Source organism: Vigna umbellata, chromosome 8 (genome assembly GCF_029865625.1).
Source record: "Vigna umbellata cultivar VRB3 chromosome 8, Vumbellata_1.0, whole genome shotgun sequence".
In the NCBI taxonomy this organism is placed as follows: domain Eukaryota; kingdom Viridiplantae; phylum Streptophyta; class Magnoliopsida; order Fabales; family Fabaceae; genus Vigna; species Vigna umbellata.
The window spans coordinates 19,464,373-19,533,979 of record NC_142172.1 but is presented as its reverse complement, the minus strand read 5'-3'; the positions used below and the strand labels follow the sequence as shown (position 1 = coordinate 19,533,979).

At 35.8% G+C, this 69,607-nt stretch overlaps 4 protein-coding genes and 1 pseudogene across 11 annotated transcripts; 3 read left to right on the top strand and 2 right to left on the bottom strand.

Moving 5' to 3' along the window:
- The first annotated feature begins 4,296 nt into the window (after nt 1-4,296).
- LOC124845648 (peptidyl-prolyl cis-trans isomerase FKBP43-like) lies at nt 4,297-11,792 on the top strand. Of its 5 annotated transcripts, none has more exons than XM_047322780.2 (13): nt 4,298-4,442; nt 4,532-4,605; nt 4,699-4,931; nt 5,239-5,375; nt 5,501-5,849; nt 5,973-6,194; nt 6,801-6,980; nt 8,855-9,073; nt 10,250-10,535; nt 10,740-10,827; nt 10,900-10,941; nt 11,239-11,287; nt 11,384-11,792. In XM_047322780.2, the coding sequence occupies exons 1-13, from the start codon at nt 4,430-4,432 to the stop codon at nt 11,463-11,465; spliced, it is 1,974 nt and encodes a 657-aa protein (XP_047178736.1). In that variant the 5' UTR covers nt 4,298-4,429; the 3' UTR covers nt 11,466-11,792. The 5 variants fall into 5 exon arrangements, with proteins under 5 accessions (XP_087953025.1, XP_047178736.1, XP_047178735.1 ...); XM_047322779.2 differs by having other exon boundaries at nt 5,970-6,194; XM_088096897.1 differs by having other exon boundaries at nt 4,299-4,442; nt 8,858-9,073; nt 11,384-11,730.
- Nucleotides 11,793-25,429: 13,637 nt separating this feature from the next.
- On the top strand, nt 25,430-42,733 carry LOC124845652 (ran-binding protein M homolog). 2 transcript variants are annotated; one of them, XM_088097897.1, is made up of 10 exons: nt 25,430-25,974; nt 26,069-26,215; nt 26,313-26,399; nt 26,558-26,603; nt 27,819-27,895; nt 29,213-29,375; nt 40,690-40,758; nt 41,359-41,418; nt 41,781-41,867; nt 42,102-42,733. In XM_088097897.1, the coding sequence occupies exons 1-10, from the start codon at nt 25,583-25,585 to the stop codon at nt 42,375-42,377; spliced, it is 1,404 nt and encodes a 467-aa protein (XP_087954023.1). In that variant the 5' UTR covers nt 25,430-25,582; the 3' UTR covers nt 42,378-42,733. The 2 variants fall into 2 exon arrangements, with proteins under 2 accessions (XP_087954023.1, XP_087954022.1); XM_088097896.1 differs by having other exon boundaries at nt 29,210-29,375.
- A 579-nt stretch (nt 42,734-43,312) lies between these two features.
- On the bottom strand, nt 43,313-44,478 carry NDHT (Chaperone DnaJ-domain superfamily protein). The gene is made up of 2 exons (XM_047293133.2): nt 43,964-44,478; nt 43,313-43,790 (listed from the first exon to the last, which is right to left on the bottom strand). The coding sequence occupies exons 1-2, from the start codon at nt 44,326-44,328 to the stop codon at nt 43,364-43,366; spliced, it is 792 nt and encodes a 263-aa protein (XP_047149089.1). The 5' UTR covers nt 44,329-44,478; the 3' UTR covers nt 43,313-43,363.
- A 190-nt stretch (nt 44,479-44,668) lies between these two features.
- LOC124832844 (phosphatidylinositol-3-phosphatase SAC1-like) lies at nt 44,669-66,653 on the bottom strand. 3 transcript variants are annotated; one of them, XM_088097893.1, is made up of 17 exons: nt 66,493-66,653; nt 66,203-66,407; nt 65,900-66,065; nt 65,604-65,826; nt 61,868-61,944; nt 59,431-59,618; nt 59,216-59,313; nt 58,633-58,766; nt 58,393-58,524; nt 53,486-53,870; nt 53,264-53,385; nt 53,069-53,179; nt 52,695-52,907; nt 51,411-51,590; nt 50,743-50,854; nt 50,204-50,445; nt 44,669-44,907 (listed from the first exon to the last, which is right to left on the bottom strand). In XM_088097893.1, exons 1-17 carry the CDS (start codon nt 66,610-66,612, stop codon nt 44,865-44,867), a joined length of 2,751 nt encoding a protein of 916 aa, XP_087954019.1. In that variant the 5' UTR covers nt 66,613-66,653; the 3' UTR covers nt 44,669-44,864. The 3 variants fall into 3 exon arrangements, with proteins under 3 accessions (XP_087954019.1, XP_087954020.1, XP_087954021.1); XM_088097894.1 differs by lacking the exon at nt 44,669-44,907 and adding an exon at nt 45,573-45,883; XM_088097895.1 differs by lacking the exon at nt 44,669-44,907 and adding an exon at nt 45,573-45,865.
- Nucleotides 66,654-67,001: 348 nt separating this feature from the next.
- Nucleotides 67,002-68,826, top strand: LOC148194207 (pentatricopeptide repeat-containing protein At5g47360 pseudogene; annotated as a pseudogene).
- The last annotated feature ends 781 nt before the right edge of the window (nt 68,827-69,607 follow it).

Below are 69,607 nucleotides of genomic sequence, written 5' to 3'. Positions count from 1 at the left end.
TTAAATAGTAACACAGAATATATAAAATTTTCTTGGGATTTTCGTCTGTTTGTCTTTATTGCTTAAAAGGAAAAAAGAAAACTTGTGTTCATCAATTGTCAAATAATCTCGAAGCTATGAATTAAAATTAGAAATCAGTGAATGTGACGTAAACATGTGACGTGCACGTGAACCATTTGGTGTCATTAAAAACTTCATTATTTCTAACTCTTTATATCAGTGTTCAATAATCATAAAAAAAAATGTTGCCATGGACAATGTTATCTCATGCATATATCACTCAAAATATTTCGTTATAACATTCAAATGAAATTTAGTAATAGTGTATTTGATTCAGTTTTGACTTTAATAATATTATTATTTTTACCGTTAAGATGAAAACATTATTTTAATTATAAATTATCATTGTTTAAACTCTTAATTTGATGGGATAGTAAAGTGATTTAAAAAATACGCTTAAACCTGATTAAAAGACTTATTATGATAAGCCAAATAATGCACATCACTTAAAAAGTAAATTTAATGACAATAAATCGGACTTGTTCTTGGCTTCTTTACTGTTCTGCACCCCTCTTGCACCATTGTATGTTCCTGAGTATCACAAGTACACAGTATAGAAAACCACAAGCATTACATAATATTCATCTATAGAATAATATATTAAAGGAAAATGACACTTAAACAACCATTTTTGACAACATTTAGACACGCGCACACGTGTCAAAATCTGAGTGGTCCAGTTGGAAAAATTAAATGAAAATAAACCATTTAGATTTTGACACGTGTGCGCGTGTCTAAATGTTGTAAAAAATGGTTGCTCAAGTATCATTTTCCTATATTAAACTACAATATTCATATAATACACATTCGACAATGCCCAAAATTATTTATCAGCATGCACTATTCATATATATATATATATATATATATATATATATATATATGTATATATATATATATGTATATATATATATATATATATATATATATGTATATATATATATATATATATATATATATATATATATATATGTCCTTTGGATAACTTCAATATGTAACCTATTAAATATTTTATTTTCATCACATGTTTAACATTTTTGTATTTAATTATGTTATCAATAAAAAGTGTAATCATTACTATTATCTTTTCACTTTTTTTACTTTATTAATCAATTTTTTTAATTCTCATTTCAATTTATTGATAATTTTTATTTTATCTTTTTTGAAAAACAACATTATCAATAAAAATAATGATAAATTGAAAAAACAGAAAGTTGATCAGTGAGATAAAAATAAAATCACGAAAATAATGATTATAACTGTCACGTCACAATAAAACACTACTGAGTCACCTAGTTACTATCATAAATGCACCACGCCACACATGTAGTGCCATTAAAACACACTCATGCACTCTGTTGCACGGTTGACAAGTGTCAATTCGGAAGGTTCGAAAATCAGTCAGTGGAAAACAGGTGTCGACTGGAGAGGGGACGTTCGTCCTCGACTGTGGAGCAAAAATGGGTTTTCAGAAAAAAAAACACTTCACTCTCCTCTGCATGCACACCTTCTTTCCAAAAGCTTGATCTTTCATCTCCCTCCGTCTTCTCTCTAGAAAGCTCTCCCTTCTTCCTTCCGTAACTTACCATTTTCTACTCCGATCAACGATCAGGCACCGTGGAAGCAGTCCCGGCGTCATAAGCTTCAAATTGAACCGAACCGTTCTGGATTCTGAAACGGGTAAGTTCCTCGTCCTTTGCTGGTCGTTCTTATCAACATGCAAGCCTAGCTTTGGTTGCATGCAGTCACCTATTCTGAACCAATCTTGGTTTTTTGTAAATTGTTTAGTTGAAGAGTTTGATTGAGCGTTGAGGGTAGAAGAGATTGTAATTCTGAATAACTGAGTTTGAGTCTGAAGAGCGTACGTTCACTTATAGAGGTAAGGGAAGCTTATTCAATTTAATTCGTATGTTTTGTTTGTATTGTATGAACGTGTTGATGTTGCATGAAGTATGATTATGTTATTGGATATGGATATATGATTATGAGTATGAACTGAAGCATGTGAATATGTGAAGTACTATGATATGATTAATTTGAAGTATGAAATGTATATACTGAGAAATGATTAAATATCAATGAAACTTGAATATGAAATTCCCTATGATATAGTACGTTCGTCATCGAACGGTCTTTGACCGTTCGGTATTGTTATTAAACTTTCTTTAAAAAGGAATTCTTTCATTCGGAAAGAATACTCGTTGAGGACGAACGCCCTCTTGTATGAGTTCTACGCTTGAGCGTTCGGCCAAACGTAGATATCCGTAGTGTTGTGTGAGAAATTGAGAAGCTTGAAAATATACATTCCGACACTTAGTCTTTCTTGAAAATCTAATTTCATCCTCTTGTAGTATATAAATTTTTGTTTCTATCATTAATTCCAATCAGCGATGGGTCTCGATCCAAAGCGTACGTTATGAGTAGCGCTCGGTCTTATACCGAACACTCGTCCTAGTCTTGAATCATCAAACATATGTAAATAGCGTTCGTCCAAATATTTTATTAAATGCGTATTACCGCGTTCGGTCATTTACTGGCAGTCGATTTTCCCTAAGTGAATTGATCTCGGTAAAGTTCTTATTCCTTCTCGTGGTGTTTATATCCCTTTTGGATTCGGCCTAGAGCCCTCATACTTAATTTATTCTAAGTATTATTCGGATTGTACTAGAGTCAGTTCATTTAACTGATTCAAATGGTAATGACGTTCGTCAAATAACATGTGTTGGCTTTATTCTGCTCGTGAACGAGTCTTTCTTGGTCTCGTGTTTGAACGTTCGTCCTCGATTATGAAGAGGGTTGAACGCTCGTCCTTTTATGGAAATAGAACGAAAGATGAAAATGACATTAAGATGAAATATTATAAGGTGCGAATGGTATAAGAGATGAAATTATGGTTATGAACTTTGAACGAGCGTTCCAGGGAGGAACGACTCTTGAATGAAAATTGAGATTTGTAAAGTATGAATGTGGTAAGCTTAGCTGGCGGTTCATCCTGATATTCCGTGAGTGCTCGTTCTCAAGTAGAGAGGAGTATGTCATGTGTGAGAATGGCAGGAGGTCCTAGTCCATAACTGTAACTTGGACGGAACAGATTAACCTCAGGTGGTAGCTGATGAGAATTCCAGCTATTCCACCTGAGTGCACGAACGTCGTAGCTACACATAATTCATACGGTCCGGACAGTCAGTCTAGTATCAGGAATTGAATTGAGTTAATGAATGGATTGAAGTATATGTTGTGAATTATTTGATCTGGTTGACATGTTATGAAATATATGTTTTACTTGAATTAAATTCAATAAGCTTACCCTGCATGTTTCCTTGTGTTGTCTGGTTTTGTACGTTCGTCCTTGTCCTTGCAATGATCATCCGTGTGGATGGGAGCAGATGGAGAAGCGTTACTTGAGGAAGCTTTGAAAGAAGAAATTTTGGAGGAAGCCAACCTCGTAGATGTGGAAGTGAAGGCCGAACAATGATGCGTTCGGTTGGCTGCTTAGTTTAAATATTAGCCTGATGCATTAGGACGACCCCCCTTACTTTTATCTTTTTGAACCGTTCGGTATTTTATATTCTGTAAGTCGTTCGGTTATTCGTTTTGATTAGAGTGAACGTCCTTATTTTGTATAAGTATATTCAAGGCCGTTTGACCATTATCGTACTTTACTTCTTTAGCTGTAAAACTGAATTGATATATTAATACATGTGATTTTTCTATGATATATGATTTATTACTGTGTTTTATGGGATGTTATAATAACTCTTGATAAGAAAAATTAAATAAAAGAACAATACAATTAAACAAAAATAAACAAGATCTTAAATCCTCGTATTGAAAGTTTGTTTCTTCTATTTCTATTTCACCTTTCGCAATTCTAATTAATTATAGAGGAAGAGTGACTTCCATACGCAATTTTCACATGTACAACACGTTAGTTCTTAAAAACAATAAATACGAGCACCACCTAAATAAGTAAACAACAAATCGTTCACCCAATCTGTTTTCTCTATGAAAGACGTTATAATTACTTTTTGACAACCACATATTCTTCACTACAAAAACAAGACGTGTGACAATTTTTCTTGCAAAATCCATGTTATTTAATAATGCTGGAAAGTTTCCTAAATGATAATAACGTTAAAATATATTGATCAAGACATTTAATTTAATTTAAAAATTTATATTGCTTATTTTCATTCTCTAAAATAACCATTTATCTATTATAATAACTGTTACAGTTATTATAATTTTCAAGTATCCAAGATTCTAAAACACACCAGGGATAAAAAGGGCGGCAAAGAGCTGCACACACGCCTTGGCAGCGGGTTTAGGGTTTAGGAGGCGCGGAGGAAGAGGGCGGTTGTCTGGAGACATGGCTTTCTGGGGTAAGCCTCTCTTGGCTGGTTGTTTCTGCAATATTCTTAGGTTTAAACGTAACTACAATTTGTTCGTTCCTTCGTTCACTGAACTGCAGGAGTGGAAGTGAAACCAGGAAAGCCTTTCACTCATAAATACGAGGATTCCAAAGGACGCCTCCATATTTCAATGGTAGTGGTAGTGTGGTGTTTCTGTGAATTAATCGCGCAGAAACCAACAGATTTTATTGATTGCTAAAATGTGCTATTTTTAATGTTTACTCAGGCCACTCTTGGGTTGGGCACTGCGACAGCAAAAAGCACACTGCAGTGCAATGTGGGAAACAGGAGCCCTGTATATCTATGCTCTCTCTATCCTGGAAACGCAGAGTCATTGCAATTAAACTTAGAGCTCGAAGAAGTTGATCAAGTTCTTTTCTCTGTAATTGGTCCTCGGAGCATTCATCTCTGCGGGTACTATCTCGCCACTGCCCCCAACGCCAATCTTATTGATGATTCGTATCCTTCTTCCTCCTCCTCATGTCCCATCTTTATTTTATATTCATTAAAATTATTCCCTCAACTCTTTATACAAACTTGTTCTTTACTTTAATTGAAACCTTTATTTGGATACTCCACTTTCCCCTGTGTTTCTGTGTCCTTTTGTATTGTATTGTATTAGGTTAGATTAGACTAGTCTAGACAATAACATACCGTGCCTATCAAAAGAGAGAATAGAATTGTATATCTTTTTTTTTCTTTGATCCCGTTGAATTTTTTTCTCAATGATTTTCTTTTTCTTAACTTCCTTCACCACAATGCAAAGTGAATCATTTGGGGAGGATATCGCTGATACAGAAACAGAGAGATCTGATTACAGTGACGAAGATGGGTATGATGATAGTTTCATCGACGATGACATTGTTCCAGAGGCTTCCTCACCATCTCTTATTTCCAAAGAAGGCAAGTTCAAATAATAATGTCAACCCTTCCACGAATGGAGCAATTTTTTTTCCCTCTAGTTTCCCCCTATTCAAAACCTCAACCATGTGTGTATGTTTCGTTTGTTTTGATTGTGCTCATTGCAGAGGAAGCTTCGCATGACAACGGACCAAAAATTAGGAAAGTCAGTCTTCGACGGCTTAGGAAGATGTACCAGTCAGTTGAGTCAGATGATGATGGCTGTGGCGGAGAAAAGATAATTGTCAATGACAGAATCCATGACCAAGTCCAGGAAACTGACAATGAAGATAGCCTCCCTATTTCATCTATTTACAAGAATAAAGCCTCTGGAAGGGTATTGGACAACGAAACGGATGTTAGTGTTGTCAGAGGAGCTGGTGATGCCAGCAACAACAATGAGGAAGATGGTGGAAATAATATTTTTGAAACAAATCTAGATGCTGGACATGTCCTTGTGGATAGTCAGACATATAGGTGACTCTTCTTAATTCTCGATTAATGTTCAAATACATGCTTGCTTTTCTCAGCCTCAGGTGTTAGGGGATGTGTATTTTTGTTTCTTTCCTCTGTTCATAAATTATGTTTCTACCAAAGTAGGGAAGCTGTGCCATCAAAGCACTTGGTAGATCCTTGCACATCTCTGGATGTTGGGGATATTAAAAGTCCAAAAAAGAAAAAGAAGAAAAAGGAAAAAGAGGCAAAGAGTTCCTGTAATGGCCGTTCTATCAAACTAGATAATGTTATAAATGAGCTAAAAATGGAAGAGATGACCCAGGTTATTGTGGCAGGAGGTAAACAAGAGCAGCATGTTGATGATAAGTGAGTGATTATGTCTTCTGAATTCTTGATTTTAAAACTGCAGCTGCATTTCATGTTTAAGTATTGTAAGAATGTGTAATATTTGTCATTTTGTAGAATAAACTGTAGGACTATTGAATGTTATATATATATATATGTGTGTGTGTGTGTGTGTATCAGGTAAATAAGAATGGTTAATATATAGACCATTAGTTAATATTTGAATAATCAATGTTTAAAGACAAATACACAGGATTTTTATAAGTGGTCATATGTTTACAACCAATTTCTAATATTAACCATCTATGTATGCTTGTATGGCCTAAATTTTGAGTGTTCACATTCTTAAGATGTAAACCTTTCGTATTTACCTGATCCGTCACTTATATATGTTTGTGTTTGGGTTTTACTTAGACTGTAATGATAGTGTAAATCTTTTTTATTATGTCATCTAATCACACGTTACTATGCATAGTATGTTTATTGTCTTCTGTAATAAAGACTTTTAAGAGTCATATCTATGATATTTTCGTTTATTGAATGTGTGTAAATATTGACAATGATAGTGCATAAAAAATAATCCCATTTCTGGTTTGGTTGTTAATACTTTTTAGCCTTGTTATGCAGGGAAACTGAGACCACAGATAAAATGCTGCCTTCCTCTCAGGTTGATCATGGACTGGGTGAAAAGCCAAAGAAGAAAAAGAAAGAAAGATCTAAAGAGGGGATGGTTTCAATTGCTACTGATGGTTATCATAACAGTCTTGTTGATCTGCCTCTAAGAAATGAACAACACTCGGTTAATGAGTAAGTTTTTCTTAACAGACTTCTGTTTGTATAACTGAGTAGTACTTTTTTTACTGAGGAACATAAACTGGCAACATGATTTATGCATGGTAATGGAGAATTTGATAAATCACTCTTCATGGCTCGGACATATGACAGCATCTTACGAACCAGTATTTTCTGCAACCAAGATATCTTAGATGGTGCATGTTAGCAGAACAACGTGGTTAGCCTTCCTGGTGAAAGTTATTTAGAGAATACAGGCCATACATATTTCACAGTAAATTTCTTAGGAGACTAAATATGTAGAAGTGTATGACGGTGACTATATTATCAATTGAATATAATGAGCCGAAGAGTTTATCCTTATAATCCCCAGAGCACAGACTCTTCAGCGGATGCAAATCCTTCGGTTAGCTTCCAACCAGAAAGGAAGAAAAATGCCAGAAAAAAAAATTCTGACCATGACAAAGGTGGAAAAATGGCTTAACTTGTCTATTTGCAGGTTGGAGGCTACATTGGTATGGGCTAAAGAGGTTCATCCATGTTAGTCTTCCAAACCAATGCCCAAGCTTGGCCTTACGTGGGCAATGGAGCTTTTGAGTCAGTTTAACAAGTTTTGGTTCATTTTTTGCTTATCTCCAAAACTAAGGTCCTACAATTTTTCTTATGTATTTATTGTTATATTTATTTTAATATGATAAATAAAATGCAAATAATTATGTTATTTTACTATTACATTTAAAAAGAATGAAAGGATGACTAGTGCTATTATTTATACTCGGAAAAACTCTATATTCATCTTTGGTGTTTATATGTGTGTGTATAGATATTGTATATTCGTTTTCGGTATATTACTTTGTAAAATTTGAGATTAATATTTATTATGGTGATTATTTTTATTGTCATATTTATTTTAGTGTAATAAATAAAATACAGATAACAATGTTATTTTATTATTATATTTAGAATATATATATATTATATATATATATATATATATATATATATATATATATATATATTTAGTGCAATGCAATTATTGTTAATATGAAAAATTCTTAGTTTCATTGTCAACAAAAATACAAGTGGGTTTTGCCCAAAGCCAAAAACCTATTTTTGTCATGGTCTTATGGGGCTAAAATGGTCAGCTTTTAATTTAGGCTCAAATTTTATATTCCGAACCTTATTTTGTACCAGCTGTGTTAATCTGATTGGCACTTTCATATATTTCTTTTACCACGTAAAAAAAGCCCCCCTGATCTCATAATTGACTATCCATGCCCACCCTCATCTCCGTTACTTTGCACAATTCCATTCTTACTGCCCTTCTAGAGTTGTCAAATATTAGACTCACAGCTAAGTTCCTCAATTGTACCAGTAATATTTTCAAACCTAACAAAATTATTCTTACTTAATCTTAATTATCTACATACTACTGATATGAGTACAGCATATGAAATTATGGCTTCCATGGAATTTACCTCGGTTTAATATGCATTTAGTGCTTCATAAACTTGTGCTCTTGTACCATCTTTTGGCAGGTAGCAATTAACAAAGGTGGTCTTTCCTATCACTTTAGATAGCAGATATAGAAAGTAAATCTGCTAATGACTTTAAAAACTACTCTGTCATTTCACAATTAAATACTGAATGAAATCCCTTAACTGCTAAAAGAAGTAAAAGTAAAACCTGAGAAGAAATCTCTACTTACAAATGAATTTATGTAGTTAACTTGAGGAAGATGGCATGTTGTGAATGTCTAGCCTTCAAAATTTCACTCTGTATTTTCTCCACTGCCATTTTCCCTGTAAATTTTACCTTAAACTTTGAAGTGTCATCCTGTCAGAAAAGAGAAATGAAATTTTGATATCTGATATGCTTTAGCACATTAGCAGGGATGTTAAAATTTCAGGCAATGCTGCTGAGATGGATCCTAAAAAGAATAGAGCAAAAAGGAAAAAGAAAGAACAAGTAAACAAAAGTGACTATGGATATAATGAAGAAATCTTCCAAGAGGACAACAAGGCCAACAGAGATGCATCAGGGTCACAGAATGCGATTCATAAATTTTTTGAAGAAAAAGAGAAGCATCAGAAGCTAACTAATGAGAAGTATGGATCTGTTTTGTTTATGTTCTCTATGTGAGATAATATTATAACTTGTTACTAATCCATGCTTTACTGCTAAAATTTAACTGTTGACAATTGATTTTGGCAACAAGCTTGACAAACTAGTAATAAATGAACAAGTTTAAACATTTCCAAGATTAGCTGTTCGGTAGATAAATCATTGGATCCTGACTAGAATTGGTTCAAGCTTTTATGCTTAAAGTGTCCTTATCCCTTCAAGTAAGCAGAAACTAAAATAAAATTCTTATAAAAAATTAAAAACTAGTTGGTTAGGAATCAAGCTGTAAATATTTTTCTGCCTGGTATAAATTATAAAGAAAAACAATTGACAAGGATGAGAAAATGTGCCTTGCTAGTAGTAGTACTGTTGTATCTGTAAGAATAATAATTAAAAAGAAATCATATGATTTCATGACAAGCCTCTAGTAATATGATAGATATTTATGTTTGCTCTTTTAAACTTTTTTCTATCTAAATATTTCTTAGAAAGTAGACTTTAAACCTAACTCAATTTCACAAAAACTAGTTAGTAAGGTGATATCTGCACTTTGTACTATTATTTGGTCACATAAGTAATTGATGTGGGAGTTTCGATGCGCACTGTCATGCTGAGGAGGATTTGATATATTGAATGTGGAACTATATATTTGAAAGTGGTCTAATAGTGGTACAAGTAGGTGACATAATAGGTCCAACAAATCTTTGGGAGGAAGGAAGAGATAGGTTGTGGGTTCAACTTTTCCCACTAACATTTGGAAGATATAAGGTTGGTTTGAAGGGAGGATGAAAAAGGTTGTGGGTTCAACTTTTCCAACTAACATTTACCGATAATAAAAGTCAAACAAACCTTATTAAGATATATTCTTATACTATTTTATAAAATAAACTTTAAACCTTACTTAACTTCATAAAATTGATTTGGAAGGTGAGGTTTGAGATTCATTTCTATACTATAATTTGATCATATGCTTAATTAATATGAGGTCTCCAAAAATATCAATAGCGTAGGGATAAATAATGATACATAACTGAAATTGGACTGTCATTCTGGTCTGAATGACCAGGGAGAAAATAATTACTGAAATTGGACTCTCTTTTGTTTATTGTCTATTAGTCTGAGATATTATAAACCTTACATTCTTAATTTTTCTGGCACAGGATGGTAGACAATGGTGCTTATGACTTACCTGATGGAAATCAATCTGAGAATAGAAAAGCTAAGAAAAGGAAGAAAATGAGTAAAAGTCAGGGCAATGGGGAAGTTGTAAATTCTAATATTACTGTATATGTTGAGCGAAGTGGTGAGACTGAGATGATGGAGGAGGACAGAAGTAAGGGGGAAGATGCAAAACATTCCAATGTTAGAACATTGAAAAATGGACTAGTTATTCATGAACAAGAGAAGGGGAAAAAAGATGGCAAAATCGCAGCTTCAGGAAAAAAGGTAGTTTATTTAAACGGTTTAAAATACTTTAGATAATAGTTCCATGAAATCAAACCAAAAAAATTGCAACGTCCCTATATCTGGCTAATGATGAGGGTCTGGGTAGTTTACATGATTCAAACTTCATGGGCATCATTTATCAAATAAATAAATAATTTGAAGAATTTATTAGATTTGATTTAAGTAACTACACTGTTGTCACAGATTAGCATCTATTACACTGGCAAGTTGAAGGAAAATGGAGCTATCTTTGAGTCAAACGCTGGCCAAACTCCTTTCAAATTTCGCCTTGGTAACACTATTCACCTAAACCTTGTTACCTGAAGAACTATTTATACTTGTATTAAGTATTAACCTTTTGCAGGTAAAGGAGAGGTTATTGAGGGTTGGGATGTTGGCCTTGAAGGTAGTCATTTTTATATTGTGTCCTTCTTTAGTTTTTTCCAGTTTTTGCATTATAGTTTTATTGAATTAGAGCAATGCCTGTGAATAGTTTTAATAGGCGCCTTGGCCCCTTGTCCCTTAGTCTCTATTAATTGGTTGAAAATGAGTGGTTGCCCACGTTGTCTTGGGGTCTATATGAAGTTAATCGAATAATAGTAGTGGATGTGTTTTGAAGATTGTTAGTGGCTATTCTCATTTAAATGTATTTTCTCTCTAAGAACTGTTGTGATGTATATGCCTGCGTATTTATGGTTCCCAGGCATGCAAGTTGGAGAAAAGAGAAGACTTGTCATTCCACCAACATTGACGTATGTGATTGAATTCTTGTGTGTATTTAACGCCATTTTCTTTTCTCTAATTTCTTATTTGGGATCCCTACAACCTCTAACATCTGCGTGTATCAGGTCTGAGAGTGATGGGCACTCTGACAAAATACCACCAAGTTCATGGTTGATTTATGACATTGAACTAATTAAAGTTCATTGAGTATTTCAGCCAACTCACTGTTCCAAAAAAAAAATACGGAGTGAGGAGGCAATTCAGGGACAGGCAAAAGATTGCATAGTTTTTGGTTGGTTCAACATGGATCTGTGGTGATTGAATAGCTTTTGGTGTAGATGATAGTGGGTAGACAGGCGCCACCGAATCCTAAGTTTTGGTTCTTTCAGATATCGTGTTAACTTTAAAAGATACTCAGTGTTAAAGTGGTGAAAATTTTCTCATAAATATCAGCATAAGAAATACCCAAATACATATAGTGCCGAACTAAACAGCGTTATTAATTGCACATTGTCTTAGTTAATTATTTTGCTAGACCTGGTACAACTTTGGATTTAGATATTGGAGGAAAAGAGGAAAGAAAATACTTTTACCCTTTCTCCCTTTTTCGTGCAGTTTTCATCCACCTCTCTTTTTGTTTCAACACTCTCCATCTGTTCCTTTTCCTCCACCTGTGCTTGTGTTTCTGCCGCTGCATGGGCACCATCGGAGGCAAGCTTGTGGCTTACGTTACTCCTAACCGTATTTTAGGTAAGGAATTTTTTAACTTCCAAAATGAGTATTCCGGAATTTAACCGGATTGGAAATTCCGAATTTCGGGGAGATGGACACGTTCATCTTCTGTCCGGAATATGTTACCGAATGTGCATTCCAAAACCCTTGTGCAATAGTGTCGTAATACTCTTTTCGGATTGTACAAAATAGCCTTCCGAAAACTTGAATTCGAAATACATGTCGCATCTCCCACTACTATTCTGGATATTCTTTCCTAGCCGGTAATTCCGGAAACACCAATTCTTAGCTACACGTTTTGGATTAGTGTTTCGGAAGCATATTTCTGGACTCTGAATTGTGATAACCTGAATTTCACCGTTTCAACCAACAAAGCAGCAAAACCACCCTTCCATACATGAAGCTACCTGCCCCGAGCTTGTTTAGCAACCAGCACAACACAACGTGGCAGTTTCTTCCTCCATCTGGGTAACTTTCTTGCATTTCATCCAATAATTTTTTTTCCCTATTTTGTTCTTTTCAGATTGTTCGCTAAAAAATAACTCATGTATTGTAAAATCCTGAAGCTAAATAATTTGTGGATTATGTAACAATGAAGCTAAATGATTTCCGGAAGTAATTTTTTGAAAAGAAAAATAGATTTTCCAATTACGCAATCCGAAAAGTGTAAAGAAAACTGCCCACAATGTCTAAGGAGGCTGTTTTATGTAAAAATCGGTGCGCAAAATTGGAATTCCATATCTTGTGGGGGTGCAAATAGAAATTGGAAGTGCTGCAAGCAACTGACAAAATTGATTTAGTTGATTCAAGACATATGCTCGTTCTTTCTATACAAGGTACACGTCCCAAATGTGAAATGTTTAAATTGTCCTTAGACATTTTTACTTTTTATTGTACCTTCAAAAGTTGAATCCTAAACATTATTTTAAAACGCGTTTAACATTGTTTCTCAAAAACTATTTTAGAATCAGCTCAATATTGCTTCCAGAAGACCGTTCTAGAATACTTCATACATTGCAAATGAAGTTTAGGATTTATTTTAAAAGCCCATTTCTTAATGCTCATCGATAGTTTTTCATGCACTTTCAGGAAGAGCTGAAAAAAATTATCCATGTTTTATGTTGTTTATTTTGAAATTTGAAAACACATTTCAAATTATACAATTTTTAATAATTTTTTAATATGGAATGGATTATTTAATATAAACTATATTTTTGAATTTAAAAATATATTTTAAAACTTTGAATTACGTAATCTAATATGTACAACGTATTCAAAGTGTAGTGTAACATCTCAAAATACAGTAATTACCATAATTCAGAATTAATTACAATTAACAGTAAAATAAACAATCTTTACATTAATAAAGCACAATTCAAAAGCCGAACGGTTTAAGTACACATATACAAAAGATTAGGACGAACGGTTTTACAAAATAAATAACCGAACGTACATTTCAAAAGCGAACGACTAAACTAAAAGGAAAGACGGACGTCCTACTCCGCTTTCACTTCAACTTCGACTAAGTTTTCTTCTTGGATCACATCCTCTAAGGTAGCCTCGCCTTCTGCTCACATCCACACGGATGATCATTGCAAGACAGGACGAACGTACATATACAATGGACAACACAAGGAAAACGAAAGGGTAAGCTTATATAATTTAATTCATACAATCAACATATACATTTAACAGTTCAATTCATACACAACATGTAACTTAACGTAGAAAATACATATATATAGATACTAGACAGACCGTCCGGACTGTATGAACCGTGTAGCTACAGGCGTCCTTGCACCCGAGTGATGTAGTAACTGGGATACACTCAACAGCTGTCACTCGAGGTTAGCTCTATCCAAAGTACCCCTAAGGAATAGAACCTCCTGCCATTCCCACACATGACTACCCTCCTCTACGTGAAGATGAGTATCACGGAATATCAGGATGGACCAAGCCAGCATTAGCAATAACCACAGTCATACTTTACCAATCCATTATTTAACATATAAGAGACGTTCCTCCCTGGAACGCTCGTTTAAAACCCATAATCATAATTTCAATTCTTGTACTGTTCGCACATCATAACTTATCCTCTTAATCACATTTTCATTCTTTGTTTCACTTTTATAAAAAGACGAGCGTTCAACCCTCTGAAGGACGAGGACGAACGTGAACAGCTAGACCGAGGAGAAACTCGTCACCAATTAAAATAAAACGACACATGAGTATTTGACGAACGACACAGCTACTCAAATCATTTGAATACAATGGCTCTAGAGTGATACAACAATTATTCAAAATACTCTAAGTGCCAAGAGGTTAAGCCGAATCCAATTGAATGAAAATATAACAAGACGAGAAATTGAATACACTAAGAAATCATGAGTTTAAAGGAATCGAGTGCCAGTCAATGACCGAACGCACCCATGTACATTTTCTAAGTATTTGGACGAACGCTACTTACGTCCGTTAAGAAATCAAAGATAAGGACGAGCGTTCTGTTTAAGACCGAACACTACATTAAAGCGAACGCTCGGTAGATGACCGAGCACCAATCATGACGAACGCTTGGTACAAGACCGAGCGCTCTTTAGGACGAACGCTTGGTATAAGACTGAGCGCTATTTAGGACGAACGCTTGGTATAAGACTGAGCGCTATTTAGGACGAACGCTTGGTATAAGACCGAGTGCTATTTAGGACGAACGCTTGGTACAAGACCGAGCGTTACTTATTTTAAGGTGGAATTTAATATTATTTAATTTAAGGTATACGACATCTCTATGCTGAGCCGAACGCTCAAACATAGTAATTCGACTGGGGACGCTCGTTCTGGATCAGAATTCTTTCCGAATGAAAGAATTCCATTCTAAGTCAAATTTCAGGGAAACCGAACGGTATAAGACCGTACGATGACGAGCGTAATTTATCATAGAGGGAATCATTATATCCAGATTTATTTCAACTATATTAACTCACATTTCTCATACGATTCATAATATTATACTTTCATATACACCATTAATTCTCATACTTTATAGAGTTCATCATTTTAACAAATCAACTATACAAAAATCATCCAACGTTCAAATCATACGTATCAAATCATCATGCAGTTAAACCCACAGAAATCATATTCATCTCAAGCATAACAGCGATCGTTCATGACAGTTCAATCAGCATACATTTCATGCATCCAGTTCATCTCATGCTTTCATACAATCATACAAGTATAAATTAAATTAATAAGCTTCCCTTACCCGGATCAATGAAGGAAACGTCCTAACACAAGATTTTGGTTTCGTCCAGCTAACGTTAATCTACCCTCAATGCCTCTTGACTCTTCTTAAAACAAATCTAACCACAGAAAAATGAAATCCTTTAGACTACACATTTGCATGCAGCCAAAAACCTGGTTTCCAGAAAACCTGAGGACGAGCTACTGAAGGAGAACTTACCAGTTTCAGTTTTTGAAACTGTTCGGTCCAATGTGTAGCTCTCAGCTCAGCGAACGCTCCTACGGTGCTGAAACGTGATCGGAGAAAGGCTTGGTGAGTTACAGTAGAGAGAAGTGGGGAGGTTCTAGAGAGAAGGTGGAGAAAAATGGAGGTTTGAGCTCAGAGGAAGATGAAGAGTGCGTGCAGGTGAGTGGGAGGGTTTTTCGAAAATCCAATTTTGTTCAATCCACGTTCGTTCGGACGAACGTCTCCCAAGCCGACACCTGCACACCTACTTCTGAATTGGAAGCTTCTCTCGTGACACGTGGCGTGCGTGCATGCGGTGCAAAGTGCACTTTTAATGTTTCTGAACCGTGGACGTGGGTGCATTAACTTGATGTGACAGAAATTATCATTTCTAATTATCTAGGGTCTCACATGTAGAGTCTATCTTTTTTTCAAATTATGCAAATGTATTTATAATAGCCTGAAATATGTTATCTATAGTGAAATCCTAAAATATATTTTTGAATTATGTTTTACAGAAATTATGAATTTCCTGATCAGGTAATCCCAACTATTTCTTACCTATGAATAATTTTCTAACTTTTTCCATTCAATCTAGATAGTGACTCTTTGGGTTAAAATGTTTTGCAACCTTTAATTACACGTTCATATACTGTTATTATTCTCTTTTCAAACATGAATTTTTTATTCATGTGTCAAATTCATCTATGTATTTGATTGTGGTTTTCCACAGTATCTGAACTACCAAATTCTACCTAATTTTCGAATGTTATGCATACATAATCGCTTTAACGAATCTCAAAGGGATGTTGCAGATTTTAATAACAATCACGATAACACCAGCAACTACCACATAAATAATTAAAGAAAGTAAAAGAATAAATAAGACTAAAAGGAAATCAAAACCATCCTTAAAATTGGACTATATAAATAAGGTATCTCTCATTTTCAAATGTGATAAGCATAATACGAAGTGTTGTAAGAAATCTTTATCAGAATGTTACGATATAATATAAACATAAATTTAATTTTAAGATTCACAATTTTAGAACAGTAATTTTAATTTTGAAAGAATATAATAAATTAATCTTTTAAGTTTAAAAATTCAAACTTAAAATATACCGTTACAAAAATATTAGTCTTGTATAAATCTTATATTTAAAATAATCAATGTCTAATTAGTTCTTTGATCTTTGTTTTAGTCTAAAAATGAAGTTGATCTTCTATTTTTCTTTTTAATTTCAATTTGGTTTCGATTTGTGATTAATTGATACAATTAGTCATTTTCATTAATACTGTAGAAAAGGTAAGTGTTAATTTGTAGTTTTTTGTATTTTTATAAATTTTTTGTAAAAAAAAATTTACATATCCTATCAAAGTTGGGTCATATAATACCGTAATAATGTGACATGGTAGAGTGTTAAATTAGTCTTTATATTTATTTTTTTAATTCAATTTAATTTTAAAATTTTTTAAATCGAGCAATGTTATCCTCTTTAAATGGAAGAAGTTTTTTTTTTATAAATCCTAGGTTGATATTTTTATTAAATATTTATTAAATTATATTTAAATCAATTCTAACATTTTTACAAATATTTCTATTAATTAAAATAAATTTTTATTTATCTAAATTTGTTTAATTAAGAATTATATATATAAATTTTTATATGTCTAAAATTTTTATGTATATTAATAATTTAATAGTTTTTATAAATTAAACTATTTTGTTGACATCCCAAATATATAGCAGATATATATACACAAAGACGTCACCAATTTATAATATTAGAAAGCAGTTAAGAGATGTACTTAAAGTATTATAAGATTATAGTTTTCCAGAATTTACTAAGAAATTAAAACTTTAAGCGTATTCCAAAATATGTCCAGAATTTGAAACTTAAAACATAACAAGGTTCTTCAAAGTGACATAAGAGAACTAAGAATTCCTAGTGAGTCTAAGCTATAACATCATCTTCATTTCTCTCCAATGTTGCCTCCAAAGAAACCCCATCTTCCTCTGCTCACATCCAAGTGGATGATCAATGCAAAAAAAAAAACACACACACAAACAAGCAAGGATGAGCTAATTATATAAAAGCATGCATCATATCAAGCACATAACATACAAGAGTTAACTTAAATCAAAGCAGTTTAAGGCATACATCCTAGCATGTTATTTTCTAGACCTGACTCGTCCGGACTTTAGAATGATAGTCGAGCTATGACGGGTCCTGCACTCGTGGTGACTTATGAAACTTGGGTTCTCACCCTGCCACACTCACGAGGTTAGCCTGTCTACTCCTCACCACATGGATTAATCCTTCTACTTGAGTATGATTAGCCATTGGAGTTTCAGAATGACCCCCAAGACTGAGCTTCTACTTTCATTCTAAAACACTAAGGATCTCACCAAGAGATCCTACACAGATGGAACTTGATTTACAACTTGGATCATACTTTCATCACTTTGTAATCATATACTTTCTGCCACAATCAACATATACACAATCTCAACAATATACATTACTCACCACTCACAAGTTATAAAAATAACATCTCCACAACTGAATCTAAGTTAATCAATACCAAGAACCAAACAGCTCCAACTAACCCATAACAGCTCATAAAATGCATCAATTTATACATACCTACAAGTAATATAATTATCGATTAACACTCACGTTTCAATATAAGAAACAACTATCCTTACTTTATTATATATATATATGTGTGTGTGTGTGTGTGTGTGTGTGTGCGCGCGCGCGCGTGCGTGATAGGTACACTCTTTTGTAAATATACATATTTATATTATATTAGAAGTATATCAAACTCTCTTTCTCTTGTAAATATACATATTTATATTATATTAGAAGCATATCAAACTCTCTTTTCAGGCACCTGCTGTAATCAAGGCTACTATGGATTCTAAATTAATCATAACTAACTGCCGACTCTGTAAAACATAAAGTGCAAAATGGATATTGAAGTTATTGTTTGGAAACACCATTAAATTAATATATATATATATATATATATATATATATATATATATATATATATATATATATATATATATATGGATCCTTACTTTAAATTCCAAACACACCGTGACTGATTTTCTAAAATTATAATTGACTAGAAATTAACACATGATAACTTTATGCATCTACAATCAACTTGTTTTATTTTATTTTCATCTAGTAGAGATTTTTCTTTACCCCAATTGGTCACCGAAGAGACCCAAATGTCTGAACGCATCAAACTCACCTTCGAGACCAGCACATATGACTAGTCACAATTGACTGGACCAGGCCATGGCTGATAAGAGATGTGCCTCAGGTTTTTAAGGTTCCTCTATCCTACCAACAAAGAAAGGCTCTTAACAATTAACAATTAATTTATTTAAATTATCTACCCTGTTCTCTTATGCTCTAAATTTGAAATGCCTAATTTTAAACCTCAAACAATACCTGTACATCTATTTAATACCCATATACATGCAGAACCCTTACTCCAGACCTTCCAACAAGATCAATTTCAGCCAACAAACTCATTCAAAGCAGATTAAATTCATCACATCACAACATGCACAATTTCACAGTTTCAGTTATAACAGTTTCACAAGAGCACACTAGTTCAACATTCATATGCATATATTTTTATAAAATAAATTCATACAAAAATAATTAGCTCCCCTTAACATACCACTCCTAGGAACGCTCTAGGAGTACCTCCTCACAAAGGCGAGTTTGACAACACCTATAAGCCACCAAAAATTGATGCAGAGCACATTTCTTAGAGTTGGAAGAGATAGAGAAACTAAAGGAAAAGCTACCAGTAACAGGCAACCAGCAAGTTGCATGGCTTAGGTTCAAGAACGGTTGAAGAAAAGGAAAAAAACACTTACCGATCAGAATGGAAAAACGTTCGGTTCAAACTAAAGCCCTTGGTGTAGCGAGGCGGAAACACCTTCAAATTTGATGGGTTCAATGAAGAGAAAATTTAGAGAGAAGGTAGAGAGAATTTTTAGGACAAGGGTTTTACAGAGAGAAAGAAAGTTGACAAAATGAAGGAATTCAAAAAACTCCTTCCTAAGATCATGGGTCCTTAGCTTATGGGCTGACTGCCTCAACATAAGGCCCAATAACCTTATTATTTTCAGGCTCTTACAATTTTAATCAGTTTTTTTATATAAGATTTTATATACTTGAACCTTAATAAAAAGAAATTTAAAAAAAATTTATTTAAATGTAATCCACTAATTAAAATTAGTTTACAAATAATTTTATAAATATCTAATAAAAATATCAATTTTAATAACAACAATATAAAATAGATAAATTTGGTATAAATTTAAAAAAGATAACATTGCTTAATTTGAACAACTGAGACTAAATTAAATAAAAAATAAATCTAGAAATTAAATTTAGATTATCATGTGACACACGTACATTGTAATATGTTATAAAAAAATAAAAAAAAATAATTACGTATTGACACATAGTAAATTTTTAATATTGTTGGTATAATACTGTCACGTCTCATTAATTCAGTGATGATTCACCTCTCTGCTTCCATCAATGCATCATGCCACGTAATTCAGTGCATTAAAATTCCACTCAGAAACCCATGCATCCAAAGCCACGTGTGGCAGTAGAAAGTTCTGAAGTCAGGATTGGGAGCACAGGTGTCGGCAGGGGAAAGTTCGTCCGTTTGGACGTGGATGAAACAAAAGTATTTTCTGGAAAAATCATTTCCGTTTCCTGCACGCACCTTCTTTCTCCCAAAACTCAGATTTTCAAACTTTCTCCTCCATCTCTCTAGAACCTTTCTTCTTCTCTCTTCTGCAACTCACCATTCCCTACTCCGATCAAACTTCAGGCACCGTGGAAGCCATCCAGGAGTCATAAGCTACGTTTTGAACCGAACGGTTTTTGATTCTGAAAACGGGTAAGTTCCACGATCTAGACTGTTCTTCCTTATCAACATGCAAGCCTAAATCTGGACTGCATGCACCTTATCTGAACCAACCTCGGTTTTCTGTAATTTTAGCTTGAAGAGTTTGATAGAGCGTTAAGAGTAGAAGAGAGTCTTACTGAAAAACTGAATTTCTGTCTGAAGAGCGTACGCACATTTCAAATCCGGGTAAGGGAAGCTTATTAGATTTAATTCATGTGATTTTGCTGTACTGCATGTGCGTTTACGTGTTGCTTGAAGTGTGATTCATGATATTGTATTTTTGGTATACGAATATGATTCTGAAATGATGCATGTAAATGATGAAATGTTCTATGGTTGGATTAAATTGAAAAATGAGTTGTATGATGAGATGATGTATGAAGAAGTATGAATTTGTGCTATGATATGAGAAATTATATTGCAAAATGAGTTGCTGTATGTGAGATTCTGAATAAGAGATTCATAAGATATTGAACGTTCGTCACCAAACGGTCTTTGACCGTTAGGTGTTGTTGTCTAATTTAATTGAACAGGGATTCTTTCATTTGGAAAGAATTCTATTTGAGGACGAACGCCCTCTTATATTAGCCTTACGTTTGAGCGTTCGGCCAAACGTAAATATCCTGAGTGTTGTGTGGGAAATTGAGAAGCCTGAGACTATATTCAAACACTTAGTCATATTGTTCAAAATTTAACTTCAACATTCTAACTTATGAAAAATCCTATTTCAAATATCTTGAATCAGTGATGGGTCTCGACCCAAAGCGTACGTCCTAAGTAGCGCTCGGTCTTATACCGAACGCTCGTCCTAAAAGTGTAAATGATAAGTAGCGCTCAGTCCTATACCGAACGCTCGTTCCTTCCGTAATTATCAACGAGCTGTAATAGCGTTCGTCCTGAATTGAAATAGCGTTCGTCCATAAATCTAAATAGCGTTCGTCCAATAGATCTAGTAACGTTCGTCCAAGACTTCAGTGACGTTCGTCCAAAACTTCATTAAATGCCTATTTTCGCGCTCGGTCATTAACTGGCGGTTTGTCTCCTGAATTAACTCGTGTTCGGTTTAGTTATCTAAACAAGTTTGTGATGTATCTATCCATTGGATTCGCTCTAGCGTTATTGAACTTAAATTATTCTAAGTATTTTCCAGATTGTACTAGATTCAGTTCATATAACTGATTCAAGTTATAATGAAGTCTGTCTAATAACCTGTCTTGGTTTTATTCTACTCGTGAACGAGCCTTTCTTGGTATTGTATTAACGTTCGTCCTCTATTACAAAGAGGGCTGGACGTTCGCTCTTTTAAAAAAGTGGAACATAGAATGAAAATGTTAATAAGAGGTTGTATTATGATGTGCGAACCGTATAAGAACTGAAATTGTGATTGTGGTTATTGAACGAGCGTTCCAGGGAGGAACGACTCTTGAATGAAAATTGAGATTTGTAAAGTATGAACGTGGTAAGCTTAGATGGTGGTTCATCCTGATATTCCGTGAGTGCTCGTTCTCAAGTAGAGAGGAGTATGTCATGCGTGGGAATGGCAGGAGGTCTAGTCCATAACTGTAACTTGGACAGAACAGACTAACCTCAGGTGGCTACTGATGAGCATTCCAGTTATCCCACCTGGGTGCACGGACGCCTTAGCTACACAGGATTCATACAGTCCGGACGGTCGGTCTAGTATCAGGATTTGGATGGAATTAATGTATAAATTGAATGTATATGTTGTGAATTTACTTGCTGAATTTGATAAGTATGAAATATATGTTTGACTTGAATTAAATTCAATAAGCTTACCCTTGCGTTTCCATTGTGTTGTCTGTATATGTGTATCCGTCATGTCCTTGCAATGATCATCCGTGTGGATGTGAGCAGAAGGAGATGCTTCTCTGGAAGAAACGCTTGAAGAAGGAGTTATTGCTGAAGAAAATTTAGTTGAGGTTGAGGTGAAGGCCGAACAGTAGGACGTTCGGTTTTTAGTTAGTGTAATTAGGATAGTGGGCCGCTGGTGAGCGAGCGCCCTTTTGCTGATTGTAAATACTTGGACGTTCGGTGTTTTATTTTGTAAACCGTTCGTCCTCATTATTTTGTAAACGCTCGCGGATTCATATGTGTATATATATCAGGCCGTTCGGCCATTTATGAATTTCTGCTCCCTTTTACTTTAAAACTGTTTTGCCTTATTGATACATGTGATTATTCTAAATATATAGTTGATGACTGTATAAATTTTGGGATGTTACAGATGGTATTAGAGCCTAGCCTCTCCCAGTACGGTGTGGTTCGAGGACGAACCAAGCGGAAGTTGGTGGGCATGTGACACCCGGGCACTGATGAGAGGGCGGGGAGTGACGCCGGTGCAGGTAGCATGGTGCAGGGGGCACAGACAAGGAGCGGCTCCTGGCAAGGCTTCCGGTGGAAGGGACACATGGATGAATCGAACATACACCGGAATGAGAGGGATCTGGAGACTGTATAGGTATGGGACTATACGGTTGAAGGATATCTTAAAGGGATTGATTTGGCTACTCATATCACCAAAATGCATTTGCTTTTTCGGTAGCCTGACTCATAAAATTAAATTAAGAGTAAAAAAATTAAAAGACCAATTCAATATTTTTGGACTAGAGACAAAATGATTAATTAAATAAAAAATTTAAAAGTTATTTAACCCGGGATATTTAAAGTATATAAAATTTTAACCGTTTTTCTGCGTTTCTTTGGTTAGATTTAGTTGAAGAAATTAAATGACCGTTGAGGGTAGACAAGCAGTAGTTGAACGAAGCCAAAAATCTTGAGTTTAGGACAAGTGCTTACGAATCCGGGTAAGGGAAGCTTATTGATTTAATTTATACTTGAATGTTGTATGCAAATATAATCTGTAATGAATGTATGAGATGTATGCTGGTTGTGTATGCCTGAACGATCGTTGTTAAGCATGAATGAATATGGTATGTGTTGATTGATACGTATGACTTGGAAAATGGACGATTATTGTATAGTATGAATGGTTAATATGAATTCCATAAAGTGTGTGAATAAATGATGAATATGAAATCCTAAGATTATGAATCGTATGAGAAATGTTGAAGTAGAATAGATGAAAATCTGCACGTAAATTACTCCCTATGATAAATTACGCTCGTCATCGTACGGTCTTATACCGTTCGGTTTCCCTGAAAATGACTTAGAATGGAATTCTTTCATTTGGAAAGAACTCCGCTCGAGAACGAGCGTCCCCATTTGAATTACTATGTCTGAGCGTTCGGTTCAGCTCAGTTGTAAATAAATACTTTAAACTTTAAAATAAGTAACGCTCGGTCTTATACCAAGCGTTCGTCCTAAATAGCGCTCGGTCTTGTACCAAGCGTTCGTCCTAAATAGCGCTCGGTCTTATACCAAGCGTTCGTCCTAAATAGCGCTCGGTCTTATACCAAGCGTTCGTCCTAAATAGCGCTCGGTCTTATACCAAGCGTTCATTCGAAATAGCGCTCGGTCTTATACCAAGCGTTCGTCATGATTGGTGCTCGGTCATCTACCCAGCGTTCGTCATAAGCGGTGCTCGGTCTCATACCAAGCGCTCGTAATATTGAGTAACACCTCGAATTAAATAGCGTTCGTTCAAGTATTAAAAATATGCATCTTTCCTTACGTTCGTTTCATTACTGGCATCGGTTTTCCATATACAAAATTCTACAAATATAATTCTAAGTATTCGTGATCATCCTTTTTACATTAGATCTGGTCCAAGGTCTTTATCATGAAATTTTTCTAAGTACCAGTATACCTCCAATCGAGTCAGTTCATTTAACTGACCAAACAGATAGTCACGTTCATTACATATCTTTCCGTTTATCCAGTACCTTTATCTGGACGTTCGTCCTAATTCTTCAAAGGACTGAACGTTCGTCCTTTTATGCTCTTAAATCTAAAGATGAGAATGAGGATAAATTATAAGAAATTTCAGTGTGAACACTATATTGAGTGATTCTATGATTATGGATTTTGGACGAGCGTTCCAGGGAGGAACGTCTCTTGCATATATTAAATATTAAATTTGGCAAAGTATGACTGTGGATAAGTTAAGACTCGCTGTCCATCCTGATGTTCCGTGATACTCATCTTCACGTAGAAGAGGGTAGTTCATGTGTGGGAACGGCAGGAGGTCCTTAGTCCATAAGTTAACATGGGCGACGTAAGAACGGACTAACCTCGAGTGGCAGCTGTTGAGAGTGTATCAGTTACTACATCACTCGGGTGCAAGGACGCTTGTAACTACACAGGTTCATACAGTCCGGACGGTCTCTCTAATATATATATATACATATAGTCTATGATATTCTATGTTAAGTTACATGCTGTGTGTGAAATGTAATGTTAATTGTATGTGTTGATTGTATGAATTAAATTATATAAGCTTACCCTTTCGTTTTCCTTGTGTTGTCCATTGTATATGTACGTTCGTCCTGTCTTGCAATGATCATCCGTGTGGATGTGAGCAGAAGGCGAGGCCACCTTAGAAGATGTGATCGAAGAAGAAAACCTAGTTGAAGTTGAAGTGAAAGCGGAGCAATAGGACGTTCGCTCTTTCTTTATAGTTTTAGTAGTTAGCTTTTGAAATTGGATGTCCGGTTATTCTTTTTGTAAAATCGTTCGTCCTAATTACTTGTAATTCTGTATTTTGAACCATTCGGCTTTTGAACCCGTTGTTAATATTAAGACTGCATGATTTTACTGTTAATTGTAATTAATTCTGATTTATGGTAATTACTGTATTTTAGGATGTTACACATGGGATAGTTTGTCTTTAAACTTTAATTTTTGTTTTAACTGACCAAAATAAAAAATAAAAACAAAAACATGGTTGATGAAAGTTATATACTTCTACGGAGATCCAACGTTAATCTATATCAGGTTGTTATTATCGAATTAAAGTATTATCGAATATACTTTTATGGCTAATTAAAAATTATAAAATATTATAATCAATCGTAAATATATTTAATATAAGTTATTGGTAATGTTGAGAAAGAGTGATTACGGTGGTGTGGGATCGAAGGAAAGAAAGAATATCGGTGAGGAGTGGAAAGGAAATTGAAAGAAGAATCGAACAGAAGAAGTTGGTAGGGTTTGTGAAGGTGATCGTAATCGAGAATTTGATAGAGCGATGAGTGAGAGTAACGGGAACAGTAGGAAGCCAAATGTTGAAGATCAAGATCTGGGATTGTATTTCTTGGAAGCGTGCAGGGGAAGGGAGATGAGAGAGAGGGAGAAGGAGAAGGAGAAAGAGGAAGAGGAGGAAGAGGAGGAGGCGCCGAGGGAGCTCAACACAATTAACAGCTCCGGTGGCTTCGTGGTGGTGTCAACGGACAAGCTGTCGGTGAAGTACACCAACGTCAACCTTCACGGCCACGATGTCGGCGTCATTCAGGCCAACAAGCCTTCTCCTACCAAGCGCCTCATCTACTATTTCGAGATTCATGTCAAGGATGCCGGCGTCAAGGGTCAAATTTCCATTGGCTTCACCTCCGAGACATTCAAGATGCGAAGGCAGCCAGGGTCAGTCACTCACTCGCTCACTCACTCACTCACTGATCCACTGCTTCACTTTTTTAACCCTAACCCTAACCCCAATCCCGTTGATTTATGTTAGGTGGGAGGCCAATAGCTGCGGCTATCATGGTGACGATGGTCTTCTTTACCGTGGACATGGCAAGGGGGAAGCGTTTGGTCCAACCTATACGTCTGGTGATGTAGTTGGTGCCGGAATTAACTACGCTGCGCAGGAATTCTTTTTCACGTACACCACTTATTCCCACCACTCTTCTTCTACTTTCTTCTTTCAAAGCAAAACTATTATTATCATATAACTTTTTCCCTTCTTCTTTCCGTGCCAGTAAAAATGGCCAAGTTGTCGGCTCTGTTTACAAAGACTTGAAAGGCCCCCTTTTTCCTACTATAGCAGTTCATAGCCAAAATGAGGAGTAAGTCACTTGTACTGCCACTGCTTTCTTTCCCTGTTTTCGTTTATTTGAGTGTGCTAACATTGTCTACTAACTCTTTTCTTTCAAACAGCACCTTCTTTTCATCGTTACTAGAGGTATTTAATTTTTCAGGGGTGTGTTTCATTTATCTCTAACAGGGTGCATGTTAACTTTGGGCAGAAACCATTTACTTTCGACTTAAAAGTAAGAGCCTTCTTTATATTTTCCTTACTCTTATGTACATTTTCCACCATAGACTTCAGCATGTTATCCTACTTGCTAATTCAATGTCATTACAACATCTTGTAAATTTGTATCTTTTCAACAAGTCAAAGCTTTGAATTTACTTCGAACTCAGTTACTTAATTCAATAGTTACCTTTCATCATGACAAATTATATGCTTGCTCTTGTCTGGTTTGAGGGGGAACTACCCCAACCAACGCGTCATGCTTTTTCTATAAACATACTTAAAACACAATAAATGCAGTATGTTTATCACTTGAGTACTCTAAATGATCTCCTGAACTCTTAAACAAAATATAATTCTATTAACTGAAACATCATTTGAGGGTGTAAAGGTGGGACCAACCATAACTTGAGTGTTCATGGCAAGACCTTGGTGGCTAAGGTTTTGATGTGTTTCAATGTGCCTGTTTGTGTTTCATTTTGTTGAACATTTATGTGTCTTCAGGTGAAAAAAAATCTTCCTTGCATCCCACGGTTTTGCTATGTTTGGTGATGTCTATACGTTAAGAAACCTAAATTATATGGATGGGACGTATTTAATATTTGGGAAGCTTAGATGTTCTAAATTTTTTTTATTCTTTGATGTCATTCCTCATAAAGCATGCTATGCTCGCAAGAATGAATTAATATTTCTTAAAATATAAATTTATTTTGTTAAAATATTTCAATGTTCTAATATTTTATTATAAACACTTAAATGTTTAAAACGTTTTATTATGTAAAAACTTTACAGATTCATTGTAATTATATTTGTAATTGTTGAAGATTTCACATTGACTTAAGATATGACCAAATTATAGCATATAAGTGAGTGAAAACCTTATCTTACAAAACCAATTTTGTAAGACTGAGTTAGACCTCCATGTACTTTCTAATATCAAATTCTATGCTAATAATATTTTTTAGGTCAATTGTGTTACGGATTAACCACAAATATTTTAGTCTTATGCTCAAGATATCTGACCCCTAAACATGATCTTTTGAAAACCTTATCATTCATGCTATGCATCTAAGACATTACTTTGATTTAATGGTAGATTAATTGTTTCAATGTGATTTTTACTAATATACATATATTAATTTCATGTGATCTTTTTGTTTAAAAGGTAACAGTTTACACATGCTATCTGTTTATTATTCCTTTTTCTTAAATGTTTATTTTATTGGATTAGGAATTTGAAGCACAAGAAAGAATGAAGCAGCAACTGAAAATAGAGGAAATTTCTGTGCCACCAAATGTCAGTTACGGGTGAGAGAAAATTGTCTTTGATTTGAATAACTTCGGTATTAGACTATGTTTTCCATTACTTTTTTTGAAGTTGATCATGTTCTTTATTTTCAATTCTTTTTAATCCTAAGTAGTGCAAGCTTACTAGCAGTTTTAAATGCCCTTAATAACCAGGATCCTTCTTGGGTTCATATCTGTTGTTACTAGTCAGTAGCAGGGTAAGATTTCAGGACTAAGGACAAATCAACACGTTTGTGTACATATAAGTGCAGATTTCTATTACTTTGTCCACAAATTTATTTATGTTACAAATGATCATGATCAGATTTTGGCTGTACTTACAAAGTCTGTAAAAAATGGCCTTTTGTTTTTTGCTGCAATTTGTGACTCACCCTTCCCGATACTTCATTGGTGGTTTCTCCACTTGAAATGATCCAACGGCTCTGTTGACTCCACTGGATTATGTATAGGATGAGTTTTTGTTCTTTTGTGGCAAACAGTATCGTTAGTTTTAGCCTGTGAAAGGAGTGAGAAGAAAACGGTGGGGTACCATAATTCCGTAGATTCATACGTGAACTTGGTTTATCTATTGTTTCCTATTGATCCAATCTGGTATTATATTGAGAATGATTTATCTGACAAACATTACAACAAGAATAGAAGATCCACAGGCACAGGAGAACAAAATATTGTAGGGTGAATACCATATAATTGAGTTTTGCCCTCTGTTTCTGATTGACATGTGTTTGTTTGGACGAGCTTCTCCATAAGCTCTTCTAGGAGAGAAAAGCAAGTAGAAAAATATAAATTAGCTTCTTCATAAGCTAAAAGTGGCTTGTGCACGAACCAGCTTGCAGAATCTCTCTAATAATTCCTCCAATTTTTTTACTTTTGTAATTTTAGCTTATGGAGAAGTTGTTTAATTTATTTTTTCTCATTTTTCTCTTTTAGGAGAGCTTAATGAGAAGCCCATTCAAACATACCCCTTGTATCATATTGGAGAAATTTAACAGACAGATGTAATTGCTAGAATTTAGGTTCTGCTATTTGTAAATTAGTTTACAATATAACATGATTGAGACTCTTATTAAGCTCAATACAGTTACTATGTGAAATTCAATGCAGACAGCAAAATCTTTTTGTGGTTTACTAATTATTTACTAGGAAGTACTGGTCTTCACTAGTTGCACACTGCTGGTTTAGGAAGGTTGAGATTAATCTGTTTAGCCCTAGGTGTTTGAGAGTGACATTCATTGCTTTCATGGGAGCCAATGTTAATAAGAAAAAAACAGATGTGATTGATATTTCTCAACTTTGATATCTTTATTCTGTCAGCAGAATTGTCCGCTCCTACCTGCTGCACTATGGCTATGAAGATACATTGAATTCATTTGATGTGGCTAGTAAAAGTACTGTTCCTCCTATACACATAGCTCAAGAAAGTGGAATTGATGAGCAGGAAATAACATATGCGTTGAATCATAGAAAGACCCTTCGGCAGGTATATTTTTTCATGGAACTAAAAAACACTAATTAATATTATAAATTCAGTTATTAGAACCTTTTAACTGAGTTAAATTCAGCATTTTATATTTTATTGTTCATCATCAATGTCATATGCTTCCCTACTTGAAGAAAGCTATTGCTGTTGGCCATGGTAGTTGAATCTAGATATAAATTATGTATAGGAAAGCTTATATTTTTAATCTATGAATAGTAATATTCATAAGCACTAAAAAATGTAACATATAACATATACTTAAATATACAAGATATATAAAAGATGCAAAGATACAATTAATAACGAAACAACCACAGTCAAAAAGAGTGGTTGTATCTATGTGTTTTACTACACAATTTCAGCAACACAACCTTCAAAAAAACAGTGTATTTGCTGCGAAAGATTCCTACAACCATGGATGACTATATTTTACTAAACAAACTTTGAATTATAGTCATCCAAAAAATAAGTGTTTTTGATGCTGCTGATGCATAATTATCATAGACTATGGTTGTTGCTTATACATACTAAACAACATAAAAAAAAAAACTATCCTAATCATTCATGTTTCATCCTCATCATCTCTAATATCTATACATCATTCAAGTCATCTTCATTTTCTATTAACAGTTCTTCCGCTTTCTCAATGTCTTCAACTTCTTCCTCGTCTCCTACTATGGATTTTCCATTTTTATTGGTCTTGGCGTTTAAGTTTCCAAGACCTATATTAACAAAAGAATAACAAATAAATTTTAGTTCTAGTTTGTTGAACATTTAAGATATAAGATCTATAAATTCTAGTTTGTTGAGCATTTCCAAGTCCTCTCTTCCTTTTTTGCATGGAGCTCCCTCTTCAACATAAAAACACTCATGTACATCCATACACGAGGAATCAATAGGCAAACAAGGATTTTCTTTTTCAATGATGCAATCATAATTCGATTTAGTATCTGACAAAGATATTGTATTATAAGTTCCCCCCTTCTCTTCCCTACTCTTTTTGTCTTATCTCAAGTTGAAGATTGTACTTCACATACACGAGCATTTAATAATTAGGTCAAATGTGCTCCAATTCGTTTCACATCCTGTTGCACTACATTTGAGGATCAAAGTTTTCATGGCTACTTTTTGTAACTCTACCTTCTACCCTACAACTATCCCACCAAAGAGTTGTCAAAACAATAATGTATTTGATAGGATATGTATTGTGTATGTTAGGAGATTGTTTGGATTGAGAGAAAGAGAGTGATAGGACCATGAGGATCTGTTAGAATAATTATTAAGTCTACCTAGTATAGCAGGGCCTAAAGTAGGCAGTTGTGTGTTGGGGTATCTATAATGATTGTTCCTAGCAGTCTAGGACAATCTCTTCATCTTCCATCTATGTATTGTATCAGATTTTTATCTATATTAATGATAGAACTGAGAAGGGTCTTTCAAGCCCTTTAGAACTATTTTTCTCTGTTTTTGATCTCAAGTTGGTATCAGAGCAGGTTCATCCTGCTCTGGTTTCCTGTCCACCAGCACTGTCACTGCTGTTTGCACCTGTCCGGTGCCGTCCGCCGCCGTCCGCCGCCGTTCTCCGCCGTCCGCCGCCGTCCGCCGTCACAGTTCCGTCCGGCGACCACTGGATCTGGTTCGCCTCTTCACGCGACGGCCAACCCCACCGGTGGGCTCGCCTGATCCACGCTCCGCCACGCGCCGCCTCTTTGTGCGCTGTGATCAGGCGCGTGCTGTCCACGCGCCGCCCTCTGCTCACCGGAAAGTCGCCGCGCCACCTCCGTAGCTGTCGCCCTCTGCTCCTCTGTCCGTTCAGCCCCTCAAAATCTCACTTTGGTGTGTCCAGAAGCTCCCCTTGAAGAAAACCGTGAGCAACCCTAGGGTTTTCTGGTTCTTCACGTTTTTCCCTGGTTCTTCACGGTTTTTCTGGTTCTTTCTCCTGCTTTTATCACAGAATGGCGTCTGGAAGTGCTCTTTCTTTCTCTGGAAGTCCCTCCATCACTTCCGAAAAGTTAAACGGAAAGAATTATCTGTCTTGGTCTGCTGCTGTGGAAATGTGGTTCCTTGGTCAAGGACATTATGACCACCTTGAGCAGGATGGGAGCCAAGTATCTTCTGACAAAGCTGAACAATGGAAACAAGCTGATTTCCAATTGTGTGCCCTATTATGGCAATCTGTGGAACCCCGACTTTTGATATCTCTTAGAGCTTTTAAGACATGTCACACTTTTTGGAAGAAAGCTCAAAGCATTTATGCTAATGATATTCAACGTCTCTATGATACCGCAAACAAGCTCGCCTGTCTCAAAATGACAGACCATGATATGGTTTCCTTCATGACTGAAGCCTAAGCAGCTGTGGAAGAATTGAGAATGTTCTTGGAAGCGGAATCTTCAGAAGATATCAAAAAGAAGCTTGACAAGTATTATATGGTGATGATCCTCCGTGCTTTGCATCCAGATATGAATCATATCAGAGATCAACTTCTGACAAGTCATGAGGTCCCTTCCTTGGAAGCCTTGACCACACGTCTTCTTCGTGTTCCTGTGCCTCAGTCTCAGGAAGCTTATGAAACAATGGAACCATCTGTCATGGTTGCCACGCGAGGAAGAGGAGGACGTGGCACTAGAGGAGGAGGACGTGGAGGTCGGGGACGTCCACAATGCTCTTACTGTAAGAGGGTGGGTCACACCCAAGAAAACTGCTACTCCTTGCATGACTTTCCTTCAAAAACCGTCAATATCTCTAAGGCTGAAACTTCCACTTCCAACTCCAAGTTCACTGAGGAAGAGTATCAAGAGTATCTGCGATTAAAGTCTAATAGTTTGGCACAATCATCTCAATCCCCAAGTACGTCCACAGCTTGCATGTCTCAATCCATGGAAGGTTTAAATTCATGGGTAATTGACTCGGGTGCTTCGGATCACATTTCTGGTAATAACTCATTGTTCTCAACCCTTTCCCTCCAAGAGAAACCCCATTTCATTACCCTTGCAAATGGCTCTAAAACTTGTTCAAAGGGAGTCGGTCAAGTCTCCCTGTCTCCCTCTCTAACTCTGAAATATGTTCTTTTTGTCCCTAATTGTCCATTCAATTTAATTTCCCTAAGTCAGTTAACCAAAATGTTAGATTGTTCAATAACTTTCGATTCAAAATCTTTTGTTATACAGGAGCGTGGCTCGGGGAGACAGATTGGAGAAGGATATGAAGCTGGAGGTTTATACCATTTTGGATCTCGCCCACGGGTATCTTGTGTTGCAGCTCTTTCCCCTAAAGTGTTACATGATCGGTTTGGCCATCCTCACTTGTCAAAGTTAAAAAAGATGTGTCCTGAACTTAGTGGTCTTCAGACTTTAGAATGTGAGTCCTGTCAACTAGGAAAACATGTTAGATCTGTCTTTCCCAAAAGGTCTCAATCAATGTGTACTTCTAGTTTCTCTATTATTCATTCTGATGTCTGGGGACCTAGTCGCGTCTCTTCTTTTGGTTTTAGGTATTTTGTTACTTTTATTGATGAGTATTCTAGATGTACTTGGGTTTATCTAATGAAAGATCGCTCTGAATTGTTACCCATTTTCACATCCTTTTTGAATGAAATCAAGAACCAATTTGGTCATGTAATTAAAGTCTTAAGAAGTGATAATGCTAAAGAGTATTTCTCATTAACTTTTTCTTCACTTCTTAGCTCCCATGGTATTTTACATCAGTCCACTTGTCCTCATACACCCCAGCAAAATGGTATAGCCGAAAGAAAAAATAGACACTTGGTTGAAACGGCTCGTACCCTTTTGCTTAGTGCTCATATTCCTGTTCATCACTGGGGATGCCATCTTAACTGCATGTTTTCTTATTAATAGGATGCCCTCCTCCTCCCTCAATAATAAAGTCCCTTTCTCCATTCTCTTTCCCAATGATCCTCTCTTTCACACCTCTCCTCGCGTCTTTGGTTGTGTTTGTTTTGTTCACGACATGTCTCCGGGGCTCGACAAGCTCTCTGCTCGTGCAATCAAATGTGTCTTTTTGGGCTATTCTCGGCTTCAAAAAGGGTACCGGTGTTACTCCCCTGAAACCAAAAAGTACTACATGTCTGCCAATGTTACCTTCTTTGAACAGACACCTTTCTTCTCACCCTCTGTTCAAGATGTTCATATCCTCCACCAGGTCCTTCCTCTTCCAGTGGTTGAATCTAATATCTCCAATCCCTCAGTCAGTCCAAGTCATGCCCAAGGTCCTCCCGAACCTTCCTCTCCCCATACTGATATCCTTCGACACAGTACCCCGGTGAGTAATCCTCTTCCAGCAAATGGTGGATCTCCTCCTTCAGATTCTTCTCCGTCACCATCTCCTGTCACGCCTCCTGGTGAAGATGATTCTGGTTGGCCCATTGCTCTCAGAAAAGGTACTCGTTCCACTCGTAACCCTCATCCCATTTATAATTTTCTTAGTTATCACCGAGTGTCGCCCTCCTTTTATTCCCTTTTATCCTCAATATCTCCTGTGGTTATTCCTAAAAATGTGAAAGAAGCACTTGATCATCCTGGATGGCGACAAGCCATGATTGAAGAAATGCAGGCTCTTGACCACAGTCATACTTGGGAGCTTGTGCCACTTCCCCCGGGCAAAAAGGCTGTTGGTTGTCGATGGGTATATGCCATTAAAGTCGGCCCTAATGGTGACATTGATAGGCTCAAAGCCCGACTGGTTGCAAAAGGGTACACTCAGGTTTATGGTCTTGATTATTGTGACACCTTTTCTCCCGTGGCCAAGATGACTACCATTCGATTGTTCTTTGCCATGGCCGCCATTCGTCATTGGCCACTTCATCAGTTGGAAATCAAAAATGCCTTTCTCCATGGTGATCTTGAGGAAGAAGTGTATATGGAGCAACCTCCGGGGTTTGTTGCTCAGGGGGAGTCTGGTATGGTTTGTAAATTGAACCGATCTCTATATGGGCTCAAGCAATCACCACGTGCTTGGTTTGGAAAGTTTAGCTCCATTATTCAAAAATTTGGGCTAAAACGCAGTGAAACAGATCATTCAGTCTTTTATTATCATTCATCTCCCGCGAAATGTGTTTACTTGATAGTATATGTTGATGATATAGTTATTACAGGAAATGATGCTGCTGGAATATCTCAATTGAAGGAGTACTTGTGTAAACATTTTCAAACCAAGGATCTTGGGAGCCTCAAATACTTCCTAGGCATTGAAGTAGCTCAGTCAAAAGATGGAGTTGTAATCTCCCAAAGGAAGTATGCTCTGGATATTTTGCAAGAAACATGCATGATTGATTGTAGACCGGTTGATAGCCCTATGGATCCAAATCAGAAATTAACAACAGAAGGAGGTGAATTATTCTCCGACCCGGAGAGATATAGGAGGCTAGTTGGAAAACTAATCTATCTCACTATTACAAGGCCGGATCTATCTTTTGTAGTTGGAGTGGTTAGTCAGTTTATGCAAGCTCCATGTGTTGGCCATTGGAATGCTATCATTCGCATTCTAAGGTATGTGAAAAAGGCTCCCGGGCAAGGGCTGTTATATGAAGAGAAAGGAAGCCTTCAAGTATCAGGATATTGTGATGCTGATTGGGCAGGTTCTCCTATTGATAGACGATCTACTACTGGATATTGTGTTTTCCTTGGAGGAAACATTATCTCATGGAAAAGTAAGAAACAAAATGTAGTGGCTCGATCAACAGCTGAAGCTGAATATAGGGCAATGGCTTCATTAACATGTGAACTTATATGGGTGAAGCAGTTCCTTCAAGAGCTTAACTTCTGTAACATCCAGAGTATGAAGATGTATTGTGATAACCAAGCTGCTCTTCACATTGCATCAAATCCAGTGTTTCACGAGAGAACCAAACATATAGAAATTGATTGTCATTTTGTTCGGGAAAAATTATTGTCAAAAGAAATATGTACTGAGTTTGTTGGATCAAATGACCAACTCGCAGATGTGTTGACTAAGTCGTTAAGGGGACCTTGGATTGAGTTTATTTGTTCCAAGCTTGGTACATACAATCTGTATGCTCCAGCTTGAGGGGGAGTGTTAGAATAATTATTAAGTCTACCTAGTATAGCAGGGCCTAAAGTAGGCAGTTGTGTGTTGGGGTATCTATAATGATTGTTCCTAGCAGTCTAGGACAATCTCTTCATCTTCCATCTATGTATTGTATCAGATTTTTATCTATATTAATGATAGAACTGAGAAGGGTCTTTCAAGCCCTTTAGAACTATTTTTCTCTGTTTTTGATCTCAAGTGGATCTACATTAGAAGAAAAGGGAATAAAAACTAAACATAGTCTATTAGGAGGTGTTGGGGTTGTTAGGCTTGGGTTGTGAGGCTGTGAAGTGTCTTTTGGGGGTTAGCTATATAAGGGGAAAGGTGTCTTGAGATAGGGGATGGTTCTTTTGTATCTGTGTTATGGACAAGTTTGTACCTGTGAGAAGGGAGATAGTTCTCTTGGTTGTTGTTAGGATATTTATCCTATTTATCATCATTATATTGTGTCATGAGTTACCCTATTTATCATGATTATATTGTGTCTAGAGTTACCCTATTTATCATGATTATATTGTGTCTAGGGTTACTCTAATTATTATGATTATATTGTGTCTAGGGTTACCCTAATTATCATATACTCTTGTATCAATTTATTTTTATAAATAGAAGATTATGAGAGGGATCAATCAAGCCCTCTAGAATTATTTTACAGTTTAATTCTCAAGTGATGATTTAAAACATGTTCGTTGTTACCCACATAATAATACAAGGTTTTTCTGCTGTGAGTGTGTGTGTGGTGTGTTCTGTCATCAAAACAGAGGAAAGTCTAGTTTCTTGTCACCAAGGAACCTAATAGTATGTATTGTGGTGTTCATTCCGAATCCCCCTTAGCTCTTTGAACTTTTCAAGTTGTTGATCAATTGTAACTCTTGTTATTGCATCCAAAACCATTCTTTGAAATGTTTCATACATGTTGGTTTTTTTATTATTGATTGATTGTGAAATAATGAGAATTGTTACAATATTTAAAACTTGAAAAAGTAACTACCCACTAACAGTTTATCCTAATTTTAATCCACTACTTCAACCCATAATTAAAATTAACTAAATCATAAAAATAAGGAACAAACTTTGACTCAATTAAAATTAAAAATAAAAATATTCCTAAAGTATTTTCTTAACACTCCTCCTTGCTTTAGGAACTGTAAAAGTATATGAAAGATCAATCTGGCTTCAGTAAAAAGTTTATGAATCTTGAACTGTGAATTCCAACATAACCTTTCTTCATTGCTTCAGTGTTGACTTTATTAGCATCTTTAGGCTCCTTCTCTTCGTCTTCATAGTCAAGAAGGTCCTCCTCGTACGCCTCATTCTAATAATGTACTAAACTATTTCCTGATTTGTCCATGGTTACCCATGATACGATCATGGCCCTTCCCACACGGTCACCTATTATTATATGAACCTATTGAGGAGCATTATAGCTAGAAGGGGCAGCAAATACATCACTATGAAGGGGCATGTCCTCAACCCTATCGACCTTTCTAATGAAAGAATTTGTTTTGCCTCCATGGCAAACTACAGCCACATTAAGAAGGATCAAAACTAAGGATCAAAACCAATGTTGCAGCTATTGCTGCAAAACTAGAGAAACTCTTTGCACCCAACATAGATGAGGATGTCTTAGCTTCTTGTGCCAGATTTCTGTCACATTTTTCCTGAGTGAGAAAACAATTTGCTCCTCCTCGAATGGTTTTACAGCAAACCTTTTCCCTTTCATTTTCACCTTGAACATATCTTGACCAGCTGCATCTTTAATCAAGCAATTTTTGTCTTCAAAAACAACTCTAAATCCTCTTTCAATCAGTTGACCAACACTTAACAAATTTTGATGAATTTCAAGAATGAAAAGAACGTCTGGAATAAATTTTGTGCCTGCATAACTTGTATTGCAACTGTCCCCTTTCCTTTGACTGAGATATAATCACCATTGCCTATTCTGACTTTGGTGACATTAGTTGGCCTCATATCTCAAAATAGTGCCTTGTCAAAGGTCATGTGCTTAGTACAACCACTATCAATTAGCCAAGATTCACTTGAAGCATTGGTTGAAAAACGTGTTGCAACAAAAGTTGATCTTCCTTTTCTTCATTTGCAATTTGAGCATCTTCTTCTTGCTGCTGATTTTGGTTTTTGCATGACAACTTCATACCCAAGTTGATTGCACTTGGTGCATTTAGCGTCAGGCCTTCTCCAACACTTGAATGGAGGATGACCCATCCTGTTGCAATGCTTGCAAGGAGGATACTTTCCCTTAGAGCTTCATGCTTTGTTTTCACTTCTGACAACACCTTCTCTATTTGGTTGCTGGTTCCTTTTTTTGTTTTTCCAACTATCTTCATGTTTAGCAGGCAAGGCTTCCTCAATAAAGCCTTCTTCTCTCATAGCCCTTCGTTGTTCTTGTGCATGCAAGGAATTCAGCAACTCTGCCAAGGTGATCTTGGAAAAATCCTTAGTGTTTTCTAAGGTGGTTATGGTAGCTTCAAATCTTTCAGGTACGGTAACCAAAATTTTTTCCACAATACGAGAGTCCTTAAATTCAAAACCAAGCAATCTTACTCTATTTGCTATGTTCAGAAGCCTCTTAGAGAACTCCTTGATAGTTTCAGATTCCTTCATCTTCTGCAATTCAAAGTCTCTAATGAGATTCAACACCTTCATACCTTTAATTCGATCATCTCCATCATATTCTTCTTTAAGATAATCCCATATGGCTTTGGCTGACTTTAGAGACATGATTCGAGTGAAAATGGTTGGTGAGACTGCAACAAAGAGGCACACCTTTGCCTTAGCTTTTGTTAGAGAACTAACTGAGACATTTTATTCATTCATTAACTCTAACAAGGTTTTGGTATTCTATATATATAGAATACCATGACAGAATACAACCCACCTATTAAGTTGGGTACACACTCACAAAACATAAACTTAATACATTTCAACACTCCCCCTCAAGCTGGAGCATATAAATCATATGCACCAAGCTTGGAACATATAAACTAAATCTTAGGCCCTCTTAAAGACTTAGTTAGAATATCTGCAAATTTTGTAATGAGATCCTTGGACAGGAACTTCTCTCTGATGAAATGACAATCAATTTCTGTATGTTTTGTTTTCTCATGGAACACTGGATTGGAGGCAATGTGAAGAGCTGCTTGGTTATTACCATACAACTTCATAGGCTTATTTTCACATAATTTTAATTTTTGTAGCATGTGGACTAGTAGCTCATTCCTCTGAGGCAAACATTGATCTAATAGCATTTTTTTAGTGCTTAATACAATTTAATGTATGATAACAAGTAGCAAAACATGTGACAGTTGATCTTGCTAATTCCCTTCCAAGTGCTTTCTATACAAATTAAGAACCCATGCGTGCCTATGTATGTAACTAGTGATTTTCTTTGCATTGCCAATGGTATTGCAAAATATGGGAATCTCTCCAATTTCCTCCAGAACTAGATTAAGACGGTGAGCTGCAAAATGGGATCTAAATAATTTGGTTCTCTTTTCCATTATCATTCTCCCAGCTGCCACAAGGTTAGATGCCCCATTAGTAACTACTTGGACTACTTGCTCCTCTCCAATTTCATCCACTATGCTGTCCTACAACTCATACATTTTTTCCCCATCTTTTGCCACATCACTAGTACCAATTGATTTCAATAAAACAGTCCCACTTGGTCTGTTAACAAGAAAATTAGTGGTCTTCTGTTTAATTTGGAGCTATGCATGACACTTAACTTAGTTGTCTCTCTAAGTGATCTTCTGTTGAATTTGGGAGATGTATGAGACTTATTCTCGTTCAGTTACTCATTTTGTTTTCGATGGAAACTAGGAAGATGACAGTGGATTTTGTAGTAGTGAAAGTAATTTCCTCTCTTCCATGGTTTTTCTTTGGTAACTTTTTTAAATTAGAAAACATAATGACAACAGAACTATATATTTTTTTAACCATTAATGGAAACATATAAACTAAAAATGAAAACAAAACCTGACATGATTATATGTTCTAGGCAATCTTAGTGTACTTCCAATTTACTACAAAATATATTTTCATTGTTAATATTTCTTGGTGCCTGTTTATCAGTATTAAGGGAGTGAGTCCTAGGGATGAGAATAGCACACTCTAGTGCAGGGATAGTGCATTAGAGGAGCAGAGCTTCCCTTGGCTACTATGGACACTCCATAACTGAGCATTACAGTGTTGTGGCGCTGTAACATGTTCTGAAACAAAGCTTTTAAAATAGGTCTGCCAGGTAGTTTGGAGGGATTTTTCTGAATCTTTTTTATATTCAATAAAAAATTCTGTTTTGCTTAAGATGACCCACTTTTTTCTGACCACGTTTTACTCTCTCCGTTTTGTTGAATATGTTTGATTTTCTTACTGACATAAAATGCTGTTACATCTGCACTCACTTCTTTGGGCACACAGCTTTAAATTTAATATCCTTAAATTTATTTATGCATTAGATCCTTTTTTCCTTATCCCATAACCTTCACTCTTTTTCTTTGCTTCACTCCGTTTTATATATGAATGTTCTGTTTATGTTAAGAGTTGTTGACTGGCAGATATACTGTCACATGGGTTAGTTATATTAGAGATGAGTCAATTATATTACGGATATGATTTGATTACATTAAATAGGGAGATATGGTATATGATTTGATTGGGAAATCTGTTGCCAAATATTTCCCTTTATTAGATATTGATTTTGTTCCTTATTATTGTATCTTCATTATAAGTAAGAATACTCATGTGTGTACCCGACATAGAATTTGTTATATTCCTTCTCAATTTCTCTGGCCTCAACATGATACTAGAGGGGTACCATATTTACGTCACTTGTTTTGCCGCCAATCAAGAACCTAATGATAACTAAAATCAGTGTTTTCCATACTGTTGCTATTCGCGCCGAATACACTGTTTGCCACTGTCATCATAATTCACGACCTGTCATTGTTCAATGCCTAGGACATCCATCCGAGCCATTTCTGACTAACATTACTATTTGTATCCAATGTTTTCAAGGCATGTATTGTTTGTAGCCAATCTTTTTCAGAAAATGCTATTTAACGCAAACGTTTTTCCTATTGAGTTTTTCTAGTGGATATTGTTATTTCTTTATGAGAAATGTTGTAGTTTTATAGCCCTTTGTTTTGTTATTGTTGAGCATGATGTCCTGGTTGTATATTCTTGCTGATTTAAAATCGTAATTAGCTTACATTTTTTCTTTTCAATGAAGCTAATCAGGAATGGAGACATTGATGTTGCATTTGGTAAATTGCGGGAATGGTATCCACAAATTGTTGAGGTGGGCTCGGCTCTCTCAGATTATAATACTTGGCTCAGTCACAGTTGCTATAATGTAGTGCAAACCTAACTTCAATTAAACCGATAAAAAATGCAATCATGTTTGCTATGGCATATTTATTATCTTCGATCTATATACAATGGAAATTGCTTTAAACTTATTCTTTTAAGTAATTTTGATTGTTATGCTTAAATTGTTAACTGCCATGTTGTGTTTTGTTGTTTGAATCATACATGACACAGATTATGCTATGATATAGCTTTCTTGGTTCACTCTTTCTGAGTTTACTAAATTTAAAAACTTATTTACCCAAGAATTTGTGGTTATGTGGAGTTTGGCTGTCGGCACTAATTCTTCCCCTTGTTATTGTTTCTTTCGCATCTATTCAAAGTGACAGTACATTGCTAAGTTGACTAAGATTTTATCTTTGAACTACTTTGTTGATCTTCGAGACATTACTTCTAATTTAATTTTCATTTTTTCAATGGTTCCAAATAACAGATAGAATTATGTATGACATTTTAATATTTGTCGTACGTAAGAATCTTCTTTCTTCATATTTACTTCGGGAGTCTTGACAATCAGTTCTGGTTACTGCAGGACAACACATCAGCTACATGCTTTCTGCTACATTGTCAAAAGTTTATCGAATTAGTTCGGGTATATTTCTTTCAATGTTTATTTTTGTAATTATCGGACACTTTATTCCAGTATTTCATTAGTACACATTCGTAAATGTGGATTTAAGTTGTTAATTTGCATGTTGATAAGCACACTAGAAACCCATCCTTAAAAACCAACTGTTAAGAAAGGAGAACCAAACTTTCGATACTATTTGATGTGAGACTTGGACAGTCCATAAGATCGTAGTCCCTGTCACATGCCTCACATTTTATTAATTAGTTAAGCTCAATTTATATTATTTATCTGTCTTTTGCTGCTGAAAATGTCAAATTTATCCATGAGTTACAGAAGTTGAGTACTTTATTAATATTCATTTTATGGCTCTATGCGTTATTTAGGTTGGAGCGCTTGAGGAGGCAGTTAGATATGGAAGAATAGAATTGTCGAGTTTTTACGACTTTCCTGTCTTTAAAGATTTAGTTCAGGTGAATTCTCTTACTAATAATGGAAATTGTTGTCCATTTCAAATTTCTTACATTTTTTGCTTAATCCGTGCGCTCATCTTATAATAATTATATTGCACTAGATTAGTCGGAACAATCCCTAAACCCTTGAATCATTTCATCTCCCCTTTGTTATTGGCTTTAAGCACTACTTGGGAATTTTAATCTTTTGTATGTCATCTGTTTCCTGTTGGCTTTGGATTGTTTATTCCGTAGGACTGTGTTGCTTTGCTGGCATATGAACGGCCTCTAGAATCTTCCGTAGGCTATCTTCTAAAAGACTCGCAGCGTGAAGTTGTAGCTGACACGGTAAATGCCATGATTTTGTCCACAAATCCCAACATGAAAGAATCAAAACATTGCTTGCAGTCTTATCTGGAGAGGTTACTTAGACAGCTCACTGCTTGCTGCTTAGAGAGACGAGCACTGAATGGAGAGCAGGGAGAAGCTTTCCAACTTCAGAGATTACTTAGCAGTAGTAGAAGAGGCTAGTGCTAGGTGATATTATATCTATTAATCTTATGCTATGTTCATATGTCTCGATCTGACACCACTGTTCATATTACCTCGGGATTTGTAACAATGCCCAGTGATTAGATTTCCCATATTTACTTGATGCATGATCATTCATTTCTTTGGCAAGAAGGGGGAGGAGAGGGGATATTTGTAACCTCGTCATCACTATTAAAACAATGAAAATGGGAAAAATGAACCAAGCAATGATTTCAAGATGAAAAATTTGTTGACTGGAAGATGTTAGCACGTTTTGATGCGTGAACAAATGTGTATATACTGTTGTAATGCAAATTACTTGTGGTATAAGTCCTCCTAAATTTTATTATTGTGAACTCGTGATCCAATGAAATATTTTGGGATTGATACTTGTTATGAGTATGAAATTGTAGGGGAAACTTCGGTCATCTAAAAAGGAAAACATATACCTCAATAGTATGGATTTAGTATATTATCATGGTAAAACTTTAAATATGAATGGAGAATAATGCAGGTTTTTAATGTGGCAACGAGAGTCAAACAAATTCAGTCAATTTCTTTTATTCTCAAATTTATTCTAATTTTAAAATTTGGCACTATTCTTTTAAAATTTATTCTAATTTTAAAATTTGGCACTATTCTCAAACAGGTTTTTACGATCTTTCAATAACTTCAAATATTTTAGGTTAATGCACAAAGTAAGATTATTTGGATGAATGTTTAATTATTTTTAGAACATGAAAAGAAGAAAAAGAAAAGAGCAATTAGTTTCTTGTGTTAAAGTTAGGGTATATATAGTTTGAAAATATAATTTTTACAATTAACACGAGAGAGATATTAAGAGTTTTAACATTATTTCTTATGTTTTCTTTCTATCTCAAGCATTAGAACAGAACAAATATAAGATGAAAAGGGAGAAGAATCAGAGAAGTTGGTGCAGAAAAGAAATGCTGTAATGTATTTGATTGTGTAGGGTTATAGCTAAGCTAGTAGTAATATGGTTCTCTAAAGAAGATTACGTAAATGATACAGCATATGGAAAAAATAATGATAAAAACATCAATAGTGATGGCAGAGACTGCCTGATCACTGAGCTTCATATTCCTTCCACCGAGGCGGTCGACCATGTCGGGAACAGGTTCCCAGTTCCTGAGTTGTTGCTCCCGAGGATCCTCTAATTTCATTCTCATCTTCTCTGCATGTCGGCTTGCAGCCTCTTGAGCAAGGCTCCAATCATAAAATTTTCGACTCTCTTCATCGCTCAGAACGTTGTAAACCTCTCTCAGTTTCATGAATTTTTCCGACGCACTTTTCAGAGGGAGGGAGGTTGTGTCAGGATGATACTCCTTCGATAGTTTCCTATAAGCAACTTTGATTTCTTCTAAATCCGCATTGGGTGATACTCCTAAGAATCTGGTGAATGATGGTGCATGAGAAAAAGGAAAAAATTCTGACATCATTTGATAATGTTAACTAAAGTTAATTTTTGTATTTCTAAAAAAAAGTGAAGGATACTCGGGGATAATATTATCAATCGAGTGTAAAAGAAACACTGATGTCAAAGTTCATACAAACGAGTGACTCACTCGTAATGAGAGCCTAAAGAAGTGAGGAGCAAATCTGACAAGTCATCACCGTCGGCAAACATGTTGCTGGATTTGGTATCTTTATCTCTATCTCCGCCTCCAATCCACCCTTCATCCTCGTTGTCCCAGTGGATTCTGGTGTCAACTCCAGGAGGGGCTCTCGGGGGTCTGCCGGAGCACTGCACCTGCAAATTACTGCTACCTCTCCTTTTTCTCAAAATCCAGAACTTGCACAGTTCAATCTGCAGAGGAGCTCTGCATGTCCATGGGGAAGCCATGGGAGAACACAACTGCAAAATCCTCATTCTCATTTCAGCCTGCAATTCCTTTCGCCTTGCCGCAATTATTTTATATAAACAATACATATCTCTCACTTCCGTGTGGCCCTCCTTCAGTCTTCATTTTCTGTGGTTCAGACCTCTTCAAACTCCCAATGCCTTGTCATTTACCCATCTTCCAAATCAACTGTTATTTTATGTTTAATTCTTTCCCTATTGTCTGGATAAAGATGATATTGTATAAAAAATGTGTTTCCCCTCTGCATTACTATATAAATGTTATGCTTAATATCTTGTGGAGTTTTCTTAGAAGAATAAATATTAAAAAAAATTATTGTCATCACTAATTTAAAACTATAAACTGTTTTTAATTTAATTTTTTAATAAAGACATTTTCAACTTTTCACTTTAATTCATTATTTACTGAAGAGAGATAATTTTTTTTATATATTTTCACTTTGATCGCACTATTCATGCAACATTAAATTGTGTTAGCGAAAAAGTTAAACAAAATTTTAATTTAATAAAATTATTAGCTTCAAAACATTCATTTTTAAGCGCCAAATCTGATGGTTCACGCCAATTAATCATAACTTAACACTTTATTACTGTTCCCAACCCTCTCAGATTCCAGAACTTGCTCTTACATCTCTCAGAGAAGTATCCCTGCGAAAATAAAGAAATAGTTGAAAATAGAAATAGAGCTTCCTTTAAAGCAAAATCTAGAACTTTTGCCATTATTGTAAAATAAAAATGTAGTAGTATCCTTAGCACTAGGTCCAGTAGGAGTAGTATAGTAGTACCAGCACTCTAGGGGTCGGTCAACCTCACGTAAACAAACTCGTGAGAGCTCTTAAAACTCGATTTTTAGACTCGACTGTAATAAGTAAGAGTTTACTTCCCAGGAAAAAAAGTGAGTTTACACCGAAAGTGTTAACTCACGAGTTTGATAACCATGAGTAGTAGCATAGTAGTAGTATTATTATAGTAGCAGTAGTGATAATAATAGTAATCAACCATTCAGACGAAGGTCTTTTTCAACGCATTATTTGAGTTTTCTTTCATGTCTCCCTCTTACCTTTCTGATTGAATAAACTTCTGTTTCGTCTGTATGCACCATCTTAAAGAGTTTAAATCCAAATTGTTGGGCAAGGCACATAAATGATTTTGCATCATCCCTAACACATTCCTCAAGCAAAATGCTTTTTGGACCTGAAGCATGAACAATGCACAGGACCAACTACAGAGTTTTAAATTCAACTCTTCTTATTTGAGAATACGGTCACAATGATGAAATTCTATATATTCCAATCAAATCAACACCCAAAAAATGAAGAGAACAAACATCAGTAAATTTTCAACCAATCGTGTATAATGGCCTCTCTGCTGGAAACGATATGCCACAAAATAAAAAACTTTGGTTTAGGAACCATTGTAAATGCTAAAATCAACTATCCAACAGAATATAACACGCATGAGCAATTAAAATAGGACAACAAATTACACGTTCGATGAAAATTATTATAGAGTAGAATTTGCCTTCCATTATCAATAATGATAAGCTCAAGGAAAAACAATCCAGTGCCACAAAACTAGTTATGTAAGAGATCTTTGCATGAGTCACCTACAAACAAATATGGCACTAATGATTTCATTAAATTACACCAAACAATCCAAAGCTTATAATTAGTCAAACATACATATGGCTATTATCATAGCACAACAGGTTAAATAATTGCTGAACCATATTTCACCATGCACAACAAAAAAGAGACCTTAAAAGAAACGAAGAATGATCAGCTGACTTGTTTTAGGACTAATGCATAAGGACAGATCATGAGCTTAAATCCTCTGCTTAGAAAGCGTAAAGTTACACATTTTGAAAAGTGCAGACTACTCAACCCGAGGTGTACAAGTTGTAAACAATGGGCTACACAAAATTAAAATCCAAAACTAAGAATGAGACCAAAGTGTAAGAAGAAAGTGAATAAGGAACACAAATAATAGTTGTGTTCCACAAGGAAGATAATATTTCCAGATAATTTTGAAAGTACATTTATTCCACAAGGAAGAAAATATTTCCAGATAATTTCATTTCTAAACCATTCAACATCAACTCAGGATAATCATGATTAAAGAGAATGTTCCTTTTAAACAGCGTTATGATCAACAGATCTAGACAATGGAAAGGAACATAAGAAAAATCAACTGGAGAAAAGAAAACAGTTTTAAAGTGTATCATCAGTGTGCAAAAGAGAGGGAGAAAAATAATCATCCATGAGTTCAAATGTCAAAGGCAATGACTTTGTTGGTATTCAATTGCAGTCTCAAATACAAGATAATTTAGAATAACTAAGATTGCAGAACATACACGATCATTTAAATGAGGGACACAGATGATGAGAAACAAGAGCAAAGAACTCTAACAGGAAGAAAGAGAGAAACATATCATTGTGTGTCTGTCACGTCTCATTTAATGCACCAGAGAGCCACCTGTTTGCTCTCATAAATGCACCCACGACCTCTGCTCAGTGCCATTAAAACGCACTCACACACTCTCTGCGCTAACGCCAAGTGTCACAGTAGAAGCTTCGGAAGTCAGTTAGTGGAGTGCAGGTGTCAACAGGAGAAGTGCACGACCGTTTGAAAGCAGGGTAAACAAAAATGATTTTCTGAAAACGCTGCTCACTCTCCTGCACGCACCTTCTTCTTCCTAACTTCAGACCTCTATTTTCTCCTCCTTCTCTCTAGAAACCTCTTCCTTCTCTCTACTGAAACTCATCCTTTCTCTTCTCCGTTCATCATTCAGAAACCATAGAAGTACTCCCGGAGTCATAAGCTTCAATTTGGACCGAACAGATCCAGATTCTGAAACCGGTAAGCTCTCGTTTCTGGTCGTTCGTTTTCTGGTTACATGCAAAACCCAGTTTTGGGTGCATGCAATGGTACCATCTAAGTTCTTCTTTATTCTTATGGTTAGACTTAATCGTTGAGGGTAGAAAGCTGTAGTTGGGCGAAACAAAAAATCATACTCTTAGGACGTTCATCACTGATCCAGGTAAGGGAAGCTTATTCAATTTAATTCGTATGTTGTATTGTACTGTATGGATGTTCTGTGATTTGCATGAAGTATGCTCTGTGATATTTGATTTTAATATATGGTCATAAGTCTGAACTGATGTATGGTGAAAATGTGATGAACTATGGTATGAGTATTTGGAAGTATGAAATGTATATGCTGAAAATGAGTAAATGTAAATGAATCTTTAAGCATGAAATTCCCTATGATAAAATACGTTCGTCATTGAACGGTCCTTGACCGTTCGGTGTTGTTATTAAACTTTCTTTGAAAGTGAATTCTTTCATTTGGAAAGAATTCCCGTTGAGGAAGAACGCCCCCTTATATTAGTCCTACGTTTGAGCGTTCGGCCAAACGTAGATATCCTGAGTGTTGTGTGAGGAATTGAGAAACTTGAAAATATACATTCGGACACTTAGTCATTTTGTTAAAAACGTAACCTTACCATCTCGTCTTATATAAATCCCTCTTTCTATTATTTCGAATCAACGATGGGTCTCGACCCAAAGCGTACGTTATGAGTGGCGCTCGGTCTTATACCGAACGCTTGTCCTTGCTTTTAATTACCAAACGGGTGTAAATAGCGTTCGTCCAAATATTTTAGTAAATGCGTATTACCGCGTTCGGTCATTGACTGACAGTCGGTCTCTCTAAGCGAATTGATCTCGGTATAGTTCTTTATTCGTCTGGTAGTGTTTATATCCATTTGAATTCGGCCTAGAGCCTGTATACTTAACTTATTCTGAGTATTGATTGGATCGTACTAGAGTCAGTTCATTTAACTGATTCAAGTGGTAATGACGTTCGTCAAACAATATGTGTCGGCTTTGTTCTGCTCGGAAACGAGTCTTTCTCGGTCTCGTCTTTAACGTTCGTCCTCGTTATGAAGAAGGCTGAACGCTCGTCATTTTATGAAATTGGAACTGAAGGTGAAAATGATATTACAGTGGCAAGCATTGTCCAGCTTTCCTAAAGAGGTGTAAGTGTTTAAGACGGTGACAAGTGCCACAGGGTCTAGAAGTGGAAAAGAAGCGGGAGAAACAGTGGTGCGTATTTTGTCAAATACGTGAAGTGCTTGCTGAGGCAAGCCGGCTTGAACATAACCAGAGATTAAAGAGGTCCAAGAAACAGGGTGGAGATGAGGGGAGGGTGCGGCGTCAAATAGGATGCGAGCAGAAGTGAGAGAGTGGGAATTGGCGTAAAAATGGATGAGTGCGCTATGACAGAAGGAGGCAGATTGAAGACCCCTCTTAATTATGCAGTAGTGAACTGCCCTCCCCAACTCAACATTGTGTAGCTTTGCACAGGCGGACAGAGTGATGGCGAAAGTAAACTGATCAGGGGAATGACCAGAGTTGAGAAAAGAAGCAAAACATCGAAGGACACTTTGGGGCAATCCATGGGTGGAGTGCATGCGAAGAAGGGAATTCCAGGCACTGGCATTCCCCTTCGCCTTCCCCTGGCACTCACTCTCAACACTCCAACGCCCATGGTAGCCTCTCCCTCTCACCACACCTCTCACTGTAACACTCAAGCGCATCAATCAATTCGATTTGATTCCCTTTTTTCCCCTTCCAACTATCCGCACATTCTTTCTCTTTTGTTCTTCTGTTAGAAGTAAAATCCAATTTGTGTATGGAACCTTCTATTCACGTTTTTAATTAAGGCCAAATGACAGACGACATTTCATCCTTCCCTATGAAGCTTCGAGACGGCTGGGAGGCCGCGCTTCCCCGCTTCCGACACTTTGCTGACACGGACACATTTCGGGGACGTGCACGACATGGTGTCGGACACCGTTTTTAGGGCTAGACACGGCCCTGTTCTCGGACGCGGCGAAGAAGATACGTCTTGGTTGTTGCAACCGGAAATCGAAAAAGCGGAGTTGCATAGGAAAACTCTCTTTTTATGGAAACATTTTTCGGAAGCTTTTGATAAGGTGTAGGAAGCTTTAACCATTTTATTGTCTTATGTCCTTGCATCCACCCTTTGTGAGCTACAATAATTCAGTCTCTTTTACATGATTTGCATAACAAGGGCTCTCGTCTTTCGGTCACATTATAATAGTTAGAATGCAACTCATGTTACTGTTATTCCGATGGTTTACCAGAGGACCAAACATTTAGAGATATTTTCTCTCGGTCCAAGAGGAACTTCAACAAAGTCATATGAAATTGTTACGCTTTTCTACAAAAGTTTCTCTCCAAACCTCTCTGGAATCAATATTCTCGCCTCCGATTTATGTGGGATATCAAATACCATTAGTTGTCCCACTTCAGGTAGAAGAAGCACAGCAAGTTTGTCATACTAATTTTGCCAATTCTGGATGGTTCAAGAACTATTTGTCATGCTTCCTATTTATTTTGTTTTTTCCTTTCTGTTCTGCTGTTTGTCCTATTTAGTTAGATTATTTCCTATCTATCCAGTTACAAGAAAAATTCAGTCTATGCATACATCATTGTATCCCACTTTAAAATAAGGGAAAACAATATAGAACATTTCATCCTTAATAGTTTCATTCATCCCTAAATATCCAAAATGTCTGAAAAAGCAAAACAATAGCACTTCAAAGCAAATTCATTAGAACCCATCTCTATATATTATAAGGATTAAAACAATTAGAATAAAATTATAAGAACTAAAACCTAAGTATAGTAAAAGTACCGGAACTAAACTTCAGTTTGAGTATGGAATAACCAAGGCAATCCTATGGAGAAAAAATGTGCTCAAATTTAAAAAAGAAAAATTAATTATATATATATATATAAGGCCTGACCAAATGATAAGAAAACTGACAACGTCTTTTGTATAAGGAACTACGAGTTAAAATAGTACAGAAACAAATGTTCAAATTATACATGTCAAAATAATAACCCATCATACCTTTGTAGTTTTTCTTCCCCAGTTAACCATCTTGTAAGCCAACTCGGATCATCGGCAAAGAATTTACAAGATCTGGGAATGATCCCAAGGTCCGCACCAACTTGGTCATACTCCTTTAGAGCTGCTTCCATTTCTGTCGCAACGCTAGTATCATTAACAATTTCATATGAACTCGTGCTTAAAGCATCTGCGTAGTGTTGCTCCCTCTCAGAGTCATTTTGGAAAAGTTCCAAGGCAGGTCCCTGCATGCATGCCAAGGATAAAGGCGGTAAAAACTACATTTTGGCAGCAAACATGCATATCACATCCTAATAAAGATGCTATTTTATCTGCTTCATTTCATATTTATTTCTTTGTCATTTCTTATTAAAAATATAACATGCCAATCAACCCAGCATGTACTTAAACTAAAGGAGAGATTTGTACCTCTGACAGCGCTTTCTTTGAAGCAAGCAATGGTAAGTGTTTCATACGTAAGTCCACATACAAAGTACTAGTTATGTGGGCATGTTTATATTTCTCACGGTTAAAGCACATACCTGACATAGCTCGGCGTAATGTTTATATATCTCACTGCTTTCATCTTGATCGCCGAGGAGACTACCTCCATACCACCCATTCGCCTCATTTGCTGAGGTCATTGCAAGGTACCTACCAGATTAAAAGTATAAAAAGAGCATCATCTGTAAACTGAACAAGCTAAAGGCATCAAGTGAGAACAAAGAATGTGGGACTGTCTACAGTGTTAATATGCCGGAAGAGACAACACTGGATTCCCAACCAATGAAGAATGGGATTTCAGGTAGTTATAAATGCAGTAGATCCTAGACAAGCACTTCATAAATTTTTAAAAGAAATCCTTCATTCATTATAATTTAAACCAACTGTAGCATGAACTTACTTCTTAATTGTAGAAAGTAAACAAGTTTAGAATTATTCGTGGTCACTTAAAATATTAAGAGCACCAGCTCAACTTAACGGATCAAATTCAAATGCACCAAGCCTGTTCCCCATTATCAGCATGGCAGCTCTGTCTAGAGCTAAAAAAATCACAACGCACAATGTAAACATACAAATGAGTTTTATAGCGACCTACAGTGTAAACGTTAGCCAACAGAAAAATAATCAAATGGGATACTGATCATGAAAGGAAAAATGGAAGGTGCAATGAAGTCACACAAGGATAATGAACTTTTAAGATACATACCTTTGGAAAACATCCTCTTCATTCATATCACTGCCAGAAGAAAGCCAATTCAAGTCACAAAATCCATTAGCATGAGATCCTTCAACGTCAGTTTCATGAGAAGCTACTTTTGCAGCAGAGGAACCCTCTTCGTACTTTCTCTGGCCAAAAAGCCAATTCGGGCTTTTTAGCTGTATCTCACTGGGGATTAACAAACAATCATTGTCTCGACAAAATTACCTCAAGTTACTTAGATCACTGAATAGCTTTTGCATCTCACACTAGTCAGAAATTCTACCCACTATTTCCATACAAAATGATGTACATGGTTAGGGTGGAAGGAATGGCTTAAATGGCAACTAAGTTTAAACAGAAATTACATTCATCTAGAAATGGTGATTCTAATCTTACTTTCAAGAGAGATTGTCTTCTAAATAATCTACCAAAATTATCAAGCGGATTAATGGATTGCTTCTATTTGATGTTGTTTGACATCAGAGGGAGTTGATTGAAAGGAATCCAACTTTTTGCTGCTTGTGTTAGTTAGAATCTGAACTGAACATGCGGTGAATTATTCATTCATAATCACAAAATTTAATAGGCATTCATAAACCAATCAAACAAAACTATCTCAATTAGATTCCTGAGCATTGATAGAAAATTAGTTGAAGGAACAGAAGCTAAAAAGCACAGGACAATATGGCATGCGGACCAATTATGTCAGAGACCCAAAAAGTAGAAGAAACAGGGAAAATGAGAGAATATATGGATTATTTCAAAAATGAAACAGAAAATACAGTAGGATGGTGATTTCTACTGCCGCATCCTCTAGACAAGTTAGCACCTTCAAGCCATAACAGAATTCCACAATATATTTTCGTATCCTCTCTTCTCATTCTCCTCCCCTTTATATTCCCACTACTTCTCACACCTTAACTAATTTTGTTACACCCTTTGCCACATCAGCATTTTTATTCACACCCTTGTTTCTCCTCTCCTGCACTCTCCAAATCCCGGGCCTAGTTTCAAAATGTAAGCCCACATTTCCAGTCCTAACAAATTATTTTTGAAATGATAAAACCGGTCAAGTAAGTACTAAGAAGCAGGGAGAGACAAAATCAGCTACTTTTGTCTTATAATAAGAACCAAAGCTACAGGAACTGGTCTTTAAGTGGAATGGCAAGAAAATTTCTAATATTTACATATGCATGTCAGAAAATCACGAGAAAAGGGAAGCAGTCTATAAAAAGTACAATAAACGAGAAATAAAATCATTAAACAGCAACTCAGAATAAGAGAAATTACGCTGCATCAGGTGCCACTCCACTGTTTCCAGAACTCCCACCTGGTCTTTGATCAGGTTCAGAGCATAGTCTTACATTTTTAATTGTACTACAGGTCTTCTCAATTAACTTGTCAAACGATGTCAACTTTATCCGTAAAAAGTCTTCTCTGCAAGCGGGTATTGGGGTGAATACTATTCCACCACTTTCAGAAGGCTTAGGATTCGCTTCAGAACTGAAAAATTCAGGAAGAAAATATGAACTGATAGGGAAAATAAACAATAGAAACTGTATTTACATACAAAAGAAATGAGAAAATCAATTCTAAATATCATAGAAGCATGTGCATGTCACTAATGGATTTTAATATCAGCCAATTTAACTAGGATGACTCACCACTTCTCAGGAATTAGATCATCCCCAACCCCAGATACATGGAGATAATAATCTGAATCCAGCTCCCACAGAGCAGGTTTCCCTTCATGTGGTTGGAAGTAACCTAAAAATCTGGAAAAAGAACAATATATTAAATATTTAAAATATTAATTATTTATTCAACACTAGATTAACCAAGGGACAGAGGAATAATACAAGTTTATTGCATCTTGCTTTTCACCATCTGTGTAAGCATTGCTATAATATCGTTTTATGGACTTCAAAAACTCTCTTGATTGTGTTGTTGCTTTCCACTTTCCCTGCCTCTCCGGAAACACCTGTCATTCACCAAAATATACACACATGTATTACAGCAAACAGCAGAAGAAGACGGAGACTAGATATTTGTGAAGGAGAATCTCATAAAATATGTCATACAGTATTGTGAGCTGCTGAACCACCATACTGCTGAGCAAGAGCATCCCCCATGCTTTGATACATATCCATTAGAGCTGCAGCGATACTACTATCAGGATCCACTTTGGGCACATCAGTCAAAGCCATTGCATGGAGCTGGCATCCTAAAGCTTGAAGACCATATGCATACTGGGCAACATTTGTACGGTCCAAGCAGTCAATGCAGTTGGTACGAAGAACTCCACTCTGAAAATGTGGTGCATCACTACTAAAATTATCTTTTTTATTCTGATGGTTAGTGTCAGTCTCTTTGTCTCGGTTAACCACAGAGTTTATCATTTCATTACTGTTCCCAATCCTCACAATATCACCAGAACTAGCTCTCAGATCTCTCAGTGAAGCATCCCTAACAAAATAAAGAATTAGTTGAAAACATAAATAGAACTTCCATTCTCTAAAGCAACATGTTGCACTTTTACAATTATGATAAAATAAAACTGCAGTAGCATTCTGTTGGCTGTCAGCCCAGTACACAGACAAACCCAGCCAAAGATTGATATTCTTAGTAATAGGTTTGAGCTGTTAGTTCTACGGTTCTGTTTGTTGTTTTGTCCTAGGCCACACTTCACGTGATAAGGAATCTTCAAGTGGTACAAATTTGAGAATAAATTCTCTTCAAGAAAGAGGGTATGATAAAGTATTATCTCCTAAACATATATGAGAAGAACTTGAGGAAGAACATTTGTCATTCAAAGGATCTATGACAAGGTCAAAGATAACACGTCTCCATGAAACTTATAATATTCCATGAAGGAGGAAAATAAAGAACAGGAAGATCATGAACACAATTATAGAATAATTTAAGAAATTAAATAAATTTTAATTTTATTTTAATTTTACAAAATGTTAAATTTGTTGGGCGACCCAATCAGTGTTTGCTAGGCGAGTGGGCCTCGCTAAGTGAAAGTGAAAGTTTGCATCTGTAATTTTCATTTTCTGTTATTTTTGTGTTGTGGGCGTTATTTTAGGATTTCGAGGTATTTTTAAACTTATATACCTATATATAGAGATACTAAAAGTTGATGTAAACACTTGAGTCATATTATATGCATTTGTATTTTTTGAGAGAAGATTCTATTCGTTCTTGTATTAGAACTTTAATTCTTATCAAAGACTAAGATCTTTGTGGCGAATCTTCACTTAACTTCTCAATATGCTAGATTGTGGCATCCCCATCTCTCTCTTATTCCACATTCTTTATTCCCCATACTTTTTCCTAAACAAGATCGTATCATTGGGTATTAGAGCAAGGTTCTGGTTTGAATTTTTTTCTTAGTTACTATTGTAATTAGAGAAGACATCTTTAGAATCTTCCTAATTAGGGAAAATAGATGTATAATCTTCTATTTTATTTTGTTTCCTTAGTTTTCCTATTTCTCTTTTTAGGAAAATTAGATTGTTACAAATAAAGGATATGAAAATGTATTTTTCATGATTAAGAATAATAAAATCAGTCCTATTTTCTACTTGGTGTCAGAGCTCTGATATTGGAGCTCCATCCCGCTGCAGAAGTCGCGCCGCTGCCGTTGCCGCTGTCTGACTACCGCCGTTGCCGTCGTCACCGGTTGGGGTCGTTGATAGGGCAGAAAGATGAGCCCAAAACCGACGACCACAACGTCGGACGTTGCTCCAGGAGAGAAGTCGCCACTCGCCGCCACTGTCGTCGGCGCGTACAGCCCACGCACCCACCTTCGGTGAAACTCACTTGCTGCCACCGCCACAGACAGAGTCGTCAAAGCCTCCTGAGTCTGTTCCTAGGGTCGGTGATGGCCCGTTCGACCTATATTTGAGTAGATCTGAGTTTTAAGTTTTGCTCCTTTTTTTTTGGTGTGACCCACACGCTGTCATTGTCTCAGAAAAGGTCACGGGAGCCTCCTGGGCTTTGAAGTAAAAAATGAAAGAAGCAAGGTATGCCTCCTGAAGAAAGCATTGTATGGGCTTAAGCAATCCACTAGAGCATGGTTTGGAAGATTTAAAAAAGCAATGGTTTCCTTGGGATACTAACAAAGCCAAGGAGATCACACTCTATTCATAAAGCACTCTTCTACAAGTATGTAGATGATATGATTATTGTAGGAGATGATGAAATAGAAAAATTGGCACTAAAAGATAAATTGGCAGCTCAATTTGAAATGAAAGACCTAGGAAAACTCAAATATTTTCTTGGAATAGAGGTTGCCTACTCCAAGAACGGAATTTTCATCTCCCAAAGGAAATATGTACTTGATATCCTCAAAGAAACAGGAAAACTAGGATGTAGAACCTCAACAGTTCCTATAAAACAGAATCACAAAATTGGAAGTGAAGAAAGTGCTCCTGTAGAGAAGGCCCAATATAGAGATTTGTAGGAAAATTGATTTATCTATCACACACAAGACCAGACATTGCTTATGCAATTAGTGTAGTGAGCCAATTTATGCATGATCCAAGAGAGAGATAGATGCAAGCAGTTGACAAAAATCTCCAATACTTGAAGTCAAGTCCAAGAAAGGGGTTATTATTCAAAAGGGAAGACATTGACTATGAAGATATATACTGATGCTGACTATGCAGCTTCTATTACTGACAGAAAATCTACTTCTAGGTATTGTGTGCTTCTTGGAGATTGTCTGGTAACATGAAGAAGCAAAAAGAAAGATAGAGTATCCCGTTCTAGTACAGAAGCTCAATTTCAAGCTCTTGTTCAAGGAATGTGTGAAGAACTCTGGATGAAAATCATTTTGGATGATCTTAAAGTCAAAGTGGAGAACCCGGTGCAACTACATTATGACAATAAGTCTGCCATGAGCATAGCCCATAATCCAGTACAACGTGACAAAACCAAACACATTGAGATTGACAGACATTTCATCAAAAATAATCTTGACAGAGGCTTTCTAATTACAACTCATGTTCCTACAGAACTTCAAATAGCATATATTTTTACAAAAGGGCTTCCTCCGGGTAGATTTCAAGATTTTGTAGGCAAGTTGGGAATGATTGATATTCATTTACCAACTACAGGGGGAGTGTCGTAATTAGAGAAGATATCTTTAGAATCTTCCTAATTAAAGAAAATAGACGTATAATCTTCTATTTTGTTTTGTTTCCCTAGTTTCCCCTATTTCCCTTTTTAGGAAATTTAGATTGTTACAAATAAAGGATATGAGAATGTATTTTTCATGATTAAGAATAATAAAATCAGTCCTATTTTCCACTGATACCAAATCAAGGTTATCAAACGCGAGTTAACTCGTTAACTCATATGAGTTTGCGTTTCCAGTCCTGGCTTCCGAGTTAACTCGGAAGCAAACTCGGTGTTCGAGTAAATTCATGATTTTTGTGTTTTGGGCTTTGGGCTTTATTTTAGGATTTCGAGGTTTTTTTAACTTATATACCTATATATAAAGATACTAAAAGTTTATGTAAACACTTGAGTCAGAGAAGATTCTCTTGATTCTTGGATTAGAACTTTAATTTTTATCAAAGATTAATATTTGTGGCAAATCTTCACTTGACTTATCAATTTGCTAGATTGTGGCGTCCCCATATCTGTCTTATTCTACATTCTTTAATCCCCATACTTTTTCCTGGACAAGATCGTATCATCAGACGAGTTTGCGTTTTCGGTCCTAGCTTCTGAGTTAACTCGGTGGAATTGTAACTAAACTTCGTGGGATCGGTTAGAATCGCGATTCTGCACGAAGAAAGAGGAAGTCTTTTGAGTTTAAGGTGCCGTCGTGTTTCGCTGTTGTTCGTGGTCGCACTTCGTTGGCTCGCCTTCGCTTTCGCCGATCACCTGGTTTGTGGTCGTCGTTCGCTTGGCTCGTGGTTGTACTCCATTCTCCTTGTTCGCGCTCACCGTTGCACTCACCGCAACCGCTCTTGATCTCGCCTCCTTCAAGCTCTGCGTGTGGAGTAAAGCTTTTTCATTTTAACATTAGAACCCCAAAATGACATTGTTTGTGCTTTTATTAAAGAAATTAAATCGTTAGAGTTTTATTAAAGAAATGAAATCCACTCCACTGTTTGTGCATTTCTATCTTCAGTGTTTATGTTTTTTATTTTTGGCCTAAAAGTTCGGCATAGTAAACAAAGACGAGCCAACAAAGTGCGACCACGAACGGCATCGAAACGCGATGACACCCTAAACTCAAAAGGACTTCCTCTTTCTTCGTTTCTCCCTATTTCAAACGCGCAAAATCATTGCAAAATCGTGATTTTAACCGATCCCATCGAGTTCAGTTACGATTCCACCGAGTTTGCTTCCGAATTAACTCGGAAGCCAGGACTAGAAACGCAAACTCGTCCGAGTTAATGAGTTAACTCGCGAGTTTGATAACCTTACTAAGGCCTAGCTTTCCATTGTTATCAGAAATCATCATCATTCATTACAAATTAAGTCCACTTCTCAATAATCCAAAACTGAAGTGAAACAGACAAAAATGAAAAGACAACCGGAAACAAACTTCATGTTCAAAGTCCAAAAATAGATAAGACAGGAAAGCTTAAGTATAGATCAAAACCTTAAGAAGTGCAAGATCAAAACAAGAAAGGATATGAATTTATTCAAAAAGTTCATGATTTTCATGGAGACTTCTAGTTCTATGTTTCTTAATTCTGGAAAGAGCATATATTAACAGTGAAGGCTATAGAGCAGCAGGTGGTCAAACCTCAAAGCAGAAGTATGAGGTGGAAAAGGTAACAGGACCCTGCATTTTTTTCCTATCTTTGCTATTTTATGGAAAACATAAGGGCTTGGTTAGATAATACTGGATAGTAAAAAATGTAATTCCATGTTAAGAGTTACAATTCGAAAAAAAATATGTAAAAAAACAAGAAAAACACTGTATTGAATGTCAAGTAACAATTTCAATGATAGATCATACCTTCCTGTGCTAGTTCGATTACTCTTGTTGGCCCTCTTTATTATACTGGGTTTACCACTGTAGTAAAAACCAGTTAAATCAAGCGCTTCACTTGCTACAGCTCCTAAAACTGCTAAAACATTGGCCGACTTGCTTTGAAAAGGCACAAAAGAATATAGAATAGTCACATATATGTTTGAAATGCAGGAAAAGTAAAAGACCACCACTGTGAGACTAAGAGATATAGCACAGTAGGCTTACCTTTTTGCAAATTTGTGAAAGTCCCAGTGAATAAATCTAAGATGGTTCTCTACTGGTAGAATTTGGTTAAGATAACCAACAGCACTTGCAAATTCACGTCTCAGCATCATTTCTCGAGGCCTTTTCTCAACTGTCTGCATTTCATCTTTTAAATGAGCTACAAGAAACTATAAAATATTTTCTATTTTACAAAAGACGCAATTCATTAATGCAAACACATGTAACAAAGAACCATATTCGGTAGAGGATTCAGAGCTAAAGACAGTAGGGAAAAAAATTCTAGCATGCTTGGCACTGTTAGCAGTGTGTTAGGCGTTTCTTTTACATCTTTATTCATTTGCAATTTGCACTTATGATTTGATATGATGAATGAAAAGAACTTGCTAGATTGAAATTCAAATTTCAAATGGGAAGTCATTTGGTAGAAGCACGAAACATGGACAGAAATCAATTTTCACTACAAGAACCAGGATGCAAATAGATGTAGGTCCCTTGCTAAAAGAAAAAAAGAATCAATTAACAAGTACATAGATATTTACTAACTTTGTCCGCACTAACTAACTATTTTTATTTGAGGAATTACCTTAATCAGATTCAGAACAATAATTGGATTGCCATATCTCTTAGCAAGGTCTTCAAAATGCAATTTAGTTGCTTCGTATGTCGGATCATACCTCTGCACTGGAAGTCAAAAAGGAAAAAAAGAACAAAAAAACAGAGAATTTCCTGCGTTATAGTTTATAACAGCATGAAATTGAACAATGAACAAGATAAATATTAATCTCAACTATTTCGTACAAATTATGTCAGGCTTAGGGCTAAATCTTGATGCTTCTTGTGACCAAAAAAGTGGTATTGATCCACGCATTTGCACAACTGAACTCATTTTCCCCTTGCAAGAGCCAGCTTCTTCATCAAGGACAATCTGCTCTGTCTCAACATCATTAGCAACCCTCCCCCGATCATTAACACCCCTTTTCAAGTAACTGCAGAAAATTTTCATTACAGAGAAAATTAGTTTAACCATTACTGTTATAGCCAGATAGACACAATGTAAAACCAAACATCAACTCAAAATACATATAACTCATGATATCAAAGAATATTTCCATGTTTAATTCATATATATTCCAATCAAACCAACACAAACTCGTAAAATTGTAGAGAACAAGCATCAGCAAATGTTTAACCAATTGTGTACTATGAACTCTGCTCTAACTATAATAACCACAAAATCAAAACTTTGGCTCAGGAACCACTGTAAAATCTAATATAAACAATCCTATGGAATAAAACAATTGCAAGAAATGAAAATAGGATAAAAAATCATAGTTCTAGGGAAAATTATTTAGAAGAGTACAAGTTTCCCTTGCAAAAAAATAATGATAGATAAGTCTAGGAAAAACAATCCAGGGCAACAAAACTCATTACATAAGAGAAATATGGTACTAATCATTCCATCAAATTGCACCAAACGATGCAAAGCCTATAATTAGTCAAATATACAACATACATACGACTATCATCACAGCTTAAACAATTGAAAAACCATATTTCACCAAGCTCAAAAAAAGAGAACTTGAAAAATAGAGGAATGATAAGCTGAATTAGGCAAGAATCACAATAAAATGCTCCCAAATCTACCTAACTAATTTAAGACTGAATGCATAAGGACAGATCATGAAGTTAAATTCTTTACTTAGAATGTGTAAAGCTAGACCTCTTTTGCAAATGCAGACCACTGAGAAGTTAGGTGAACAAGTTGAAAACAACAGGCTACCAAAAAAACTAATTCAAAACTAAGAATGAAACCTAGGTGTACAAAAAGGAGAATAAGGAACACAATAATAATAGTTCCCTAATCATTTTCGAATCACATTTACCCCACATGGAAGATGTTGAGATAATTTTTTAGAGAAATGAATTCATTTCATTTCTATACCTAATCAGCATAAACACGGGACAAATAAAGACATAAAAAATGTTCCCTTAAAGCAGAGTTATGATCATCAGATCTAGGTAATGGAAAGGACATGAGAAAAGAAAACAATTGGATAATGTGTATCATCAATGTGGAATGAGAAGAAAAATAAAGCATGCATGAATTCAAACATCGGAGACATGACTGAGTTGGCATAGTCAAACACGGATATCTCAGAATAAACTAAAAGTGCAGAACAGTTAAATGGGAGAGGGACACACATGGTCAGAAACTAGAGCAAAGAATCATAACCAGCTTTTACTCTACCACATTTCACTTAGTGATAATTCACACGACTCTCCATTGTTAGAACCCTTAACCGGTCAAAACCCTCCACAGATAGCCCTTTCAAATACATTGACAACCAACTTTGATACCAATTTATACATCCAAGCACTTGGTAAATCCACCCTCAAAAGCTAGCTATTAAGGAAACGAACGGAGTATCTCATATTGCTTAATGTAGGACTTAGGCGCCCCATAAAAAATTATAGTTCAAATGTAGGATAAAAATAAGACTTGTAAGGATAGTCACTTCCGTACATCTTGAAACAATAGAAATTTAGAATATTCTTCCTCGTTTAAAATTATACCAAAAAAGCAATTTATAGAATGGTCTAGCATGGTCTCTAATGAGTATTTTCTCATTGTGGAAGGAACTGCAACCATCATCCATCAAATCAACCACTGTTGCTTTGCAGTTGACTAGTCATTCAAACTGTTAAACTATAGGAAAGAGAGAGACATTTAGTTGAAACGTGTTTATGAGACAACACAAGTGTTTTATTTGTATTAAGAAAACGAAAACAGGACAATAAATAAATAGAAGAGCTTTGACATCCTCTAATAACAAAGATATGAAATTGGAATAAAAATGTCCCTAATAATACATATATAATCCAATTTTTCCTTATTATAAAGGATTTGTACTTTATTTCTATAATTATAAAATAATCCTTACAGAAAATTGCTTTAGAAAAAAGTTGACTAGTTGGGAAATTTTACAATGTACTAGATAGTTCTACCATTAATCATCACAGAGAAAGAGAAGAAGAATATTATATTAATATATAATTTGAAAAAAATTCATATATAGCTAGAAATTTAACAAAACACTTCTAAGGATGAAATTAAAATATAATCACAAAAACACAGAGAACACTTATCTAATTTAAATTATCATAGTGATTCATGACATTTGAATCAACTGTGAAATAAGAAAAACATGAATAAAATATAAAAATAAGAGCTTACCGTGTCCCTGCAAAATGTCTAGATCGTCTAGAAATCAGGGAAACACTGAAGTCTCTTCCAAAAATTGATAGACGACTCTGCAATTTTTTAGAACCACAATTCAAATTATACAATAACAATTGTTGTGAATAGTTAAACTAATTGACAAGACAGCAAAATAACGTAATAAAAGTGGGTAAAGGCGATGGAGGATAAATAAGGATCGCAAATAAACCACACCCATAGATATTGTTCAAATCTATCCAATTTTGACAGGGAATCCTCGTATTGAACCTGACGGTATGTGCATATTTGTCTTGTCCCAATCTCCATACCCATTTTATATTACTAAACCACACTTCATTATTAGGTAACCTAAAAATCTTATTTTCATTGTTCTCTTTGATCCTTTGTTTTGTTTCATTTGAAGAACTCTTCTTTCGCTACACAATCTTTCATTGTCTCTCTCAATTGTTCAACTCGTTCAATGTCCACTAAGTTCAATAGATTCAAAAGGTATTTTCCCTCTATCACAACCTCAAGTAACAATTGTTTTCCTTTGTGTGGTTTTGATCAAACGATGTATTACATTTTAGGAAATGTAAACCTCAATTTCATCAAATTAAATCATTTCTAGGGCACACATTTGATAGTCTTTTACTTGGTTTTTAATTATGAAGTGAAAATGTTCAAGTCTCAATTTCAATGGTGTAAACTCTTAGTTTATTAGGTAACTTCAAACACTTATATCTTTTCTCTTTAGTTCTTAGTTTTGTTTCATTTTAAGAACCCTTATTTTGCTTCACAATTTTTCATTCTCTTTCTCAATGGTTCACTTAACATTTGCAAAAGAAATAGATGTTGTAATTTCCCTTAAATTTCAGTTATGTGTTTTTTTTTATTCTTTTCTACAAGTACTTCACATTTATGCAATTGTTATTTGGTAATCTATTTTAAGATTTATGCAATTATCATTTCTTCCTTGACATTGGACATTGAAGAAAATAAAATGTGTCCCCCTAACATTAAATCCTTGACAATATCATGGCCCCCTTGATGTGACTTCTTTTTTGTAAAAATTTTTTTAGTAAATATTTGAGATACTACAAGAGTCGATATGAACGTGGATATGAGTATACCCGTTCCTCAACAAGGACAGAGATGAGACACAAGATTCTTACATGACAAGAATGAGTACATTCAAACCCGATCCTTAAGCACAATTGTAAGTATTAAGTCCAGATCTGAATAAGCAGAGACTACACAACCATGTGGACTGATTATATTTCCAACACGCAACAAATTATTGAAATGAAACACTCAAATAGCTCTTATAAGCCATAGAAGATCATTTCAATCAAAAGTCGTGATTGAATGAAGTCAATGAACAAAATTTCCGAACAGTTGCTGCATTATTGATGATTTCCGTTTCCTTTTTGATTTGCTCTTCTTGAAACATATATTATAATATTAGTACTTTATTTTATCTTTAATGGAATTCATATTTGAGTCTAAAATTAAAATCACTCTTATATTTGTATGAAAATGGATACAAAATGGATTTACAAGACAACACCATAATGAATCTAAAGATAGAATCATGTTATGAATTGAATGACAAACGTAGTCTCGAAAGTCAAGGGCCTCTTCGTTACTTTCTATGCATTTTACTCATTGAAAACTACTCATAAGAAATGACTTCAAAATGATTTTGAAAACCATTATTACTTAAAAATATATTACAGTGGATTAGTTTAAAAGTTTTAAAGCAACAAAACATCTTTGGATAACAAGTTTTATGACAATTCTCATTTCTTCCCATTACCACCAACCAGATGCCTGTCTCATCAATCAATAAAATATACTGTTTTCGGCCCTCACTGTTATCCAGTACTTGGCAATCATTATTGCATTAAGTTAAAAAAAATACAGGATCCAGAAATACAGTACTAATGTTTTACTTTGCATGGTCAATTGGATTTGAGGACCAATTAGCAAATGGCTAGAGAGGTAATGGAGTTGCACAGGTTTGTAATCTTTTTCTAAATTATAAAAATTTGCATGTTATATGAGCATGAGAAATTTTAGAATTGTGGATACATTTACTCAAAGCTAATATGAGACATAACTTTCATTGTGATTAATGGATGTGACTTGATATTTCATAAATTTAGCACTTACAGCCTAACCAAGTGAGATAGTAGATAGTGATTTGAAATTCAAAATTATCAGTTTTTTTGCATTGTTTTTCATACAATTATTTTGCTTCAATCTCTTCAATTTCATGATCACATATTTTGTGCGAGGAAAGAATCAAGACATTGATTTTTTGAATTATAATCACTTAGCTAAAATGGCCAACCTAACATGTATCATTATCCTTTGTTACCCAATTGAACCAAACAGAAAGATTTTGTTTTGGAACCTTTGAGCCTAATGAAAAACAAATGCTTTCCACACCTTAGAGTGTTTATCACACCCACCAAAAAGAGGAAAATATTGAGTATCTAAAGCAATAACCTGCCTAGTTCATATATATATATATATATATATATATATATATATATATATATATATAATTATTATTGTTCAAAATAATTTCAAAGAAAATAAAAGCTAGTTAGGAGTTTGAAATATATATGTGTATGTGTGCTTGTGCATCTATGTGTGTTTATGAAGTAAGAACACAAATGCTCTCTTGTTTCCCCAAGTGGTGTAAAACCATGTTATTTGTTAGTAAGGCCTTATTACAAGTCAAGAAAGACCTTAGTGATCCTTTGATAGGAACCCAGAATTGAAAAGAGACAAAAGAGTAATATTCTTTATTGTATAGAGTGTATAGAACACAAAGAATAGGAGAGCACTCTCTCCTCCAAGGGTTTCCCCTTCACAAAGAGCCAAAGCTCAATCTACAAGATTATCAAAAAGTGTCTACACACAAGAGCTCCCTGCCTTCTTATTCAGGCCCCCCCCAACCAACTAACCAAACCTCCCAACTAATTCCTAACACATTACCCATTATAACCTATTACATTATATCCTATCATCCTTCCACACATTTTTTATTATGTTTTCATGACAGATGAAGAGCATGCGTGTAGAATAATCCGTGCAAAAAGACCCTTTGCATAAGGCCTCCAGTTATTGAGGGCCTCTAGATTTTAGAAACCCACAAATTTGTGCTAGCCTGTTATTTCTTTTGCCTTCTAGATACAAAGGGGTTCAGCTTTCATGCCTCCAAAACCTTTATGACAACCTCTATAAAGGGCAAATTTGTTTTGTGCATTTTTAATGCTGACTTGAGTGGAACACTCACCTGATGCATTTCAATTGAGGAAAACAAATTATAAAGGTGTTTATTTCTACGAGTAATTAGCCATAATTATTAATTTCTATAGAAGAAATTTGGGGCCAATACTTCTAAAATATTATCTTTTATATTTCTAAAATCATAAATGTATTTATTTTCTTTTTCTTTTTTCTTGTTTGAGGAGACAACCAAAGTTCTAAGTTTGGGGTGTTTCTATATCTTTTTGTGAGTATTGAAGCTAACCACTTGTTATTCTATCCCGAGTTCCAGTAATAGTGAAGTTAAGACATTTTTCATCTTGCTCTACCAGCAGGTATACTATAAATAATTGTAAATTTACCATGGATCTTTAATGAAAATGCATGCTTCAAAGAAGAGCAAGTAGGCTTTCATTTAACAAGAAACGAACTATAATGAATGACGGACGGCAGAAAGGAAGTAACGTACCTGCCTAAAATGACCATGAACTAAAGCTATGGTCCAAATAGTGTTATTGCATCTTGACCTGATTGCTTGTGTCAAATATGCATTCCAAACAAATATATTATCATACGACATCCCTCCGTCTTCGCTAGGAGAAACGTTCTTTTGCAAACTTTGCATTATAGGGTAAGTGTAACTATAGAAAAAATCCTTGGTCAAATCGACACTAGACAAAAGCTTTTTGTACCTGCAATGAGACGTGGTGATGGTAAGAAACTGATGTTGTTAGATGTGGTAAACGTTTTGGAAGGGTTATCTACCTGAGCTCAGTCTTAGAGTGAGCTAAATCAGATTGGATTGAAACATGTGGAATGGTTATCAATTGGCTCTCCTTGATGCTATAGATTGCATGGCCACATATAGCACCAATCTGTCTACGTTTAGTAACGAGAATCAAGTAGTAAGACTCGAGAAACTTGATGCAGCCTTGAAATGATAGAGAAATTGGTTGAGATATATATAGTACACATGTATATACACATGATGAGAGAGAAAGAGAGAAGAGAGAGAGAGAGAGAGAGAGAGAGAGAGAGAGAGAGAGAGAGAGAGAGAGAGGTACTAACCAGCAATTCCGAAAACCTTAGCGACGAAAGTGAGGCCGCCAGTGGCTCTGTTACCCTCAGCAATCCGCTGAAGCAAGCTCTTGATCTCCTGGGGTGAATACAGGACGGGGTCTTGGCTGATATTCAGATCCGACGGCTCTGATCGATCGATTTTCAACACTCGGAAGAACCTCTTGCTCCGATCACTTCCGATCAGGTAGAACCTCTGCGATTGCGATTGCAATTTCAAAATAGGTTAATTTAATCGGTTGTGTAAAAGATTATTGCGTGACGAATGAATGGATAATTACCGCTCTGGTTTCGTAGAGTCTGAACTTCTCGAGGGCGTAAGAGTCCGGGTCCAGTTCGGGATCGTTGGAAGGGTGAACCTTTGCAGAGGCAGTGACAGGGGTTGATCCCGATTTCGCCATCTAGTCTCTTCTATTGTCTTCTATTCTCTATCTATTTCACTCCCAATTTTCATTGTCGCACTGGTTCCCTATCCCATTTCATCTTTCTCCTTTCAACTTTAAATACCCTTCTGCTACCATTCCTGCGGATTATCCCAAATAATCCTAAATCATTACAATAATAATAAATAATACAAATAAATTGTATATATTTATAAGTGTCAACTATAATTGTTTATAATTCCTGGTCCACTAAAATCTAATTATATTTTTTAAATTAAAGTTTCTAAAAACTATCTAAATAATATATACTTTATCAAACTTTAAATTGTTTACATAAATAAAAAATTATAGATTTTTGTCAAACTAAACAATAAATATTTAGTATCTTTTGATTTTTATCCAGAGGATGTTTGAAAAAACCATTGGATTTGGAAGCGGTGTGAGAAGGAGGAAGGAACCAACTCAACTCATTTCTTGGCTGATGGAGTCTCGTCCTCACATACACAGGCACTGGTAATCAAATCAATTAGACCCTTTTCTGTTTCACGCAACCTTCGTCGTTCTTCCTTTTTCTTTCTCGTCCACTAACCCTATGCCCCAATTTGTAAAGTTTCGGCTTTTCTCGCGTTGCGACGCACTCAAAACTCTTCCTTTCTCCACCCACTGAATGGGCATGGTCGATACCCTCTGTACCCATCTCCACCAAAACAATCGCAGTGTTGAGAACTCATTGTCCAAGGTTAAGCCTAAACTCCATTCTCAATGTGTCATTGAAGTCCTCAATTCCTGTCATCCCAAGCAACCTCTATTGGGCGTCAGATTTTTCGTTTGGGCTGGATTTCAATCTGGCTACAGGCACAGTGCTTACACGTACAGCAAAGCTTGCAAGTTGTTTGGGATTCAGCAAAATCCCCAAATTATTCGTGATCTCGTTCTGTCTTATGAGGCCGAAGGGTGTTTAGTCAATGTCAACATGTTCAGGGAGGTTCTGAAACTGTGCAAAGAAGCCCAACTAGCTGACGTGGCATTGTGGGTGTTGAGGAAGATGGAGCAGAGTTTCAACATCGGTGCTGACACTGTGATGTATAATGTGGTTATTAGGCTATGTTGCAAGAATGGCGACATTGAAACGGCTGAGAAGTTGATCGGGGAGATGAGTTTGAACGGTCTTTACCCTGATCTTATTACGTACATGGCAATAGTGGAGGGATTATGTGATGTGGGTCGCCCAGAGCATGCTTATTCTTTGCTTAAGGTTATGAGAGTACATAGATGTTCAACCAATTTGGTCCTTTTATCAGCCATTTTAAATGGCTTGTGTAGGTCTGGATCTATGGAAATGGCATTGGAGTTGTTGGATGAAATGGAGAAAGGTGGGGATTGCCGTCCAAATGTTGTTAGTTATACATCTGTGATTCAAAGTTTCTGTAAGAGAGGTCAGTGGACGAAAGCATTGGATATTCTGGATAGAATGAAAGCTTCGGGGTGCCATGCAAATCATGTTACTGTTTTTACTTTGGTTGATAGCCTTTGTGTTGAGGGTCGTGTAGGAGAAGCTTACAAGTTGATTGATAAGTTTGTGGTGGAACATGGTGTTTCTTATGGTGATTGTTGCAGTTCACTTGTGATTTCATTGATAAGGATTAAAAAGCTGGACGAAGCAATGAAGCTCTTCATGGAAATGCTTTCTGGTGATGCCAGACCTGATACTTTGGCATCTAGCCTTTTGCTAAAGGAGCTCTGTATGAAGGACCGGGTATTGGATGGATTCTACTTGCTTGAAGCAATTGAGGACAAGGGATGTTTGTCTGCCATTGACTCTGATATTTATTCTATTCTTTTATTTGGCCTTTGTCAAAGAAGCCACCTGACCGAGGCCACAAAGCTGGCCAAGATAATGCTTAAAAAATCAGTTCCGCTGCAATCTCCATACAAAGAGGGTGCAATCGATGTCCTAATAGAATCTGGAGAAAAAGATCTTGTGAATCATTTGACTGGCATTCGTAAGGGACTTTGATGATAAAAGGTCGTATGAAGGAGGTCACGTCCATTGTTCTCTGCTGCCTCTGGTCATATCATAAGTTTGCATTGTATAACAGCAACAGTAAGAATTGGTTTCTGTGATGTAGTCTGCTGGTACTTTGTTCATTTCTTCCCCTTGTAGGAGACAGTGTATTCTTGAGAAACAATATGCTTGTCTTTATCTGTGAATGCTAAACCCATTCTCCTGTAGATTCCTTTTAATATCGATAAGTTGGCAAGCCCATTTTCCTTATACAAAATGCTTTCTTAATCCAATTCGCATCACACACCGCACCATAGTCACTGAATTCGTTCATCCATCCATCCTTATTTTCGTTGCATTCGTCACTCTGTTTGATCAGTCCAACACTTGTTCTCTGCATGGAAGGCTTGGCCTCTCATCTTACACAAAGAGGGAGTCATCAGTAATTGAGTTTAAGGGGTTTTGCAAGCAAACTAAATGAACTTAATAATTGAATTGCAAATTTTAACTAGTGATCATAGATTTAACTGATTTAAAATAAAGTAATTACTAAGATTCGGTAACAATAAGATAGTGGGAAAAGTGAGAAGTGAACTATTGGAATAATAAAATTGAGATAAGCTGGCTAATTAGACTAGAACCGCTGACCCCATTAGCGTTCTAAGTCAACACAAAGACAAGACAATTAACTTGTAATTCGAATTTAAAGATGATGAATATAGCCAGCGAAACATTTTGTTGAAGTGAAGGCCATCATAAAATTTCTGGTTTATATTTTGCAAACTCAGTTATGAATTCTAATTATTTATTGCACACCCTTTGCATTTTCAGTTAATCATAACATGGCTCGCCTGAACACCATTCGAATTTGATACTTGTTCTATATGGCTTATAATGCTGCTGCCTACTGATCACTATACAGCAAACTCATTAATATAGAGGAAGACATCGAGTGGATAAAGGAACAATGCTAGTAAAGTATCTAAAAAATGAATTAATTGCTTAGTA

What these genes read in the sequence shown, in the direction of transcription:
- LOC124845648 (XM_047322779.2), top strand. An exon ending in ATCTCTTATTTCCAAAGAAG is followed by an intron (nt 5,376 to 5,500) that starts GCAAGTTCAAAT and finishes TGCTCATTGCAG; the next exon opens with AGGAAGCTTCGCATGACAAC. An exon ending in GTCATTCCACCAACATTGAC is followed by an intron (nt 11,288 to 11,383) that starts GTATGTGATTGA and finishes TGCGTGTATCAG; the next exon opens with GTCTGAGAGTGATGGGCACT.
- LOC124845652 (XM_088097896.1), top strand. Translation starts at nt 25,583, where the DNA reads ATGAGTGAGAGTAACGGGAACAGTAGGAAGCCAAATGTTGAAGATCAA. An exon ending in GTTCATAGCCAAAATGAGGA is followed by an intron (nt 26,400 to 26,557) that starts GTAAGTCACTTG and finishes TATCTCTAACAG; the next exon opens with GGTGCATGTTAACTTTGGGC. An exon ending in AGTTTATCGAATTAGTTCGG is followed by an intron (nt 41,419 to 41,780) that starts GTATATTTCTTT and finishes TGCGTTATTTAG; the next exon opens with GTTGGAGCGCTTGAGGAGGC.
- NDHT (XM_047293133.2), bottom strand. Translation starts at nt 44,328, where the DNA reads ATGTATTGTTTATATAAAATAATTGCGGCAAGGCGAAAGGAATTGCAG. An exon ending in TCTTTAGGCTCTCATTACGA is followed by an intron (nt 43,791 to 43,963) that starts GTGAGTCACTCG and finishes ATCATTCACCAG; the next exon opens with ATTCTTAGGAGTATCACCCA.
- LOC124832844 (XM_088097893.1), bottom strand. Translation starts at nt 66,612, where the DNA reads ATGGCGAAATCGGGATCAACCCCTGTCACTGCCTCTGCAAAGGTTCAC. An exon ending in TTCATGGTCATTTTAGGCAG is followed by an intron (nt 61,945 to 65,603) that starts GTACGTTACTTC and finishes AAAAAATTGCAG; the next exon opens with AGTCGTCTATCAATTTTTGG. An exon ending in TTTCACAAATTTGCAAAAAG is followed by an intron (nt 58,525 to 58,632) that starts GTAAGCCTACTG and finishes GCCTTTTCAAAG; the next exon opens with CAAGTCGGCCAATGTTTTAG.